Raw genomic sequence first — 72,089 nt, 5'->3', positions numbered from 1 at the left:
TCACTTTTACCGGTAGTTATGCGTAATAACCAAGTGTCGTTGGTAAACTTGATAAAAACTTGAAATTTATCGCCTTTATCTATGATTATGCATAATATCCTAGTGTAATTGGTGAACTTTATAAATGCGATATAAAAATTCCAGATGAGTCTAGTATGTGTGATCAATACAGACGTACCCCCCGATATAATTATACAATTCATGTAGGAATTACCTTGTATAGTATATCACATAGCACGATTTATCATGTTTACCAGTGACGCAACGCTTGAGTATTTTGCATAACCGCCGGTAAAAGTGATAATTTTTTTAGTACTTATTGAATTCACCAACGACGCTTGGGATACTATGGATAGTCACCGGTAAAAGTGATAAATTTTGGGAAATTTATCAAACTTACCAAAATGCTTGACGATTAGGCATAATAACTGGTTATTATACATAATAACCAGATTTATCACATTTACCGCACATATATGCTGTATATAAGCAAACAAATCATTATGAAGGATGCCGAATAAAAATGAAGACATTCTCAGGATTTTAAAAATGTTTTTTATACATGTTTATATATATTCCATGTTTTATATTTATCATCATTGTAATGTGAAGCCAAACCTGTCAGTTATCCATGTATTTTTTTTTTTTTTTTTTTTTGGTATATAGCTGCGCAGAAATAAGAATATTGAGCTATCTAAAATTTGTAGATTATCGATTCATTATATTTCTCATTTTTTTAGAATAGCATTAATTATATAAAAATCTCCAGAAGTTTTAAAAGTGCAATCTCCATATAACTATAATTATATTAAGGCATTAAGGCACTTTAATGTGTAATTTTAAGGCATTTATAAAGTATCAAACTATCACAATATCAGCCACTTTAAAGTGATCACAAAATATAAATTAATAAAAATATCAATCACTTTAAGACAATTGTGAAATATCAGTTATTTAATAACATTTATAAAATACCAATTATGTAGTTTAAATACTTGGAAAATATTTCAAAACATTTAAAAATCATTTTGAAATTATTTTAAAACATTTATAAACTACTTTAAAATATTTATGAATTATCATAAAACACATTGAAATCACTTTAAAACTTTAGTAAAATACCTACTGTAATAATATGTTACTTCAAGGCATTTTCAAAATATTGTCTAATAATAATCATTATTTAAAACACAAATATTAAAAAAATACCAATTACTGTGTTTCGTATCAATTATCGTAAGACATTGACAAAACATAATGATTTTTTTAATAAGCATGTAAAATATCAAGCATCATGATATCAATTATTTCACGGCATTTACAAAATATCAATTATTTTAAGACATTTATAAAATATCTTTTACTAAAAATTATTTATAAAATATAAGGTATGTACCATAACATTAATTATCTTAAGACATTTATAAAATATCTAGTAGCGATGTATCAATTATTTTAAAGCAAGGCTTTAATAAAATCAATTATATAGATGCATTTATAAAATATTAATCATATAGAAGCATTTATAAAATACAAATTATATATAAGCACTTTAAAAAACCAATTGCTTCAACGATTACTGTTTCCTTCAAGACATACTCAGAATAAAGACCATAAAACCTTAAGAACAAAAATATCATAAGCAACACGAGAAATATGCAAATGAGTGAGTGAAAGTATCGCGTGTCTATATTTAGAGACAAACCGTTGCAAAATGTATCCCGAATGACTTAATATAACAGTATTATTCAATATCAAAATGGTAATCCCTTATTTTATTGTAAATTCATCGTGTTTTTATTACAAATATAACACTTTCGGCAATGTTTAATGTTTGAAAGCATATATTGCACGTAATTATGTTTGGTTGAATGGATCCGATAAAAATTCCCATGAGGAAAAATTCTTTCTTCTTTCCCATGCATCTTGTCATTCAATTTTAATGAGATGCAATAAATCACTATCTTAAATTCAATCAAGAAAAATAATAAACTCTTTTCGTCATTCAAGTTTTCATCCGATACTTTCCGGACGAATGCATTTTTGAGTTCAATTATCCATTGTTTGCTTTCTTAATACAATACATTCCCCCCCATTCTCTCTGTCTTGTTATACTTCTCTCCGTAGGATTCGCATATATTACGTTAGTGAAAAATATACTTTAAACTTCCTCTGCATTAAACTCGTAAATATTTATTTGGTGACCCTTTTCCCATAATGTGATTCTTGCCGTCGGAATACTTCCTTCTAGTCGATTTTCGATTTTGAGTTCATAAATTTTTAGTTCTACTTTTACTTTGAATAATTTCAGAAGAATTTAAGTATTTATATGAGTAAAAACATTCTAGATTTCAAATCGATTGACATATTAGATGTAGTTTAAAGTAAATTATATTTTTCAACACGATAAATCTTGCAATGATAGAGAAATTTAATAATTAAATTTTTTTTTTTTAGTTGAAAATACGTTTTATACGATTTTTGTTAATGTCTCTCTTCAGTATTCACTGATGATATTTCCAGTTTTTCATTTCTTGTGGCTATAATAAATTGATTAATGATGAAATGACAAATGAAAAATTGGCCAATGATAAATAAATTCATTTGGTCTGAATTGGAAACATGCATTCATTTGACGTTTTAACTTGCTAATTTAGTTTGCAGTAATATAAATATGCAGTTGACATCAATATGAGCACGGTTAAATCACAGCTAATATAAGCATTTTAAAACCATTTTTCGTTCGCTATTCAATTCCAATACAATCTTCTCAATTTTTATCGACCCACAAATGACTAATTAATGAGAGCAAATTTTTTTTGTCTCCGTGTGGATAGAATTTCTTTGTAAAATTTAGCGATCCGAAGTAAAAAAAAATCGAAATCAGTGCATTTTTTTAATGTTTTAGGATTTCATTGAAGATTCTTAACCTTAATGTGCCTACGATTGTTATAAAATCGCCCAGGCAGTAAGTAAATCAGTGATTCCCAACGTGGGCGTTAACGCCCCCTGGTTAATGATGAAATGTTCCGGGGGGGGGGGGGGGTCGTAGAAGCTACGGTTATAACATAGGATTCTATGGGTTAGATTGCGTTGGGGGCGATGGGAGAAAAAAGGTTGAGAAACTATATTTGTAAATCATGATTTGCATATTTTACATTGATGATGATGTAAATCATGCCACCTATGTCCTACAGCAAGGAATTTCACTCTCCAATGAGTACTTTTTACAATTCCTGCAGAGAGTTGTGAGTGCTGGAGTGTGAGCATGCGCATTTTCGAAAAGTGCTTTTTTATGTATGATCCTAATTTTTCATCATTTTTTGCAACACCAAATCTATTTAATTTTCAATATTCAATTCATAATTAGACATATATGTTCATATATATTTCAATATTATTTCTTTTTATTTCAATTTTGGATGTTTATTCACACATATTTTTAATATTATTTAATTTTAGTTCAATTTCAAACATGTGTCCGTATATACAGTCAAACCTCGTTAATGAGTCACTCTTAGGACAGCAAAAACATGACTTAGTAGGCGGAGTGACTCGTTAAACGGAGTAAGCCATAGCTGTACCAATTCCTGCCTGAGGACAATGGGGACTTCCAAAAAGTGACCCGGTAAGCGTAGTGACGTGTTAACTGGGTGACGCAGTAACGAGGTTTGACTGTATTCAATTATTATTTAATTTTAGCTCAATTTTTTACACGTCATCAACCATTTTCAATTCACTGCATCTTTCGTATCTCACCGCTCCATCTCGTTTGCGATGCCTTCTTGGACGTTTAACATTATAGGAGTGCCAATTTAGAATATTTGTGGTCCCATGGGTGGAGATACGGGGGGGGGGGGGGGGGGGGCAATGCCCCCCCCCCAGAGTCAAACGTGGAGTCGACTGATCAAATGTATATATGTATAGATGAATTTACATCATCATCATCGTGCCCCCCCCCCAGCAATAATGGCCTTGCCCCACCCCCAGACTTCCAAGTCAATCTCCGCCTATATGTGGTCCATCTGTTGCCCTGCCTGCCTTCGTGCACAATACATCCAGCCCATTTCCAGTTCAAACATTTAATTCTTTCCATGATATCATATACAAAATCGAACCCTGATTTTACACCATCATTTTAATTTCGCAGAATTCTGGCGCTATATCGAATCACGGTTCAACCTGTGTAATCCCTAAATATGGAAGATTTGTTCACTGATAATTTCTAGCGTCGTGTGGTGTTGACGCGACATCGAGAGGTGCTGTAACGAGGTTCAATTGTACCTTTGGTTGGCTTCTTATCCAAGTGATTCGTTTCCCGTCTCTTCTTGTGATGTCTAGCACATAAATCTTTCCATGTTTCTTTATATCGTTTTGCTCGTGATTGTCTGTTCCAGCTTCACAAGTTAGTGTTGGTAGAACACGCTTGTTGAATACTTTTCTTTTCAGTTGCGGATTGACCCTCAAGCTCACACTCCTAGTCGATCCTAGCCAAAATGGCTTCACGCAAATCGCAAAGCAGATGGCGAAAATAGATGAAGGGGTTATGGGCCACTATCACAGCGGCGATTGGGACCCCGGCCCACCAATTATGGTCATGGTCATGGTCCTAGTCGATTCCTTCAATGCCTCATAATAAGGCAATTGAAAGGTCTTCCCCTAGTTAATAAGCAGAGAATATTCAACAGCCTTTAGGCCATGTATATTTTTTATATTGTTTGATTTTAGAATAATTTAATGTCCATGTATATTTTAATGTTATTTTATTATTTAATTTTAGTTCAATTTTAGACTTACAAAAACAAATGCAAATACAACGCCACAACAGACAAAATGCCCAACGAGGTGGCTGATAAAAAGATGCCCATAAAAATATGGTTGTCATATATTTCAAAAATACAGGCTTACCTTCATATACATGTATCTTTAATGTTTTCATTCCTATATATTTGCGTTCTAAAGCTCTAGTAAGAGAAATAAAAAAAATTGTGCAGCATATATCATTATTTCCTTGCATTGATATTCCTGCAATGATTATCAAGACAATTTTTGTTTTAAATCCTTAAAAATAAAAACTGAGTTTTTAGCCACGTGCCCCGCGGCCATCCGTGTCGTGAGTGTTATGTACTCCCCATTTCATAGCAAAAAAAGAAAAGCTTGAAGAAAGGAAAATCAAAATGATAGAGATACGATCAAAAGAAAATGAGTTTAGGAAAATAAAAATAAATAAATAAATATAGGAAATCAAGGAGAAAAAATAAATATTGAGCGTCCATTTCTATTTCAAACGGCTAACAGCGCACACACATTTCTCATTGCTCGAATGATTCGACGACGAGTAAAAAGAGAGATCAAATTATACTATCCAAAGACTATTTCCCACACAAGTGATATTACTCGAAATTACTAGTTTATTTTCTTTCTTCTGTTCCTTAATCGCTTAAATAGAAGTCATTTTACTATTTGCTATTGTAGTATGTATTATAGGAGTAATAAGTTTCGATGATATGAGTCAGCGAACTCTAACAAGATGAACGAGTCATGTGTAAAAGAAACCCGAGTGCTCCCTAAATCTATATTCTTGAAAAGAAATCAGTCTTCAATACAAATACTAATAAAAGATTTGTTATTGCCGTTTCGTATTGGAAAAACTACCAGTGTTAATCGATTCGTTCTTATTTTTGTTCTTTGTTAATCGACAGCGACTTTCAAATGAAATAGAGTTCAAGATGAGTACTAATGAATAAATAGATCAAGATTATGATTATTTTCAATAACGACTGATATCCACTAATTCAAGAGACTCTGAATATAATATTTATTGGACAGACAAATGAAAATCACATTCAGATGATGAAATCATTCGATCGAGATGACAAATTATGGCTTTCTTTTGTGGTAAAATACAAATACAACGCCACAACAGGCAAATTGCCCAACGAGGTGGCTGACCTATGAACATCATGGATCCCCGAGTCCTACCTACTACTGCTACACCACACATGCACCCCGCGGAACCCCCAACGAATCGGTACATGCGGGAATGTGCGTGTACGTGTAGTGAAACCTGACGTGAAGTTTTTTTTGTTTCTCTTCAATGCTTGTTATGTGTAGTGCTGCCATCCGCCACCAGTTTTTCTAACTATGAGTGAAGTGTTATGATTGAATGATTTATCGTTGTAGGACTGTTGCTCTTTGTGGCGAGACTTTTTAACGGGGAGATCGGCTCGCATTTGCGCCTTGAAGTTGGGAACCACAAGAAACCAACTTCCGCCGACCACCACTGTGGGGTTCGAACTCGGATCCTCGCATCGCGAGTCCGTCACTATAACCACTCGACCACCACAGCGGCTCTAAATAAATGAATACTCATTATTATGTGTTATTCAACATTTTTGAATTGGTATTTTTCATTTTCATCGTAAGCGTATGATGCTGACGAAACTTTCAAGTACCAGGTTAATTAAATCTTTGTAAACCAGACTATTTCTTTTTCTGTGTTTGTGTTTTTTTTCTTGATTCACTCTATCTTAATATTCAATCAGACTACACTTTGTATTATACGTGTTTCATGTTTGTGTATAATTTTTAATTTTTTGGTTTATTTGCTCTTTTTTTTGTTTTTTGAATATTGACATGTCACATTGAATAACTTTTCGTAAGTAAGCACCAACATGGTCCATGCGATCCCTGGTGTTTCGAACACTTGATGATGTGTAATTATGTCATAAACAAATAAAAAAATAAAGTTTTCTGAAGGAAAAAGAAAATAATTTTTTTGTTTTTATGCTTTAGAGCTCAAATTAGAAACAAAATGACCTACCAAAAAATTTATATGATAATTATTTAATTTTTTCATAATATGGTAATGAAAGGGTTAAAAACTTACTTTCATTATTAATTTACTGTATTACCACTCATTTACAGCAAATGGCAGTGAAACTGATGCATCTGATATGTTTCATCAATTAATTGAAACTTTATCGTGGCTCTGATTCATTCAACTTTCATTCCTAAACCCTTGAAATATTTGTCGATGGAGAAACAAGAACGTAAATATGAATATTCTTCATCGAGAGGGGCAAATACTTTCTAAAGGTGGATAATATTATTCACATAAAAAAAAAGATAAGAAAAGTAGAAAACATTTCAAACTTTATTTTCTGATCGCTGCCATTTGTAAATGCATCGCATTTCTCACATAATATACAATCAATCATCGATCTAAAGATTTTTCTCATGAAGTGAATAAAAATCTTGGTCCCATCCGATTAGGGTAATCGGGGTTTGATTGAGCATTTCATTTGTGATTGATTATGAATATGAGTGAATCTACGTGCATATGAATTGTCATCGTTCAGTAAATGTAAATATCCAATGACACAATGGGAAATGCACGAAAATAATATAAAGAAGACGAGAGAGAGAGAGAACTTCTCCAGCATACATATAACCATATACATCATTCTGTAATTCTATTGTAATTCAAGAAAGAGAAATAAATCTTTATTGCATAATGACCAGCACCTCGTCACCAATATCAGAAAGATCTACGTGGGAAGTTCCAGATAAAAAAAACCGTCAAAGTATGAAACAGGTTGGTTAGTCAAGCGTTGAACGAAAATCACATGCAATTTCGATACAGTTTGGACCAAAATGTGCAACCACACAGGACGAGAAAATAGCACCACGTGTTGAATAGGAAAAAGACAATAGCCCACGCCCTGTGTTCACAGATACGATTTACAGGGAAAAAATATTACTCTGAATTTGTGGAAGTCTTCGGGATAGTAAGAAAAAAAAAGGACACATTTTTTTTAATGTATACCAGAAACTGCTCGAAGTCTTCCTCCTATGCTATTCGAAGCGTATCGTGTCTGTATGCAACGGAATAAAGAACATTGTACAGAATAAAAAAGAAAGAAAAGGAGAGGCAGGTACAGACAAGACACTTATTTTATTTATTTTTTTTCTCACTTTCATCCTGGATTGGAAAGTGAGCGACGGGCCACTGAACCACTGGCTAAAAAAGATCCGCGTTTGCCGCACTTAAGTTTAGTTTGTGACCAATCCGTGTACTGAGAACACATGCGAGTCATCTTCTCGGTGGTAGAAGTGGTGCCGGATTCAATTTATCCTCATGGATTACTTAACAGTAAGTTATACCATTGTCTAAACTAATTAAGAGTGGGTGTTCTTTAATATCCGGGGCCATGAAATATTTCCATCTTGCTCAATTTCATTTATTGTATTCAAGGAAATTGGTTCCAGCATTGTATCGTTTCTATTGTCATACTCTGAAATATACTTCTGAGGATCAACCCAAAAATTTTTTTTTGGGTTATTCTCCTATATGAAGAGGGTTCATCAATTTTAATTTCAGCTAACCGAACCAACCAAAAATCCTAATGTATTTCCGTACTACATAATGGTAGCACGCAAGTCTATCCAAAAGTAGTGATTCCAATTTAGTGACGCCTACGTTATCAGAGGTGAATTTTAGTAGCACGCTATGAAAGTCTGAATCGCCTCAATCAGGAATACGCACAACGGGGCTGAAAAAATCTCCTAGAATTTAGACGCCCGACTTAAAATACACATGCCTGAATTTTATATGCCAATGCGTGGGGGTTGAAAAAAAATGTGTGAGGTCAAAATTATTACATTCCCGGACATGTCGGGTAATAAATTTGTCCAGCCTTGGTACACAGGACCTATCTTTGATGACGGGTCACACTGGTGGATTGGCGATTTGGGAGGGGCAGAAGGAATCTCATCCACAGAAATTCTGAGTCGCTGACCTTCAAAAAGTATTTTAAACCAACAGAATTGATTAAAATGACAAATTTTTATAATTATTATTTATTTTTTTACCTTTTGAGGGTGACAAGGGCCCCCCATGCGCTCTCCTGCGTATTCCTCTAGGCTCACTGAAATGCCGCGAGTGAAGTTGATGCTCTATGTAATGGGAGCAGAAGTACAGCCAAATGAAATGCTATCAAACACAGATTACGTGCGGGATACGCGGGCTGTGGTCATTATGGTTGTAACTTATTGGAGATTGCATAGAGAAATCTGGTTTGAAGCTAAAAAAGTGCTCCATGCGGTTTTTTTTTAAACTTTTCATGTAAATAAATAGGAAACGTTTGAATCAATCCGCAGCATCGACGATGTCTGACAATACAATGCAGTTTGTGATGGAAAAAACAAACGTCGAGATTTTTCAATAATAGTATGAAAACAACTGTAGATTCTGGGTGGAAAAACACAGGATTTTCCCTTGAGAACCAGGTTGCATACGATTTGTAGGCATGTGATCAAGCGTGTAAATCGAGCTTCGGTAAGTTTGTGTTGAAATAGTAAACAAGAAAAGTGTCTCATCAGCCGTAAATACACTCTTATAAATTCTTGTGTTTGTTTTGATCTAAACGACAAGAAATGATCTAATTTAAATCAGCAAAAACTTAAATAACCGGAAGTTTCATTTATTCTTGAGTTAAATATATTCTAATATTCTTCATTTTTCATACTTGAATCGTTAACTATCTCACTGGCGTTGACGAGCTATCTCGCCTTCTTAGAAGATTTTTATATTAGCAATGACAAGCCCATATATTTTGTGAAGCCGGTGCGTGCTATGGAGCGCATTTTCCCATTCCTTTTAGTTTGCACCTGCTGAAAATCGGACAAAAGCTTACTTGATTTGAAAGAAGAAGAAAAATATGGCATTGTTTGGCAAGGGGTTTAATGATTCCTGTTAGAATCACTAAACCCAGAACTAAAGATCGGGGGGGAGTGGGGGAGATATGGAATTATAATTTTGAGCTACTAAGCAATTTTATTCAGTGAAAATAATGAGTTCAAAATGTATATCTCCTAGTAGACTCATGTCCATATCCATAGCCTGAATTGTTACATTATAACTACAAGCGTACTGCCAGTGATATTTGCCATAATTATGAGACAGTAATATTTTGTAGTAAGTAGAATAAGGAGTAGAATAAAACTGTAACTGAATTAGGATGAAACCGGTATCTTATTATGGACTATAATAGTCACTTAATAAGGGCGTGATGGACTCCGAAAAGGAAAAACTGGTATGGTTCTAGCTTGGGAAGGCTTGAATTTTCACACAATGGATTCACATCAGATAGAAAGGGGAGACCCATCAATAATCCTAGCCACCGGCCCTGGTGGATGAATTCTAAATTATATCAGAATCTATAAGCATGCGTAAAGTGATCATTTATTCATTATATACGCAACATGGTTTTATTGCCAAGAGATCTTCATTAACTAATCTAGTCGAATTTTCTCATTTTATAGCACAAACAAATAATATGCAACAAATTGATATTGTTTATACTGATTTCTCAAAAGCTTTCGATTCAATCAGTCATATTATTCTTCAGAAGATCAGGGGTTGGGGCTTTTCTGGACATCTGCTAGAGTGGGTTGAGTCATAATTTACTGGGAGATCTCAGAGAGTAATTTTTAATGGTTGTAAATCCTCTTGTTACGCATGTTATTCTGGCGTTTCCCAGGGATTGTCTATTTTGGGTCCCTTACTTTTTATTTAATTATAAATGACTTACCTGATTGTGTGATACTAAATGCTTAATGATGTTTGCCGATGATGTAAGAAATTTTCATGTTATTAATAATGTCGATGACGCTGCTAAATTACAAGAATCTATTAACAAGCTTAATTTATGGTGTGTAAATAATAAGTTGTATTTAAACATTGATAAGTGTAAAATTATTGCCTATAGTAGGAGGCATTCTTCATTTATATATGATTACAGTATTGATGGTCAATTACTTCAAACGGTTGATTGTGTGAAGGACTTAAGTGTAATATTTCACAGTTCTTATTCATTTAACCAATATATTAATTATATTGTGTCGAAAGCATCCAGAAGTCTTTTCACAATGTTGAAACTATCTTGTTGCTTTTTAATTCTTATGTTCGATCTCTGTTTTGGAATACTGTAGCATCATTTGGAATCCGCATTGCTTATTTAATATAGTTAAAATTGAACGTGTTCAAAACAGGTTTTCACACTACAAGAAACATCAGTCATATAATCATTATTTATCAAACGAAATACTTCGCTCATCGTTCAGTTATGATTCACTTGAAACTCGCCGTTTCAGGGCCCTTACTAGGTTTTTTATAAAAATTCTTTATTTTGATAATTAAATATGATATTTAATCTTAATATGATAATTAATGCACCTGATATTCTTAACCTCATCACTTTTTATTACCCACAAATCAACCTTAGATGCCGTCATCTTTTTTTATGTTCCTTCATATCGTTCTAATGTTTTGAAAAATTCTCCATTGTACCGATTTCTAAGATGCAGTAATATAATGATGATGCATATATTTTTAAATTTTCATCTTTTTATCTTATATATACATATGTTTTTATCTTTATCTTGTGTTCATATATGCAAACTGTAACTGGGCTTTTGCCTGTAGTTTGTGTATTTTGAAATAAATAAATAAACACATTTTGTTCACAAACAGCGTATTCCACGTTAAAATACACTGATTATGGATCATACACTCAAGAAATTTTAAATTCTCGGCATTCGTTTCAGCCATTCAAAGCAATATTTTTCTAATTATTAAGAAATTTTTTGCTCTAAGTATCAAATAAATGCATCACGATGTTTTTTCTGCACAGATCGAGATCGATAAGTTCTATTTAAATCTGATTAATAACTAAAAACTGCGAGCATTCATGCTTGATATGAGATTTTCGCACGAATTCTTATTTTCCCCTTCAAAAAGTAATATTTTTCCATGTTGTGTTTATTATATAGGTTTTCTTCCTCCCTCTTCTATGCCTGACTAGCAGTGTCCATACCAGAGATCTCGTGACGGATTCGGAGTTTCAGTCACAGGACGAACAACAGTTCGGTGCCCATGGCACTGAAGAACAACCTCGCACAACCCAGCCAGAAATAGATGCAATAAAGAACAGAGCAGATGCGGACAGCAGATCATCGTCAAACGCCATAAAGGATTTCTTATTCGAGCTTGACGACGAAAGTGAACCGTTCCGCCCGACAGATCCCGAAACTATACGACTGCTACTGTCTTCAGTAGCTGCGAACCGCCGGAACACCGGTACCGGTGAAAGTGGCAAGAGAAGAGAACCTGAACCGTCGGAGACTAAGATAGTGAGCGTCTTGTCAAATATCACTTCGGGTGATCGAAAGGATCTCGTTGAAGTGGGAACCAGTATCAATGTCACGGAATCTACCGAGAAACGGCCTTTCTTTGTTCGAAGCTTTTTCTTCCCACCGGATGAGAAAAAAGAAAAGAGCGTCGTGGATCACAAACTTGACCATAGCCCGAGTGCTACGGAAACGATCGAAGATGTTGAGGGATCGCCTCCACCAGGGCCACCGAAATCTCCTAATCCACGGATTATCAGCAAACCGAAAGTTACCCACTGGAAATTCGTTGGTCATGAACCCAGGATGATGGGACTTGGGATGGGACTAAGACATTACGAGTTAAGACCTCTGAATTCAGAACCAAGGAATCCAAGTTTTTCCATTTTCTCAGCACCAGGTCATCCAACCTACCCTCTGCCACACTCTTTACAATTGCGCAATAACTATATTCCCCACGCGTTCCCTCCCGGTATGGTGCAGCCAATTATTCATCCTCATCATATGCCACACAATGCGCCTTTCGTCCATGGGGACCCCCATGCTAGGTTCCCTTCAATACCATACAATGTTGGAAGGCCGTTGAGAATTCCTTATGGGCAGGGAATCACAAGGAACCCGTCCCCTCAGGAAATCTTAAGGAGCAAAAATCTTCCCATCGGGCCGTCTTTCAGTCCTAAACCCCATCCCAACAGGTTTTTATCTACCAAAGGTCCTACATTAAATTCGCCGAAGTCGTACAAAAGTCCCGATTCATCTGCTGAACGCTATAAAGGACATCCAGATCACGAACACAGTGGTGAATCGGATGGTTCCTTCCTTTCGGAAGACCACAGTTCACACGATGAATCCTCGGAAAGCAGCAGTGGCCCCGCTTATCATTCGAGTCCCTACGAGACTCACGATTCCTCTGCAGAAGGCTCGCAGAGATACCGTCAATACCCTCATGGGCCTCACAAACCTTACGGACCGAACGTCCCATATGGAACTGACAATCCCGATGCAGTCGGAGGGCAACCAAAGAAAGGTTTCGCCGACACATTGCCTAGGGGTTACAGAGACGAAATCGAAAAACAAGCTGAAATAACGATCAAACAAGAGAAGGCACAGAATGCAAGCAATCCTCACAGTCCTCCAACACCGTATGCTCCCGGGTCATATGGACCATCACATTCAACACGCCCTTACTCCAATTCTAAGTCTCATTCTTATTCACGTCCTCCTCCTCCTCCATCGTACTCATCCCACTCACAAGCTCCATCATATCCTTCGCATTCATCCTATTCACCCCCTCCAGGATCATCATCGCATTCATCTTATTCACCGCCTCCAGGATCATCGTATTCATCCTATTCACCTCCTCCAGGATCATCATCGCATTCATCCTATCCGCCTTCTCCAGGATCACCACATTCATCCTATTCACCACCTCCTCCAGGACCATCGCATTCATCCTATTCACCGCCTCCTCCAGGACCATCGCATTCATCCTATTCACCGCCTCCTCCTCCAGGACCATCGCATTCATCCTATTCACCGCCTCCTCCTCCAGGACCATCGCATTCATCCTATTCACCGCCTCCTCCTCCAGGATCATCGCATTCGTCATATCCGCCACCGTCAGGTCCATCGTCTTCCTACTCATCAGGCGGTGCACCGCCACCAGATTTTTCCCCCAACCTGAAGGATTTAGAAAAGCAAGCAGAAATCGAAAGTAGTAAAAAGAAAAAGAACAGGGTTAGAGAGCTGATATTGGAAAAAGACAAACGTGGAGAATGGAAAGTTTCCAAAGAATCACAGATACCAAAAGAAAACGTTCACTTCCCGGGTGGACCGCGACCACCACCGCCGCAGCAATACGGGCCTCCAACTAGAGGTTACCACAAACGTGCGCCCTCATCGCCTTACGGGCGGCCCCGATCAGGTATCATCGGCAGAGCACCTCGCAGACCGGCAAGTAAAGCACAAGGGATGCCAAAATACACCGCCGTCCCAGCTGCGGTACCAACAGCTCCGAAAAGCTCTCATCCTTCGCATTACAGGCCCAACAGCTATCATTTGACGAGGAAAAGCGACACGACGGAAGCTAACAGCCCATCAGATGTGCCAACGGAATACGACAATGTCGAAGACGCTTCTCAGCCGGTACCGACTGTCGAATTGCCAGACGGGCCCATGACACCCCGTCACGACGATGATGATACGAGCAGCACGATGCCGAGTTTCGGAGACGATGGACTCGACAAGCTCATGAGTGATCTCAGGGAAGAAGACAGGCGTAAAGCTGCAATCAATAAGAATGTTCAGTCCACTCAAAGTGCCAGAAACAATGACGACTCGGCGGCCACCACCTACGAGCCTTCAACAGAAAAGAGCGAAGAAAATGAAGACTCAACGCAGAGCTCTGAATCGAGTGAGAAAGGAGAAAATTACCATTGGGGACTTGAAAAACATAAAGGACTCGAAGGAAATTTTCAGTAAGTAAACAGCTTTGTTTTTAGAAAATTAATTTTTAGGCAATTTATACCCCTTTGGGAAACTCTTGAACACAGAAATTGAAGTGAAAACAAAATGGAACTACCAACAGCTGCTTGGGATTTTATTTTGTTTTTATTTCAATTTTAGGTAATATTATATTATTAAGACGCTGAGTTTCTTATGCCAGAGTCGCCCTTAGGTGTGTGTGTGCGACAGGTGAGGTCGCACCGGGTCCGCGTTTTGCGGGGAACCGCATTTACAGTAATAATAATTGTCTTCATAAATTCTGAATTTTTCATCAATTCAGAAAATATGCATTTTCATCTAGGAAGAATTAGTTCTGGAATTATTTCTTTCATAAATTTTGAATTCCCACCATGTCAGAATTGTTTTTTGCGAATTTCATTCGTATTCCTCGATTTTTGCGGCCGCTAGGGGCTCGTATATCGGCAAAGTTCAATGACCATCCTGAATATTTGTATGCGAAAGAGTAGCTCGACTCTTCCGCGAATTCAAATTACGTAGTTTTCACTGATCCGACCTATCACGTAACTTTGGGCAGAGCTCCTGAATATCTGTAGGCTGACTTATCCACCATCTTTGCTTGGAGTGAAACGTCAGTAATATCGCTAAAGTGAATTGCTGCCCCCATGTTTTTAACCATTAGACGTAACTATGAACAACAACAACAACAAAACTGTTTTTCTACTCTATGGTGAAAGTCCGTGAGTCCGCCTTTTAATCAAGGCTCCTTACTTTGGGGTATTGCTAAATACAAAAGGTCCAGTAAGTGTTAATACGGCCTTCAACTCATCAACCGTTTGTTGTAGAGGTGTGGTTTCAATTTAAAAAATGCTCAAAATGTGTTCAAAAATTACTCTGTACCAGTTTTGAAAGTGAAAATACAATGTGTCACAAAATAAAAAAAATCTAATTTTTCATACGGACCTCTAACTTCCGATTATAAAGTTATTCCCTGTCTCTCCTGAGGCCAACAAAGAAAATTCGGAGTTTCTAAGTGCAATAATCACTGAGAAATTCGAATTCAAAGATAGGAGAAAAGTTGGGAAAGGACAGCATAAATGAGGGAAAAAACATTGTTGGTTAGTTTTTGCTGTTATTTCCCAACTTTTTTCTCCGATTTTTCAATTGCAATATCTCAGTGAATATTGCAGTTTAAGAAATGGGATTTTTTTCGTTAGGCGCGGAAAAGACAGGGCAACAACGTTCTAATTCCAAGTTACAGAACAAGTGGACCGTATAAAAATTTAGATTTTTTTATTTTGTGACACACTGTATTTTCACTCTAAAACTGGTGCAGGGTAACTTTCGAACACATTTTGAGAATTTTTTAAATCGGAATCATACCTGTACGGCGGACGGTTATCGAGATAAAGGCCACACATTAGCACTTACAGGACACGCTGTGTACGTATTCAGCACTGATTTCTCTCTCACACACATGTTGCACTTATTCAATCAAGGCAGACCTTAACTAGACTGTAAAGTTTAAAAAAAAACTTTAGAACAAACAAAAAGGGATTGCAAAAAACTAACTTAAGCGGTGTCATGACCCTTTTGAAGTCAAATTTTCAAAAATTACTTCAAAAAAATATTTCATTCGATTACAAATGAAATATTAAAAATTTCGTGTCAATCGGTTGATTTGTTCTTTCATAATGAAAGAAAGAAATAATGAATTATAGTGTAAAAACGTATACAAAAAAAAAACGGAACGTGATTTTCTCGATTGAAGTTTTTAGCTCATTCGTAAGATTAGAAAACAAACTACTGGCCGAAAATTCGGACATTTTGCAGAAAAGTTTAGTCAGCATATATATAGTAAAATGGATCTCGTATTGAGCAATAGACTAGTGGGAAGGATTTTTAAAAGAATGTGAAATTTTTATGTTTCTTGCAAACGTTAAAAATTCATAAAATTCTAACGAATGGTCAGATATCCAAGTTTGTGGTTCATTTTACCAACGCGTATTGAATAAACATTTCTGCAAAATTTAAGAATTTTCGGGCAATAACCTTTTTTTTTTAATCTTACGGATGAGCTCAAAAACTGCACCTTGAGAAAATGGTGTTGAAAGTGTTTTTTCTAGCGTGCGTTTACACTGTAATTCGTTATTTCTTTCTTTTATTTTGAAAGAACAAATTAACCGATTGACACGAATTTTTTTAATATTTTATTTGTAATCGAATGAAATATTTTTTTGAAGTCATTTTTGACTACAACGGTCGTGAAACCCCTTAACGACCATGTTCGAGTCACGCTCAGACATTCATAATTGACTAATTTTCTCGTGTCCAGTGTGACGCAGACGTTTCAAAAATTAAAATTATAGGATTAATCACAGATGGAAATCGTTGAATTGGGTTTAATTGGGCTGGCAACAAGGTTCTCATACGGCGGTGTGGCAGAGTTAAACAAAGCAATGAATAAGGGAGCTGGAATTCACTTGTGCCCGTTAGTAGCCATCATTATAGGCATTCACTGCAATCATACAGATTTGTTCAAGTCAATTATTCAATGCGTTTGTTTTCACAAAAAGCATGATGATTTTACTATCCAGATCGTTTTTTCCCTTCATGGTTGATCAATTAAGCCGGGATCGAATATTTTTCTGTTAATTAAACAAACTTCCGAATCAGTTAGAAATAAAAACAAAAATGTTTTCCGACTTCCTAGCTGCAAAGAAAAAAAAAATCAATTAACACATAAGCGGAAGAAATGTGTGTGTGTTTTTTGTGCAAACATCCACATCTTCTAAGATTCGATCATGTGTAAAACAGATCTCACGGAGCCTTGTACATGGATTAGTTCCGTTCGACCTGAAACGTAAATATAGTCACTAATTAATTAATGAGTCTTTGTTTAGACAAGAACAACATTAATTTTTTTTATTTTTTACAGCAAAATGGAGAAGGGGAAAAGATTAATTCTATAAGAGGAAAGAAACTTGAGGAAATTATAAATAGATAATCTTATTATACTCGCTCAAAATACGTTCGTTTGTTGCACGTCGAGTAAGATTGAAGCACAAACTGAAGATTACATAAGAAAAACTTTTCCATAAAGCAGATTTTTTCCCGTTTCAAACAGCATCTGCCGCTTGATCGGCAGCGTACGGAAATATTAGTGAATTTCTCCAGCGGCTCTAGTGTACATCAGTCTAGTTCCATTATGCGGAATTAAACCCACGGAATTCGCTTTTTTATGATCGAAGTAGGCTTTTCTGTGGAAGACGAGCCTTTTACATGAAATCTGAGCGAAGGTGTGTGTGTGTGTGTGTGGATGCACACACAACACTTCTTACACTCAAACGTTTATAGAATCTCCAAAAAAGCTCTTTTTCAGACGAACGAAAATAAATGCACGAATTTGTAAAAACTGTTGTATTACAGACCAGATGTGATTGGCATTCAACAACACCATTTGAAATATATATTTTTTAAACCACAATATGTGTGTGTAACAAGTAAAGGCTGTCCCAAAAGTTTATAGAATAATCAAATGCATTATAATTTCTGACACAAACACGAGTTAGACACACAAATTAATAACCTGATAATTTTTCCCTTCTTTTGAATTACATCAAAAACAAGCGATCTTTTCCATAAAGAACTAAACTTTGCAGGATTTTTGGGTCCAAGTTATATCAATCGGTTTCTATGGCTATGTTTCAAGGCATTCACGAGCTGAACTGGAATAGACTTTGAGTCACACATACACACAATATGCTCTACACACTTTCTATCTGGCTGAAATCAGGACTTATCGGTAGCCAGTCCAGTAGAGTCACATTTTTTTCATTTTGAAATAGGTTTTCGCAACGTTGTGCATATGCATGGGAGCAAGTATATGCAGACGAAAGAATTTCATGTTACCCCACGGGTTACCCTGATCTTCAGGTCTGGCTGGGATTTTTGATTCCCGGCTTTGTAGCGCGTCGTGTGTGAGTATTTGTATCGTGTAAGGCGCTTATAGAATAAAGTGAACTCCTCGTCCATCTTTGATCGGAGAACAGGTCTGCCGGAAATACGTGTGAGTGATGTCTCGGAAATACAAGAAAAAAGGATAGGGAACAGCATTGGCTATAGCGATATTACTGACGTCATACCTTTGCCCAAGTATAGCGTATAGGTCGACTTGGTATTTCAAGGAGCTCTAATATCACGTGCACTAAATATTGCAGCTTGAACAAGCATAGAGCAAAGCTTACTCCCTTTACCTTTCAAATGTTGCGCTTGCGACCATTAATAACTAGTCATGAGATTCCTGTATGTGGTCGATAGAAAGACCCTAATAGAGCAAATAATTTTTTTAAAAATTAATTTTTCCTCTTCGCTAATAGCGTCACAATATTTTGCCTTGAAGACGATAAATTCATGCCAATGGGAAGCCCTACTAGGGCCCAAAAACCCTTTTGTTCGAATACGAGAATTACCTCAACGGTGCTTTCCAAGAAAGAAAAAAACTGGGAAATAGACCGGGAATACGAATACCGTGGGCCGTGTTCTAAAAATTAACTAACGTTTTCTTTGTAACTGAATTCACCTCACACACACAAGGCGGAAGAAAAAAAAGTGAAATTAAGAACGAAAAACCGCACTATCGTTGCGTATGGCAGAATGTAAGGGGTATTCACACAAGCTACATTTTCACCCTGGTGATGATAACTTAAACTTTTCTTCAAAATTATTTTCAGCATGATCTCTATAGCATATATTCAGAGCTTCATTCGAATTTACCACGAGCAGTCAGATTAATAGTAACCACCCTGTATAATTTTGCATTTAACCTCATATTGATTAGTTGAATACATTTCCTAATTATACTTTTTTTTTAAATAAAGATATGCCAATAATCCCGAAGAAGACGTCTATGAGTATGGCTACCGCCTAGGAGGTCAAAATCACAAGGTAGAAAGCGCTCATCACAGCAATGGACCTTTTTGGAAAACCAAACTCAACTGGCAAGACGGTAATGGTAATTTCGGTGAACATTATTGGGAATTCAACCACGCCGACGATGGCGGCGACACTACAACGACGGTGACGAACGAGGAGGAGGATGATCCGGACAAGTCGAACGGTGAATAGAGACCAGGGCTCTTAAAGTCAATGAGTGTCTGATAGTCAAGAGGATGCGGATGTCCACATTCCGACACCCCGCAAATTCCTAATATATGTATACGTGTTTGTTCGTGTGTATAATGTTGTTGAGTATGATCCAGATTGATTTAATAAAAGTTACATTTAAAGTGCTTCTCTCTCGTTCCTCAAGTCAATTCAGATTCTTAGGCGGGTTCACACTGCACCGATACAACAGCAACATTGATGCGGATTAGTTAAAAACTTGAATTTCAGGTTTTTAACTCTAAAGTATTTTAACTCTAAAGCATTGACGAAACATCTCGGCTCTTTGAAGACTCCTTATTTTAGCATTAACAGTTAAATTCTCATGAAGGTAAAAAGGTAGATACTAAGAGCAGTTCATCTTATTTGTCACGGGTCATGGACCGTTCTCCGCAGCCGGGTTTAAAGCGATAAACGCTCGTCTTGAACCTTTCAACTCGAGCACAACTCAGGTCTATCACCATTTATGGGCGATTTACTACCTAGTGAGTTGTACCGGAGCTGTAACTGTGTGTGTGTATCTAACAGTCTGAGTGCATATATACACTGCTCAAAACAATTAGGGGAGCAAGCAAAAAAAGTGAAGAAAACCGTGCGAGACAGCCACGTATTGGCATACAATGGATAGTACACGCGTATCAATGCGCAATACAGAAAAAATACGTAAAAAAATTTGGAATTAAGCTTTAATTCTTTGAAAATATGGAAAAAAACATGAAAAGATGATTTAGGGCAACAATTTGGTTACATGTAAACGATAAAAAAAAAAAGTACTGTTTAGACATGATGCATGAGTTTTAATAGGTCTCCTCGAACAGCTAAGACTGCTGCACACCTTTTTGCCATGGATGCGATGAGGTTATCGATCAGACTTTGGGGAATACTGTTCCACTCCTCAAGAAGTGCAATCTGCAAGTCTCGGACAGTAACAGGCGGCCTAGGTCGCGCAGCAATGCGTCGTTCGAGCATGTCCCAAACATGCTCGATTGGATTCAGGTCAGGAGAGCACGCTGGCCATTCCATACGCTGTATTGTTTCAGCTTCAAGCATGTTCTCCACCAGACGAGCTCTATGCGGTCGGGCATTATCATCCTGGAAAACAAAGGAATTTCCAATGGCTCCAGCGTAAGGGATGACATGAGGTCGCAGTATCTCGTCTGCATACCTTCGGGCCGTCAAAGTGCCATTCCGAATGATATGCAGGTTCGTACGTCCGCCTATGCCGATTCCCCCCCCCCATACCATCCAACCAGCTCGTCTGTATTGTGACCTTTCACGAACGAATGCGGGGTTATTTCGAGTGCCCCTGTCCCTCCATACCAGAACACGTCGGGTGTCACACTCCAGACTGAATCGGGACTCGTCTGTAAACAGCACTTGGCTCCAATCATGTTGCTCCCAATCTCGATGTTCAGCAGCCCATCTTCTTCGGGCCACACGGTCAACGGAATGCAGACCATTGGCCTACGTGCATAGAGCCCTCCCTCATGAAGCCGATTACGTACTGTTTGGCTGGACACCCTTCGTCCTGTTGCCAAGAGCAACCGTCTTTGCAGCGTAGCATTCTCTGTTCTGTTTCGACGGGCTGTTAACCGCATATACCGGTCATCAGTTGCTGTAGTGGCGCGTGGCCGACCTTGCCCTGGTAGACGTCTAACATTTCCTGTTTCTTGGAATCGATTCCACAGCCACAGTAATCGGAAACAGTTGAAACAGGACTTGGTGTCCTATACCTATGTGTAGTGTAACGAAAGTACTGCAAGTTGAGCATTATTCCAATATTGACACACTGCTTTATCTCCGGCATACAATAATATACTACAGAAGACTCTTGCTAATCCGACACATATCAGACCAAGCTGTGCCGGATTATCAAAACTGATTACTGGAAGTCAATTGAAAAAGCCCATTTGAATAATATAAACTTCTGAGCACAGACATAGTGACATGTTTCCCTCTTCTATATATGCTTGAAAAAACCCCGCCTAAAATACACAAGATTACTGGATAGGCCAGATTATCAAGTAACAGGATTATCAAGTCTACCATATTTCTTTAAGCGCCTTTCCCCCTTCACAAATTTTTTATTTTACCAACTAGTTTTTTTGTGTCCGTACAGGTTCGTGAAAATGAGTTTCAATGTACCTTACAAAAGTGTATTATTAAAAATCCAACAAATACATACGACTCATTTCAGAAAAAAAAAAGTCAAAAATCACAGAACAAAGCATTTAAACAAAGTTACTTTAATGTTTATATGTGAAGTAATACATGACAATATATATGGAGCGTATGTTGCAAATGGAAGGCTACCAAGCTTGTGAATGGAAGGAGAAAAAAATTGTCCATGATTTAACCCAGTTTTAGGGTAAACATTCAATTTATGACAGCAATTTGACATGTCATTGGATGCAGCAACACCTCTAAAAAAAATATACATTCCATATCGACCAACACATCAATTATCACGAATGGAATTCTATGGAAGAAACATTTATGGAGTTGAATATTGCTCAATTTATCAAAATGATACATAAAATACTTATTAGATACTTCTGAGCTGTTGCTTAAACATCTTTTCATTTGTTAAAAGTACCAAGAACTCAAGGGTGGGGAGCACAAACAATTTAACTGTTCCAATCACTTTTTACCGACAAAAAAAGTAAATTTTACTCTTGCATGTATGGAGACTATTATATAGTTTAAGGTGTTAATGAAAAACTTGTACATCTTATAAGCTAAATGATGATTGGTACTTTCACACATGGGAGGTTTCACATGACTTTTGGATACAAAATTCGTCAAGAAAAATACAGCAATGTGAGAATGACTGTTAGAAGACAGTCAGAATGCAATCGTCCTAGCATGTCTCAATCCAACTGGGTAAAGAGCTAAAATCCCTAAAGAGACAGAGCCTTGTCTTTTCTGACAGCCAGAATGCTATTTAAAAGAATAAAAAACTAATTTCTTAACAAAATGTTCACTCAATGTGTGATCCTTCGCTATCTACTTGCATGTTGAAATATTATGATGGCATTATAAACTGTCACACTCACAGCTAGTGGAATGAGAGTAACATGTTACACTATGCTGGCTTGAGATCCAACATGGAGTGCACATGATATATGCTCATGCATGTGATAGAAATCCCAAAAGGGATTGGGATTTTTCAATTCCAAATTGTCATTTTGTTTCATATCGGCCATTTTTTGCTTGCACTGTACTGTCTAACAGCCAGACTCTCTGGCAAGCAAAAAAATAGCTGCCTACGTCAAATAAAGTTACAATTTGAAATAAAAAATTTTCAACATGAGATCTGGAAATGTAAACCCCACAACATCACTAATGCTAACTCTGAGCAAGTAAACTCAAACTTTCTGGAGTTGAACAGTTTGCTAAATTTATGTTCTAATATATGTAAAATAAAATATGATAATCCTATGAAGGGCAAAGCGCATTTCTCAAATCAACATACAACAGTGGGAAAAGCATGATCCCACCGCTTATCAAAGGTATAACTCATGTTGTCAAAGAAAGAAGTGAATTAGAAAGCAAGATTCAAAACAAATATACAATGCCCAAAATTCTTGTTTCAGTGCGATTGGATTTCTTTGAAAAATTTGCATTAACACATTTAAGCACGATACACACAAGCTACCATGATTTTTCTTTCGAATCGATACATTTTGAACATAGCTTGGATACTTTTCTCATCAGTTTCTTAGAGAGAAATTTTTCCCTGGAGAGAGTTGCTATAAAAGAAAAATAAAGAGGAAACAAAATATAAAGAAAATCTGCAAATTTTCTTCCCTTCTCCTGAAAAGTGGAGAGCATTAGCGTTTGAAAAGTTTACCTTGAATTACATCATTAGTTTTGAAAACTCACATAATTCCGGGTATCACTGTATTGAAGAAAATATAAGTCAATAGTATAGAAAACAAAAAAAAATTCAATCACATTCCTAAAAAGAAAGGAATCTAATCAGTGACAACTGTTAAAAAAAAAGAAAAATACTGAGAAATTCACAATACCGATGTAATGGTACACTTACACAAGAATAATTGTTGGATTCATATACAATTTAATTTTAAAAAAAACATGGAGCTCTGAAGAAAAAAATAAGTTTCCCTTTTTTTTTTAAATACATTTCTTATTGAAAATTTGTGGAAAAGATGAATAAACATCTATTAAAAAATCTTGGTAACCAGAATCTTGTATACATATATATGTGCATTTGTACACATAATTTTTAATGAATACAAAAAAATTACAGCCAATAGAAATAGTTGAAGAAATTACAAAGAAAAGGATGCGATATTAAACATTTCGCAATGTAGTCCAAAATGAAAACTATTATTACATACAAAAAAATTGCTTGCTTCACATTTTTAATCAGCTTGAAAATCTTATTCCAATCATTATCACATTGTCAGAAATCATACTTTGAAAACATCAATTTTTCTTCACAGAGCTGGATACCACCACAAATCAGAAATCACTACACACACGAACACAATATTTGATACATTCAATGAAACCCGTGTTACTTTTCTTGAATTTCCTCCCTAAACATTTTAAAGGGGGGGGGGGGAGGAAAAAAACATTTTCAAGTGCTAACTTCTTTATCTCCAACATTTGCTTCACGTGACTTAATCATCAGTGTCATGAGAGCTTGTTTTCTGAGTTCCCGCTCAAGCTCTTCATCAGAAGCTGAAGCCTGAAAATAATAACCATTGAAACGTTTTCTCATGAATGACGCTTTTTTTTTCTTTTTACATTCGCAAAAGCGAAATGAAACAATCAAAAATAAATTTTGGAGGAATATATATAAGATACACATGATTTTCTGCTTAAAAAATAAATTGATATGCATATTTAGCAATAGGTAATACTCGTCTAGCTACCCAGGACTCTATTCAAACTACACCACTGATGCCAAACTAGACTAGTACCTCATCCTCTTTCTTATTCTTCTTATGTTTCTTATGCTTTTTATGCTTCTTGTGTTTTTTATGCTTCTTTTTTTTCTTCTTCTTCTCTTCAACTTCAGATTCTTGACCCTGAATGCAAGGAGAAAATATAGGACATAAATGGCAATCTACCATAATCTGTGTGTAAAGTTACAATGAAATGAAAGTTTGCTATGAAAACAATGAAATAATTGTAAAAATCATATTTTTTGATCAGATATATTTTTAAAAATGAAAATATTTTATGCAATTCACAAATCGAAAAAAAAGCTTGACATCTTATTTTTTCCTAATTATATGTTTGTTTCTATTTTGACTGTGAATTTCATGATGAAAAAGTCTGAATTACTTGATTAATTAAATTTGCCACAGCTATTAATCTGTCCGATACGTTCAATTAAGTCACAAAGTTTCCAACTCTAGAACAAAAAAATAAATAAATAAAAAATAGAGCTGAGAATTTCCATTTGGGAGAGGGAAAAAACATACATCACTACTTTCTGTAACACTCTTCTTTTTTCTTTTCTTCTCTTTATGTTCTCGCTCTGCAATAGCCGCAGCTACATTTTTAACTTTCTTCCGCTTGATCTCTACATCACTGGCCACTTCATCATCTGAACCGGCTACTTTGGCTGGAGCAGGCGGTTGAGCATGCTTCTGTCTCTCCATAAGTTCCTCCTTAACTTTCCCAGAAACAGACTTAGATCCTGGTTCTTTCTTTTCAATGTCTTTAGATGACCTTATCCTAGACTTTTTATCTTGCTCAACTTCCTAACATGATTTTAAAAAGGGAAAGAATGGTTAGGGAACACTTTCAGATAAATTTTCATACAATTCATGTGCAAAAATAAAATTGGATCGAAGTAGTTAGAAAAAAGGCATCTTACATCTATTGATACAGAAAAAAAGGAATGTATCCAATAAAACCTTTTGAAATTTTATAACAGTAACCATTAAACACTAAAATTCAAGTTTAACATTATCATCATCACAGCTGCTAGATTGACTACAGAGCGAGACATATTTAAAAGTAAATTTCAGACGTGAACTTTTGGAATCCAGAAATTCTCCCAAGAGGCACGCCAACTTACAGACACAATCAAAAAAAAAAAAAATTTTTTAATCAATTAACGAAAAATCCCCTTCCCCAGATAGGTCTTGCGTGCACCTAGGGTGGCCAGATGTCCAGGTTTCTCACTATTTTTTGGCCGTCCCAAAAAAGGCATCCGGGATGCCTGTTTGTACTGTTTTTGCTTTTTTAGCTACGTTAGATATTATGCTAGGAATCTGTTATTTTACTGTTATATTTTTGCCATATTGATGCTGTACTGCACTGCTGATAGCTCTTATTGATGTGGCAGTATACTTATTGATTATACTGATTGGCAGCAAATGACTTACAGAAATATGAATTCAGGCAGAAATTGAGAACTTTGACGCTGAGATTATAGATGATACAGTAAAACCCCTCTTAATGGACACTCCTTTTTAACTTTTACAGATGAATTTTTTTGTCCCATTAGTGTCCACAAAAGCGGTTTTACTGTTAAAGAAACCAGACATGGTCCCACTTTTACTCCGATACGAGATATAAAAAAATCACGGAACGTGATCGTTATGAGTACACCCCTACTATCTCATAAGGTTGGGATTGTCTATTCTAGGGAAAAGTGTTTTCAGTGTTAATCTAATGATTTCAATCGGTTTTATGTTATGCACTCAAGCGCAAAGCACTGCTGTGAAATTTCACACTAAAAATATTCAAAGTCCTCGGAATGATTTAATTAATTTCATGTTGATTCCTATGGGGATGAGAAAACTATTTCGGGTTTTGAACAATTTGGTTTATGAAAGGACTTCCGAAACAAATTACATGCAGTAAGTTCATAAAACGAGGGTAGACTGATCCTGGAAGCATAAGCATTATAAGTATGAGACTAAGAGTCCTCTTAACCTCTTTCCTCCTAGTAATGTAAGAGTATGTAATGTAATGCATCTCACCCTTCATGGCATATGCCCTTCAATCACATGGATACAGGGGTGGAAAATTAACATTTGATTTTTGTAGCAGAAAGAATTATTTTTGTATCAGCATTTATATCAGTTTTATAACACTTTAAAAATTTGGCAGTAAATAAATTACATTACATATAGTAATGCGCACAGGATTACTTTTTACTTTACTTTAAAAAACAGTTATCTCAGCTAAGAAGATGCCCCCCCCCCCCAAGGCTCAAATCATAGATTTACTTTAGAAATAATTCTGTTCAATTTTTAAATCATAAAAAAATTTGAAAGACTTCTTGATATTTATACATTCTCTACAATATCAACAAATGAGAAGCTTTTAACAGACACATTTTAACACATGGTATTTCAAATTTCAAAAATAATTTGAAAATGAGTGTTTTAGATTTAGCTTGTAGACTTGGTAATCACTAATTAAAAAAAAATTACAACAGGAGAGACTTGAAACATTCATTAGAAAAGTCATTATTTTTCTTGTTTTTGTCACTGATGCAAGTCTAAGTTGTGCTTTTGTTCCCTTCAGTTTCAAGCATTTTTGAAAGTTTGATCTTGCTTCTTTTACCACAGAATTTACCAATTTCATATTTAAAATAATTTGTTTCTTTTTTAGTTCGCTCTTGATCATTACCTCAGTTTGATTCAAAATACTTTGAGATGATTTCTTTTGCTGGGTCATTCTTAAAATATTTATTAGAAATTCTAAGAAATTTAATAGAGCGATTAAAAACCATAGAATTAAATTATTTTTTATTTAAACTATAGAAATAAAAACTATAGAATAATGATTTAACTATTAGAAATTTAATTGAATGGTTCTATTTTCACAAAACATTCAGAGTACATGTTTTCACTCCCTATTTTTCACTTATTTCAAGACCTTTTGCTCACTGTTATTTTTCCGGGATTGTGCTACTTTTACATGATTGTAGACACCCTGAATTTACCGACACCTTTTGCATCACAACTCCTGATGGCGAAGACGAATTTCTCATTGCTGTGCTCTTTCCAGTGCGATTATACGTTCTTTCGTGAACTTTTCTGTTCTGTTAAAGGATACACCAATGTTTCATCAAGTACAGCCAGTCAGGCAAAATCAACGCAATTTAAAAAATAATTAACATAAGGAACACATAAATCAAAGGAGTAAAATTTTTTTGCAAAAAAATAGCTGGAAACAGCAATTGAAGGGGTTTTTTTTTTTTTTTGTTAAGCGGATGAGCTGCAATTCACATAGTTTGATGCCATTTTATGCGTTGTTGGAAGCCTGTGCGATGAATCCTGGGGAGGGACCTCAAGCTAATTCCATTTGTGGCCCTAAAAAATTAAATTGCGGGGAGGACAGATGTTATCAAAAAGTTAGCTTCTATTGTGATGCAACTTCAAAGTTTCTTAAGGGCAACATAGCAAACGCAAATTGTAACAAAATGTAGCAGCTTGTGGCTAAGATTTTCCTCGCCCCTGATGTATGTGCATATATATACGGAACATCTGACAATCATGGCTCCCATCTCAATGTTTTACTCATTTTTACACATAATTGTTAGTTTGCGATTGTACACTGTAATGCTCACCAAATGAGAGTTTTGAAAGTGTCCTGGTTTTTAACAACAATATCTGGGATTCTCCCCAATTTTGCAGGCAACTCGTCAGGTCACCCTACATAAACCCCTAAACAGAATATAATAATGCAAGACATTTGCACCTTATCTTAAAAAGCAGCAACTTTTGATATGAAATCACATGAACATAGACCATCAGAATTCATCCATTTCCTAATCGATGAAGCAGCACTTTTTTTTTTCAATTTTTATGCTATCTTGAATGTCATGTTTAATTTTCAATGCAACCGTATCGTGACAGCTTCATATCATGGGGTCAGCACACAACAGCGACTGGGCAGAGCTCCCATAGATCACCGTAACTGCTGTGATACAGCAACCACAGTTATAACGTAAAGCAGAATCCAGACTGGTTATGCCAAACCAAACAAAAACCAATTTGGAAGACAGCACAGGCAATTCTGACAACATAAAAGAACTGTAATGAAAGAGGGGGAGGCGAAGTCCTCACATATGCCGAATCTAGCAAGAAATTTCCATGAGCGGGGGAACTGGTTTTCGAAATATTACATGCAAAAAAAAAAGAGAAGAAAAAAATCAGACTTACCAAAGGAGCATGGGTCACCACCATATAAGCCGCAGTTGTCAGAACATACAAGTTGTTAGACAAGCGTTATTTTTTACGGAGGAAAGAGTTTCATCATAGATAACTGCCCATCCTACAAGCACTGCCTAATCTTTGCTGTCTGTGATCATCTGGCAACTCTAGTTTATTATTCAGCCCCCAAAGCATATGCCGAAAATGGCTTATGTGCAATTAACACTTGTAATTTTTCTGCTAAAATGGGGGGAAAGCATCTGATTTTCTGCTAAAATCAAGAGATTTACAACAATTCTGAACAGCAGGAAGGAGATTAAGAAAATCCAGAGTCTCTTGCCTAAATCTGGAGAGTTGGAAGGTCTCAATTTATGAAGAAAAAACCTTAAAAAAAACATTCATCCCTTATCACCCAGCTACTTTCGACACATTTAAATTAATGCTCAGTGTATTGTCGACATTTTCCTGGATTTTCACGTCATTCAACTGGAATTTTTATACAAGTTGCACTAAATATCTGAGAACAAAGTTATGAAGAAAAAATTGATATTTCTATACATGCATAATTAGAAATTTTCATAAAAATGCTTGTATATCATTGAATACCATGGCTGCCAACTATGGAAAATGAAAATTAGGGAAATTTTCGTGCGGACCAATATTTTATACAAAGCCACTCCCTAATAAATACAAAAGTGATTTTTACAAATAAAATAGTGATTTTACACACATGGAAGTTAAAACCCTTGGGAATAAAAACCCTACACAAAAAACAAGTGAAATTGGAGGACAAAATTTCAATGGTGGTCTAAAAAAAATATTGTGTTCAATCAGAAAACAATATGAACAAACATTTAGCACAAACAACCTCAAAATCATCGGAAGATGAAGGGGAAAAAAACAAATTTTTGAAGAACACAGACTTTTTGTTACGCTTGATGTTTTTGATTTCACATGGGGGATGATGTCAATCTTTCCACCATGACCGATGTTCATGTCCGTAACACAACTTGTACAAAAAGAAAAAGGCAGCCCTTTTCTGGGACATGTAATGGAAGGAAATTCATTGGGGAATAACTATCTTTAAAATTGATTAAATATTTTTGCTTATCAATATTCATGTTTTGTTATCGCACGTACGTAACTTCAACAAAAGAAGTTTAGTGACATGCACGTCACTATAATCTGCAATTATTATCCAGGACTATTGGCTGCTAAGCTATTTCCCTGAAGGATAAGATAAACAACTTTTCTTCTTACCATCAGAGGGTTTTGAAAAACTTTCCCACTATTCTCCCATTTACAACATGACGTCATTTCGAAAGGGGAAAAAACAGAGGCAAAAGACTTTTTGCCACAAGAAATTCCTTAGGGATTGTTTTCAGAAGCAGGGATTCTTTTTAAATGAAGTAGGGAATTTTTACTGACAATTAGGGATTTTTTGTGATTATTATAAAAATTCGGGAGATTTAAGAACTTTTTGGGAGGTCTTTACAGTGTGACTCATGTATAATATGTCATATTTTCTGTTAGTTTCATCGACGCAGCTAACACAAGCTCAACATAGACAATGTTTGCACAGTTCAACACAACTCAGTGACTGTGAAAAAGTTTAGAAAACCAAATCAGAGAAGAATATTTTTCAAGAATAAAATATTAATCAAGCACATGATTTACTACACACTGAAATATATCCTCAGACATTACAGTTTAAGCCACATACTTTTTTAATGCTAGGAGACTTCTCAATTTCAATCGCACGCTGTGGAGAAGGAGATGCGGATAGAGATGGGGATCGTTTCCGGACAACTTTTCTAACTGGTGATGTTGACTGCCGTCCACCACGAGATTTTCGCGCAGGAGACAGAGAGGGCTCTCGCTTCACCTGATAAGGAAAAACAAAATTAGACAAATTTACGAGTAAAAAATTCATCGCCTTACAGTATAGTTTTAAGCTGAAGTTGGTTTTCTGTAAACTGCAAGGCACAAATATGAGCCAATCCCCCTATTAGTCTCTCCACTGAGAGCAACAGGCCTACAACAATGTTGATAGCCAAGTTGATAGCAGATGACAGCACTACAAATAACAAGCATTACACAGAAACAAACCTCACCTCAGATTCACAACACATGCACACATTCCAATATGTACCAATTCGTTAGATGTTCCGCAGAGGAATATAAATGAGCTGCATGTGTGGTTTAGTAGTAGTATATTTAAAATTAAAAAAATCACTATTTTAAAAAAAGTTCTAACAGCGAGTTCATATATATGGTGAGTTTCGACAAGTTTTTTTCGTAATGTGAATTTTTCTATATATATTCCCCCCCCCCCCAAAAAAAAATACCTCCAAGATTACTGAACATTCCAAAAAAATCTTATAGTAATAGATTTGACAGGATTCAAGCTGACCCCAAAGCAGAATATGCCAAAATATGTGATGTATGTCACATAATAATCTGGAAGAATTTTAAAAAATGTAGAAAACGCTATTATAGGGGGGTTTTTACCACAGAGCATTTCAACTCAACCGAGGGTTCATTGCAGAACAATACAAAACATTCTGCTTTGGAGCAAGCTGAATGTATAAATAATATTTGTATTTTGATCATTTTAAATTATTTTAAAAGCTGACTTCAACTTAACCGGAGTTAAGTCTCATTACAGGGTTCCCAGCAAAATCTGCTTGTTCATTTCCCTGACTTCCCCTGACCAAACTCAAAAATTTCCCTGACCAAAAGTGCGTACACTGTCACGCGCATATATAATTCTAAACCATCCACACACAATATCACTCTAAATCATCATCGTCGTCCCCATATTTGTGGGGGTTATGTTCTGAAGGCGGGGAAAATACAGGAAATCTGTGAATAACCGAAACCAGTTTTTTTTTAAAAATCTCATTTATTGAACATCACGAGAAGAGCCTGGTGACGCAAAAGTATAAGGGAATGTAAAAGAGGGTGCGGCGATTGATTGTTGATGTTTTCTGAAACAACATTGTGATTTCTCTGTTTGCCGTTTCTTCTTCATATCATCAAGTATGTTGGAGTATGCTGACAAGACTTCCTCTACCAATTTTTCTACATGTGAAGAACATATAGAGGGATCTATATCATGAAAATAATCTATTGCTGATTTGAACTTGTGAAGCTCTCCTGCTACGTTATTCATGGTGAACTTGTCTTCTACTTCTTTATTCGTCTGGTACCGCTTGTTTCATGAGCAATCAGCTGCATTAATTCCTCCTCGGCCAATGCCTCTGAATTGCTATTAATTTAGCTGTTCGACTTCTTTTCTATATCCATATCATTCAACCCTTCTCCACCCACCCATTTCGCTAACGTGACAATGTCTTTTATAATTTCCTCAGTTTTCTTCTTGAGTGATAAATATTCTATGTGGCATTTACTTCTAAAATGGTGCAGTACGTTTAGCGTTAAACACCTGCTGAGGTGAATATCCCTTCTCTTCAATAATTTTCGGCAGAGTCTTTGAAAATTTGCTAGCTGCCTCCTGGTCGGCAACAGCTTGATGGCCAGTGATTTTTACATTGCGTAGTCCAAATCATTTCTTAAACCTATGAAATCAACTTTTACTTGCATAAAATTTTGACGAAGTAAGACGTTCCACTAGCCCTCCCCTTTATAGAAAAGCAAATTAATCTTGTCACTTTTTCCATTATAACATTACAATCTATTGGACTACGTTCTTTGTAGCAGTCTTGCACAAAAAAAACCCCTGCATTTTCGGTATGAGAAACACATGGATTCCGTAGGCAATGCAGTTTTCGCTGCCACAGATACAGCTACAGCCACGGCTGATCAAATTTCAGATTCCTTTTTCTTAATATATCTCACTGTAGATTCATTCATTTCGTAATGACGAGTCACAGCAGCAATTGACTTACTTTTGCCAAACATAGCCAATATATCCAATTTTTCTTGTAAAGTTTTCACTTTTTTTTTTGTCTTTTTAGAGCATTATCAGTAGACAAATGAGCCATCCTAAACACACAACTCAAATTTTGTAAACAAATGCTGAGCATTGCTGAAAAAAATTCTAATGAAGGAAAAAACCGCAAATACAGGGAGGGGGACCACTGCATATCATTTCGCGGTAATATACCATTGAAAAGCACATTACAAATAGAATGTTAATATTTTGCTACCCCCCCCCCCCTTTACAAAATCAAATTGTGTATATGATCTTGCACACAATACCAGTTTCCTTGGAAATCGCACACTGAGATAATTGAATTCAAATCATTCAACATAAAATATAAAGTTTAAAGGTTCTCTACCCACACGCAGGAAAAAAAAGAAAGAGGATAAAATGTTTTTTCAGAAGGAATAGAAAAGTAGTTAAGAGCTGGTATTGGCTTTGTTTTCAACAATGGAAAGGAGAGTCTCTCCTCTTTAGATCCCTTCATCTATTTACTCAGAGGGCAGATTGTTCCTTGGCCAACATTGTTTTCCAGTATGTAAAATCCCACCCTTCAACTGATAAGACATTTCTCTCAGTAGGGGATCTGGAGGAAAATGCTGATAAGGATTTTTTTTTCCCTCCCTGGCAATCTGAAAAATAATCTTCCATGGAAAAAGTGAAGGTTGAATGTAGATTTATCATTTATCCTCTTTGATTTTTTTCTATTTCCCCTTCAGATTTTCCCTGACTTCTCCCAAGTATTTAGAATTTTTCCTTTTGACAAATATTTAACATTTTCCCTGACTTTCCTGATTCTCCCTGACTTTCCAGGTCGCTGGGAACCCTGCATTAACTTCTCATACCAAAGTGATAAGTAAAAACACTTACTTTGGTTTGAGGAGGTGGTGGTGATCTAGATGAGGATGAAGAATCGTGTGATACTTTTCTTTTCTTTTTCATTCGAACTTCTCGAACAGGAGATGGTGAGGCTGATGGAGATCTAGGTTTAGGTTGGATTCTCTCAGGTGAATAGTTTCTTTTAAGAGAAAAAATAATTACAATCCCATATATAAATATTTCCCGTGACACAAATCGCAAAAATAGTAATAACTACCTCTACATCATCAAGTTGAAAGTTGTTAAAAACTAATAAATAATTTTGTTAAAAAAAAAAATTAATGGACAAAATGATACAATTAAAGATGCACAGATCATGAAGCAGTAAAAAATAAATTTTGATATCATGAAAGTTCAATAAAATCTCACCTCTGCCTCTGATAAGGTGGACTCTCCCTTCGGCGGTCACCAGTCCTTGCTTCTTCAGCAGAGGGTGATCTAGCTCTAGCACGCATAGGAGGTGGAGGACTAGAGCGACGATAACGGCGATCTGCTCCTTGATTGGGTGAACGCCTACGTTGGTCTTGCTCACTATACCTATCTCTACGCCTATCATCTGGACTTCTCCTCCATCTATCGCCTGAGTTTAAAAAAAAAAAATCACAATTTAACTTCAGCAGACAAAAAATTAAAAAAATGTATGCACTTCACCTATACATGCACTGGCTTTTTTTCAACAATTGCGCTTTCATTTTTCAAAAACTTCAATGATCCTGCACCTTTCAATTTCAAAAAGCTTACAACTCATTCCTTTCTATTTTACATCCTTTCTCATACTGAAGAAAGTGCAGGGAGTATATTGAACCTTAATATTTGAGTATTCCTATGATACATCTCTTTCCAATCATATATTTCTAGGAAAAACTTTCTGTATCTCATTTCAGACTTTATTGAATAGCTACATAACACACTTCAGACTGCCACTATAAAAAATTTCAGCATGTGATCCTTGTAAATAATGTCTAACAGCCACTTACATTCCCTAGTTAGTTAAAAATTAGAAAATTACTAAATCACCTAGTCTCCTGTCTGGGGGCGACATTCTTCTACGATCATCTCTGTTGTCTCGGAACCCTCGTCCATCTGCATAACCTCTGTCTCTGAACCAATTTCTGTCTCGATCACCCCGAAAGTTCCGTTGGTTATCAAATCTATCCCTACCACCTCTCTCACGTGGAGGGGGGGACCTTCTATCTGGAGAAAATGATCTTCGACGAGGTCTATCTGGGGAAGGTGAATGCCGTTTCATGCGTCTGTCATAACCAACTTCTCGAGGAGTACGTCTTCTTGGTGAAACACTCATCCTGAATATAAAAATAGAAACAGCATTAAAAATTTCATTGCTTCTGTCATTTTCTAAATTTAAAAATGACTAAATTAATTTCAATCCTTTGAAATGAACTTCACTGATGCTTACTGTGCTCAAAACTTCAGTCAATTAAATATTATTTTATTACACATTCAAAGATGTGTATAATAAGGCTGAGGAGATAAAAAAAAATATTATTTGGTCGGTTAATGACAAAGTAAAAAATTATGGCAAATTTATATATCTTACAAAAGTAGAGATAGGCAGGGTAGAGGAAGTAGAGGTAGGCTATATCAAAAAACAGAATTCACTGAGACACGAAAAAGTGATACCTCAGCAACTGAAGATAATTTGTTCCAGAATGCTGTTCGTTAGCCAAAATAGTTTTCTATAGATACCTATTCAAAATCATTAAATTCAATCCAGGCACTGCTCAAAATTTACAGTTCAAAACACTTAAAAGGGAAACAAGAATTACAAAAACTGACCAAAGGCTAAAATGAATAGCTTCAAAATTAGATAAATGAGAATTTACTGGAAGATGAGATATCAACTATCTTTTTATTTTGAATTATGCACACAAACACCGGCTTTAGTCTAAAACTAGTGTTGGTTACACAATCCAGTCAAGTTTGTAGGTGTCTCCATCTATGTGTTTTGGTCAGCTCATTTCTGTGTCTCATTACATGCAGATGGAAATGTAAGCTTTTGTCCAGAGCTGTATGTCTAGACTGTTCAGTTTGACACCAAGTGTCTTGCACTGAAAGAATGTGTGCTGAAACATGGGCTTCTTGTTTTTCAATGCATTTTCCATTTGCTGAATCTTTCATTTTACATAAAATGGTTTAAAAACTTTCAGAAAGCGAAGTGAGGGTACACCTGGAAAAAGATTTTGAAGTGGATACGCGTTAATCAGGCTCGAGTGAAGTAATTCATTTAATGATTGTGATTACCGCAAAAATTCAACTCATGATGCAGCTGTTTCATGACTGTGCATGCATCCATAAAGATATGCCAACTTTTGGAATCCAGAAATTTAGAGATTCTCCCGAGAGGGGGGGTACCCTCCCCTGCTCATAGACCCAATCAAAAAAAAATTCACAAACATTTTTGAAAAAAAAAACATCTATTAAGAAAAAGTTTCAACCTTTCCCTCCACAGGCAGGTTCAGCATTGTCCCTGAACAGAATATAATTCAATATCAGTCTTTCCGTGCAGAATAGAGAAATCACATCTACATACTGTTCATAAAACAAGTGTTACCTTCCATAGATGCTATCAGTGATTGAGAACCTTGGGTATATGAATTCTTAAAAGCAGTTTTATATTTTCTTTCGGACGACATATGCTGCTGACAAAAGCTTAGTGATTATACAGGAATAGTATAATTCCTGTATAATATACTATTATTTAACCTGTATACTGTATAATACAATAATGATTATACAGGAATAGAAATTTTAACAAATCTGGAGAGCAGGGGGAAGGGTTAAAAATCTGGAGTCTCTCGCCTAAATCCGGAGAGTTGGCAGGTCTGTCCAATCAACAAAAATTTTCATTTACCAAATCCATATTCATTTTAGACAAGACCGGAAAAGTCCCGAAAAAAATCTTCCTCTTCTGAAAAATTTGTAAACCGAGGCGTTCATTATCCAAGGTATCCCTGTATAAGAAGTCATATAAAGCCCCGAACTGCCAATGGATTACCAGAGACCACAACTAGATATTGCAGATTAAAATTTAGAAAAACACAAAGCAAGAGAGTACAGTCCATACATGACAATTTTCAGAGTTCAAAAGTCTGTATTTTGTCACGTGATGAAACATTTTGCTATCCAAGAAAACATAACACAAATAGAGAATTGGAAATTTTTCAGTTACTGTTTTTCAGGACATTTAAAGTCAATTGTCCCTTTCCTTCCAGTATCTTTAATGAAACTTACTTTTAAATTTTTATTTTTCACTGAAATTAAGCAGATTATGACTTATGACTAAGAATTTTCGCCACACATATTTGCCATGTTAATTTTTTTTGTGGAATTCATGCTGATCGATTGTGATGTGCAGTAGCACTTGATTTCTGCTATTGGCAATTTTTTTTTTGGAGATTTTAGCAATAATTGGAAACTTTGCTCAGTTTTGGTATTATATTTGGCAAAAGTTAACAATATTTTTCTCGAGAAAACAGGGTCACTTTGATATTGCAAGAAAACATGCATTTTTTGGAATTTTTAATTTTTGCAAAGCACAATTTAATGATTTTTAGGGGTTTTTCTATATACGAAAATTCAGAAGAATCCAGTTCCTGACCGGAAGATTTTGATCAGTCTAAAAAATCAGAAGGCTTTCAGGTAAATCGGAAGCATTGGCACCTATGACAGTCAAATCTTGATAAGTCTAATATGCAGCAGCTGACAAAAAACTTATCGTTAGTTCGACTTATCAGCAATTCTGATTTTAGAGTACAAAAAAAAAAAAAAAAAGCTTTATTAAAGTAATGCTATTTTAACGAATATTATGTGGTAATCCTATTAGTAAAATATGTCACATTACTGGAGACGAGACATTTGGAAAGAAGTTTTCTAATTTAATCATGTTCAATTATTTAGAATGAGGCTATTTAGAAATAAACTAGATGTACATACTGTATCATGGAAATGGGTATATACATGATACTTATATAAATGAAAAAAATGAACTACAAAAATAATGTTGTATAGTATATTATAAAGTAAAAATATTTACTTTATAGTAAAAAAATGTAGTGTTTTTTGACTGTCCATCTCTTTCGAGAAAAAGTCATTCAAATTTTGTAAGCAGACAAATGAATCTGCTAAATTCTATTGAAATGCTAAATTCTACCAACCAAACGCTATTTTTTGAATTTCTCATTATTCCTAAAATTTTAACACTAAAATACAGAAAAAGTTCTGGGATGAGTGAAAACTTTGATTTAAACAGATATTCGAGCTATCAGAGTTCCTGTTATAGCGAATTCACTGCATATATATGTGAACGACAACAAACATAATTTAGCTGAGGTACCATATCAACAAATAGCCAAATAGTAAAGACCATTCACTGTTTTATCAAACTATCAGATGCTCATAAAAAAAATCCCTACATACCTCCTATTGTAAGGTGAGGATCCTCTAACAGCCTTTCTTTTTTGGTGAGCTGGTGGAGATGCTGATTGAGACCCAGATGTTGCAGATGATGACGAAGATGACGATCTTGGTTTCTGCTATAAGAGAAACACATACCTTCCTTTATGATATTCAAAATAAATCTTATTAGCAAATTCTTGAAACAAATTTAAAATATATAACATGTTTTTCTTTTTTAAAAACTTGAAATATTAATCTCAGTTTTCAAAACTGTTAGACGATTACAAGGTTCCACACCTTTTTACCCACTTTCTTTTTTTGGTTAATGACTTTTCTAACAGGAGACTCTTCTTCAGAACTACTTTCAGAAGCATGGCCATGTGAGCGGTAGTGGCGTTTTTTCTGTACAGAATTCTTCTTTGGAGCAATGTCCACAGAATCTTTATTTCTTTGTGAATCCTGCAAATTATATATTGCCAAATAAAGCATTTAAAAATTTGGTCAATAATGAGACAATAATCAAGGGTGTTCAACTGTGTCATTGATGTGAATGTATTAGTCTATCAATCTAAAGATTATTGAGGCTATCTAATGCGATCAAACTTGTGACTATCACACACTCTACCATTACAATGATATGACTTAGTAATCTGTTCCGAAACTAATGACCTACGGGAAGAACCACACTATTTGCGCTAGGTGCATTTTCTTTAATTAAGGTATATATGTTAATTGTGTACACTTATTACATCGTAGGTATAATTTGGTTAGTCAGCTCTTCACATGAGCTGCTTACATCCTCTCGTTTGTACGTTCCCTCCTAGAATGTCCCTCTTTTTTGTCACCTCTCCTTGTCCACCTCTCTCTCTCCTCCATCCCTCGGCTCCTGGTATGCAGCTGTCCAGTCCCCCGATCTGACCCTTGACCCTTCCCACGCTTTCGTCGTGGAGGGTCATCACGGATCTCACATACATTTTTAAAGTAAGAAAAGCCTTGTTCAAACCGATCACAAATAAACTCATGTTTTTATGCTCACACATAGCTGCGTGATGAGCAAGCTTTCCCTTAACCCTAGATAACTAAACTTAAATTGGTGTTACTCAGTAGCTAATCAGATTTGGTAGTCTATTAGACGAATGTTTAGTTTATCTAGGGTTAAAAAACCAGTCATGTGTAAAACTGTATAAATCACTAGCATAAAAAAATCGGGAAGGTCTAAATTATGGCATAATACAGGAATGTCTCATAAATTATGGCATAATACAGGAATGTCTCATAAATTATGGCATAATACAGGAATGTCTCAAATTATGGTATAATACAGGAATGTCTCATAAATTATGACATTATATGGTTGTGTTTTTGTGGAAATTTTCCTTATTTTTTTGAAAAGAATCATTAATTTGATGAAAAATAAGAAATTTTGTGGGAAATGTAATCAACTAGTTAATTTATCACAAAAGAAATGAAATGCCAAGTATATGATTTCATTAATATGTATGCATCTGTTTTTTAAGTCCAGATTTTTGTGAAGGGTCTGTTTTAAGATCCTGAATTTTGTGAAAGGACCAGAAAATGGACCCACACTTAGGCTGGACCCTGTTATGGTCACCAAATTCTTTATCTATTCGTTTTTTCTAAGTGAATTTAACCAGCAAACAATACAAGTTATTATATTGTCACTTCAATACTACAACTTGATAAATCAAAAAATTTTTTATTTTTAGAAAAATTTAAAAAATGACGTCTCAGCATGTGCACTTTGATACAGTACAACTAGGCAATCTGTAACAGAAACCTGAGCAAAGTTATTCTGTCTGTATCTATGCAGCCCGATACTAAATAAACACCTCATTCAGTGTTTAAACATGTTTTTCTCAAAACATCTAAAATCAAGTTACCTAGTTGTAATATTGACAAGACGATATGTAAAAGAAATTTCATTATCCATAGCACTGTACTACCTTCTTTGACATTTCTTGATGCCTGTCTGTTTCAGATGATGACTTCCTTTTTCGTTTAACAGGAGGACTTGCTGAAGCAGAAGATGCTGATGAAGATGATGAAGCAGAAGAGGATCTAGATTTCCGTCTGCAGAAAACAAGAATTGTTAGATCTTTCAAGTTTCACACAGTTTAAATTTGACAAATAAAATGTTGTACAAATACAAAGTATTCAATTTTCCAAAGAACGACACATGTCTATAAATATTCAGACACTGAATTCTACCCAATATTCGAGACATCAAAATCACCTTTGCTGATAAGCATTAAGTGTTAGGTTATTATAACTATAAACATTATACCCAGATGATTGGTTGAAAGTTAATTTGATAACCGCATATAATAAAAGAGGCACAAGAAAGCTAGAAATTCATATTTGTTGTATAATCTGAAAAACAAAGAATCATTTTCATTTGTTCATCCCCAATAAAATGTTTTATAAATTGCCAGCTTGAAATTCCAAGAGTATTTGCAACTGCTCACCTTTGTATCAACTTAAAAGTGATTTTTCCTTACTTAAAAAAAAAAGAAAAATTATCAGAGTTATAACCATTACTTGATCAACATACTATTGGTTCCTTCATTCAATTATTAATGCAATTAAATTCAAAAACTCATAAATAGCATAAAATTATCCTACAAAGCATATTAAAATAAAAATCAGAAAAAATCAGACTTACCGAGGAGGAGGTGATTGACGCCTGTGTGGGGAACGTTTACTATTGTATGCATCTGAGGCTTGCCTAGGTTTCCGCGGAGGGCTACGCCTACGAGGTGAAACTGATGCACGCCTTCTCATGGGTGAACGAGACCTGGAAGGACTACGTCTTGGAGGACGATTACGCTGCATTGGTGAGCGACTTCTCCTAGGTGAGCGGTGCCTCTTGGGTGGTAGCTGCGGCGATCTGCTCCTCCTTCTGCCTGGAGAACGACTCCTCCTTGGTGATCTCTTCCTTGAACGGCTTGGTGATCTGCTCCTATGAATGGAAGATCTCCTCCTTTGACTCGGTGAGTGACTCCTCCTTGGTGATCGACCTCGGGGCGAAACACTTCGCCGGCTTCTATCCCTCCGTGGTGAGTGACTCCTTTGGTGAGATGGCGAGAGTTTCCTCCTGGGTGACCTCCTCCTTTGTGATGGAGATGATGATCTTCTCTTTGAAGGTGAAGACTTTTTCCTTCCTTCGGATGGAGATTTGCTTCGATGAGGAGATTTCCTTTCCGGTGAAGGACTTGACTTAGGTGATTTGCTCCTTTTAGGTGACTTGCTCTTTGCTTGTGGAGAAGACTTGTTCTCTGCTTCTTGTGATGAAGATGACATGCTCCTTTTCCTTGCTGATGTCAACACATGATTGTTACTTGGAGGTGACTTGTCTTTTTGGTGGTCCTCGGAACGGCGAGGAGAGCCCGAAAGAGACCTGCAGGTGGTTTAGGCAGGTTGGCATTCTGGATTCTGCTTTACAAAAACAAGAACTATGGTACAATATGCAATAGAAAGTGAACAGATAGCAAAAGTAACATTTCCACACCTTTCTACCGTCATTTTGAAATTCAAGAAGCTGCTCCAACAATGACAAAAAACTTTCAATGCCAAACATCTCATGCTTTTTTAGAAAATGTATAATTTTGCTGTTATTTTTTAAAAAAATTGGAAAACTCTATTTTGCTGTAGAAATACTCAAATTTTAAAGTATAAAAAATTGAGTGTATAAACAGTTGAGTCAGTAAAAAAAACTTAAATTTTGGTTAAAATTTCCAGAAAAAAAATTCACTGGTTGTGAACAAAGGAATTTTGATATTAGAATCTTCTGTTTTTTTCTATATCTACACATGGTGTGTAGTATCACATCTATCACCCTATGAAAAAAGATATTTTCTTTAAAAAATAACTAGGGCAAGTAATGTCTGAAATACAATCATTCTGTGTGAAAATGTTACTTAAGCACTGAGCACCCATACTTTTAATCCGATACTACCTGAGCTCCTGTAATTATCAGATGTAATACTAATCGTTGGTGGACTTTTTTTCTGTGAAAACTTTTTTTTTTTTAATTTTCAATGTTTTATCCTGAATGATGGCTTGATTATTGAGAAGGGTTAAAATCTTTTAATTATCACAATGCCTCACCATTTGACCATATAAATTTCGTAATTGGAGATGTTAGCTTTATCTTTCATTAATCCGGTAATTTTGCACTTGAGATGAATTTTAATTTTATCCACGATGTTAAAAACTATGAAATGCCATGTTTAAAATCTTGCACTTTGTGAACAAGTTGATAAACAAAATACTTTGTGATTAAATTGAAATTTTTTTATTAAGGCATTGATCATTCAGTTTGGAAAATTTATCTAACTGAAAAAGGTTTACGCTAACTGCTCTCCTGAAGTCTGCATCTTGCAATAAGTCTGAATTTTTACTTTATCCATTCAAGGAGAATTAAATTTCCAAAATAATTATGGCAGAGAGTAGCATACACAGATTGTGTAGCACAATTTATCTGCAAATGCCACACTTTAATGGTTCTAAAAGTGATTAGATTTCAGTCAGCATGTTATGCAAATGTATCAAAAAGATTGATTTGTGCATGACAGTTAAAAAAACAGTTTTTGAATCACAAAAACTGTCAACTAATGTACAGTGTGCCCATATCAAATGCCCGTTTTTAATCAATTCCTACACTTTACACAAAGTTGGAAAGGATATGAAAGTATATAAATTGAAAGCAACACTACAAATGTTTTTGTAAAAAAATCAGTTCACTTCCACATGTGTGCGTTTTATAGTTCAAATGAAAAATTACCCAATAACCATATCGCATAAAAGTGTGCACCATACACAGATTTTGAGATTGCTTCTTTGAACTGCAGAAATAGCAGGGGATTTTCTGAGCTCTAAATTCATTAATTGTGATTATTTTGGACACAAGGAATGTTGCCTCATCTGAAAAAAAAATTATCCTGCAGTGGAAATCAGGTTCACCAGAGATGAGGAGCTAGCGTATTCACAGAGCAATCTACACGTTTTATACTTTTTTTCTTTGATCGTAATAATGAGTGTACGTAATGATGCTTCCAAAAATTAGCCATTAAACTTGCAGAGTTGGGCAGCCAATTTTTTCTAATACCACCCTACGTGATATTACTGATTTTTAATTGTTGTTTGAAATTAAGGACATTTGATCGACACTTTGTTTCCCTCTCTTAATCATATGAGTTTCACTTATAACATTGTACTAAAAAAAGAATGCTTACCGATCTTTCTTCACATTTTTAGGTGATGCTGATCTAGATGAGGAGTGCTGTTTTTTTACTTTGGCCAATTGTTCTTTTTCAGTGCCTGAATTCCTTTTAGGGGACAAGTCACCCCTATCAGAACAATATAAAGACATAATGTGAGTTGTCTACTATACTAACAATGATTATGACCACAAAAAAACGCAATCACATTTATAGTTTTAAAGAGAAAAGAATTCAGGAGAAAGATTTAAATTGAGCTTGTATTGGATACTGTTTAAATAATAAAATTTATGCATAATAGTGAAGGCATGTAAGAAAAATTAAGCTTTTCAAACATTTTTTTTTTAAATAAAGAGTAGGGGAAAAAAATAGTTTTAACTATTTGATACATATTGGGGGGACTAAATAAATAAGTAGGCCTATACTTTAAGGGGGGAAATATGCGACAAAAGAAATAGATCAATAAGGTACACATTTTTGATAAATTTCACTCAAATTAATGCCTTAATTCCATGAATTCCCAGCTTACTTGTCCTTTTTCCTTTTTCTGCCTCGATCAGATGATGACGAAGATGATCTGCTTCTACGAGAGCGCCTCCTTTTCTTTTCCCGTTCTTCTATTTTTCTCAAGCCCGATGCAATTCTTTCATGTTCCTCCTATGAAATTATGGAGAGAAAAAACATTGTAATCAAAATGTATCTGTATACAGGACATGGACAATAACAAAAAACATTTATAACTGATTTTTAAAAATCTTTCAAGAAGTCAAGAAAAACTATTCCTAGGGCAAAAAATGATGGCTAGAGCTAAGAACTAAATTATTTCATTCATTACATCGCATGTCTGAAAAAGATTACTTTGTTCGCAATTTAATGTATACAAATTTTGAAAGAAAATATCATATAGGGATTAGTATAAGGATTACCATTCGTTTTTTAACTTCATCCTTTTTTTGTTCCAAGATTTCTGCTGGAATGCCATCTGGACTATCTTGAGCACTAATCAACAATTTCCACAGATCAGCCATGAACAGAATTGCATTCTTTCCATGCAGAAAACCAGTAAGGTTTATTTGCATTGCCCTCGCATCAGGGAACTGCAATAGGAAAAAAAACAAGTTTATTGCATCATAAAAAATTACGTAACTCAATGCTTTCATATATTCATTTTTGATCACCGTTAACATCTTGATATGTGAAAAAAAAGTCAGAGGAAGAAAGCTATCACTGGCAAGAAATTTAAACTACCTCAACATCCAAGCATCATAATGTGTAGTTTATATCAAATGTGGCCCTCTTCCTAGGAACAAAAATATTCACAATAGAGAGAGGAAACAAATTCGCAGAAGGGCACAATCAAGCAGCCGAGATAATCTGACAAATATTGGCTAGAAAACATTACTAAACCAGATATGCATTTTATCCATATTCCTCAGCAGGAACTTCCAACAAATTGGTGCATGTTAGCTACAAAACACTGCATCACAGAAGACAATGTCATACCATACTGTAATTATGTGTCATAGAATACTAGAGAAACACAACCGGTGTTCTACTTAGAACTATTTGTCATTATCACAATCATACATAGCTCCTATTTCAACTTAATTTCTTTGAAACAAGAACATGGTTCATACTCTTTCAAGTTAAAAAAATTCAAGGACTTTTCAAGCACTTTTCCAGGCAAAATTCAAGGACGTTTATATTACACTCTATAAAAATTAATTTTTTCATAAAAATGTTAAATATATTCTAAATCTAAATTAAAAACTTAGCATTCTTAATTGATAATTAAAAATTAAGTTTTTAAGATATATAACTTCCATATAACAGTTATTTTTCTTGTTTTTATTCATAGACAATAGGCCTACCAAATTCTGAAAGGACTTGCTTTTAAAATAACAATTGAAGTTTAGCATACAAAATGACAATTTATTTTTGAAACGATACTAAACTTTCTAATTTTTTTTTTTTTTTTTTTTGCTTATAAAGCACAGTCAGATGCATTCATTAATTTAATATTCGGACATAAGAACATATACAGTTGAATTCCATTATAACAAACTGCAAGAGACCAAAGAAATAACTTTGTTATAATAAAATTTCATTAAAAAGGAATTCCAGATCTTTTGCATTGCTCCTATGTAAACTTATCTGCGGGATTAGAAAAGCGTTCGTTAAAATAAAATTTTTTGCTATAATGGTATTTGTTAAAAATGGATTTGATTATCTGAAAAAAATATTGGAGAGATATTAAACTTTTCCACCAAAAAGGAAAAACTTGAATAAAAAGCATTACTATTATTCACACTTCAAGCTATGAAAAACTATGTAACAGCTTAATCAAAAAAATCTCAGGATGGTAGAATTCAGTTTCTCCAGAACATTAGGAGATTGTAAAAAGATCTTCTAAGAATAATTAAATTAATTAAATGTTTTTGCATTGTAAAATTTATTTTGCTGGGGGGTGTCAGAGTTTTGCTGACATAATACTTTAACAGCCCCTTACCGAAAAAGTTAGAGCAAAAGTTAGTTATTTAGCACGAAAATTCAGGATTTTTGTCCCGTATTTCTATCAAGAAAATATGGTCAGCCTGTTTATTACCGAAGCATGGTTGAAGAACCCTTTGGCCGTGTGCGTCTAATGAAGTCAATCTGCCGCATTTGACGATAAATGAAGGGGGACCGGACACTGCCCTAAACCAGAAATCTGAATAACACGGCGTTATTGATGCCTATCACGCGGCGGTATCGTGTTTTGCTGCCAGATTTTATGTAACAAGCACTAAGGAAAAATACCTCCGGTTTACGTGACCATACGTCCCGCAACTCATTGATATTGCTTTGCTTTTTTTTGCATGGGTTGAACGTTTGAGAGGAACAGGGAATCGGAAAAAAGAAATTTAAGGCAGAAAAATCTTTTCAAGCACTTCAAAATGCTTTCATTTTTTTCAAGGACTGCTACGATTTTTCAAGCACTTTTAAAGACTTGAAAATGAACTTTTTTTTTCAAGCACTTTCAAGGATTTTTAAGGACTGTACGAACCCTGAAGAAATCATATCCTGAAAGATGCCACAAGGTACTTGATTCAGGAATGTCATTTCAACTTTTTTGTAGTAGCACTTCATTTTCTGCGATTATTGATTGCCCCGTTTTGATATCACATCAGGCAGTGATTAGTAACTCCCTGTATTTTTCTCAAGAAAACGTGGTGACTTTGGGCTTGCAACGAGGGATTTTTAGTTTCTGCAAAGCATAATTTGGGGATTTTCAGGGGTTTTTTTTATAATGGTACAAAAAATCAGAAGAATCTGGTTTCCGACCAGAAGTGAGAAGTTGAAATTTGTCGTCTTTCAGGTGAATTAGCCCCTGCGCAAAGATATAAGTCAAGACGAACATGGAAAATACATAAACATGCAAAACAATTCAGAAGGTTACCTTGTCAGCTTCAAGCTGGTTGAACACAAACTCTATGACCACATCATCTTCTATACCGCCAAGCATCTCTGTAATGTTTTTGGCAATCCATGGTTTCATAACATCCAGATTTATCTTATTCATATCAATCTAAGTATCACAAAAACAGAAAAATAAATCATGTGATTATGTCAATACCAGGAGCACCACAGCATTAGGTAATCCAGGAGACTTGACAGCTATGTAAAAGAGCACAGAGCCAATTCGCTGGATTTATCATCTGGTTAAGATATCATTGTTAAATTTCCAAATCAAAATATGATTGCATTTTGAAAATGCTTTGTGCAAAAGTTCTCAACCAGATGCGCTGGAAAAAATCTGGGATCATCATCAAAATAAAGTGAAACCTTTTTTGTCAGGCAATGGATCTGATCATTTCATAGCTGCCAACTTTGGAGAGTGAAAATTACGGATGTTTTCATGCAGATCCAAATTCTGTACAAAAAAAGAAATATAAAATTGACTTTGAAAAACTAATTTTTTATTAATCAATCTTTAATTTTTATTTTTATTAATTAAAGTTAAATTGTAGGATTTCCCCCTTCACAAAAAAGTGACATTGTGTAGGACATTGCTTATTAACGCCAAGTTGCCAATTATTATTATCAGGTTAAATTACATGCCATTTATAATTTCAAATCAAATCATGTGATGTCAAAAAAAAACACCATTGAGCCCAAAATGGGACACATAGTCAAAGAAGATAAAACTTATCTGGACAATTTTGAATATTGAAAGCCGGAATTGGCACTGGCTGTTTGGCAAATTTTGTCCCTCCCACTCCAAAATGAAATACTTTTCTATGATTTGATGCAATGGCAGCAATTTACATTATGCCTGTGGCATTGTTTTGGGGATTAAAAACAAAAGCAACATTTTAATTTCAGGTACATCATGTGGGAATGATTTTTCCCCCCCAAAGTGTAGATTTTACCACCGCAGTCGAAATTCAAGATATAAGGAATTTTTCTGGAGTCTCTCAGAAAATCTACAAACTTGGCAGCCATGTCATTTTTGCGATATAGTGAAATCTGCACGAAACGGAATGTCAAGAGGCTGGAAATAATATTCTGTTTTAGGCTGATTTTTGTTTTATAAAGGTGCAAATCAAAACACTAATCATTGAACAGACTATATTTTGATTTCATTCAAGACAAGTTTTTGTCTCATAGTGTCTGTCTTACGTAGACGGAGACAGACTTAAAAGTCTGGGGGGCACAATAATGATGTCAATTCATATAGGCACATATACATTAGATCAGTCAACTTCACCTTTGACGCTGGGGGGCATCCGCCCATGCCACCTTAGATAGGGGGTCACTGTACCTGAAAAATAAAATTACCTTTGTATTAAGAACTGGGTCAAACTTCATGGATTTTAAAAGCTTTTTCTGCTTGTCACTGAATCGGTTGTCTTGATCGGCACTCGTGCCCTGGAAGAATTAAAACATTCAATTCATGCGATCAGTTATATTTACAAACAGTATCACTGGAAACTTGCATTAAATCTCATCAACTTTTCCATTCAAAATAAAAAGTAAGTTTGTGTTATAGCAAAGTTATGAGACCTCTATATTCATTTCTATATTTTTCAAAAGTAGTACGATGAAATAATTTTGTCATGTTTAGTATGTGATTAAGAAGTCAGAAATTGGGAAATTTATTTTACACAATCTAGTAAAATAAAGTTAAACAATATCACAAGAAAAGAACTTTTGACTATCTAACCCTTCCTCCTCAAAAAATGAGATTACAGTAGTTTTAATTTTAAATATTAGTGGCAAAATCACTAGATTGCAATTCTGCAGCGCCCAAAACTGGTGTGACGAACTTATAGTCACAGCAGTTATATTTCGAAATGAAATATAACTGTCAATATTTCTCCCCAAAAAATTCATCTCACTATAGTGTAATGTGGCTGAAAAATGCAGGGCTTGACAAACCGAGACAAAATCTAGGTGCCAACCAAATAATTTTAGGAGACGAGTATTTCTTTTGCCCAAGCTATTAACCACACACAATTACACGATGGTAAGATCACATTATTTATTTTTTTAAAAAAAAGCCGACTGGCAGTCCAGTGGTCATTAAGGAGCTAGCTTCTGACTGTGCAGGTCTGGGTTCGAATCCTGGGTCGGGCCTAGATGTCTACTAACACACTAACCTGGACAGGTCGTAAAGATCTCTTGGGAATGTGATGATCACATTCTTTATAAAAAACTTAAATAAATTAAGGCACCAATAATCAATTTCTCAGTTGACCTGGCAACCAGGATTTGTCAAGTCCTGCAGTAATGGGTGGCTTGTTCATCATGAATCATCAATGTCATGGATCAAATTTCATGTTTCATGCACATTGAAACTTCAAATAACTGTTATATGAACTCATTATAATCTGGATGGCAGCCACACAAGATTTGTTAAAAACTAAATTATAATGCGCTTAAGGATACATCCAGTTTAGGATTTTCTTAGAAGAAGCAATGGGGGAAAAACAGCTGTCAAGTTTCATTCATATAATTTCTTTGAAAGTTTATTCTATAAGATGTTAAATCCAAAATCTTTTAAATCGTAGATGTAACTTTTCAAATTATCAAACACCGTACTGCAGGGTTCCAAATGACTACAACCAACTTTGCAACCTATATCAACATTTCATTGGCATACTTTTACGGAGCCGGACATTTGTAGTAGTAGTTTGCAGGGGTGGGAAGTGACTAAGTCCATTTCGGAGCAGCTTTGGAGCAGCAAAATTCAGGATTTGGAGCAGTTGTGGAGCAGCAAATTCGGGATTTGGAGCAATTTTGGAGCAGCAAAATATGGGATTCTGAGTAGATATTTATAAATTGGAGCAGTGAAATTAACAAGAATATTTTCGTTAACCCTCAACTCTTTTCAAAATAAAACTGCACTGTCTTTTGTTATCAAACATCTTTTCGTCAGCTTAATTTTTGTTTTTGGTGTTTTAGGCTTTCGACACCTTGTTTGAAAGAGCGGCTGTCATAAAATGTTTTGCACCCGTCTATTTAAGATGATTTTTGCTTACTGAGGGCACTATTTGCTGCCTTGAACAGCGGCACTTCAAATGAGCTAAAAAAATTTTATAAGTTTTTAATTTTTTTATACTTGGAGAGAAATTGTTGCAAAATGGGAGAGAATTTCGGAAGAATCAACTCAATGTTTGGCGATTCAGCACTCATTATCTGGCAAGATTGGCGATCTGACACTCGCTATTTGGCGAGATTGGCTATTTAACTCTCGTTATTTGGCGATATTGACGATTTAACTTTCGTTGTTTGGCGATATTGACGATTTAACGCTCGTTATTTGGCAACATTGGCGATTTAACAATCGTTATTCAGCAACATTGGCGATTTAATACTCGTTATTCGGCAAAGTTTCTAAACTAACATTCGTAATTCGGCGGACATGCGCTTTTTACTCCCGGAATAAAAATGTTTTGCACGAAACATCGAGATTTAACACATGACAATCGACTACAGTAATTTCTGCTGCTTCCAGTGACGACTTTTTTTTAAAAACGGAAACACTCGAATTTGCACTTTAAAGCTGAAAGGCATTGCAAACCATCTTCAGTTAAACGATCACAAACAATAGCTGGGTTTCGCGATGGAAAGCCCGATCAGGGGCCGATAGTCTAAGGCGATAGTTTAAGTATAGTGGAATAAAACACGCTCTTTCTCGTAAAGAAACGTTTCGTGGCTAGCAGGAACAAAAATTTTTTGGCGTCCTTTCCGAAATTCCGGGCATACTGAAGCGAAATTCGCTATTTGGCGCAGAAAAATGCGAAAATACGCTATTGGAGCAGGATGGCGCAAGATATTAGTTTTGGCGCAGTGCGGCGCAATTGGCGCAGAGTTCCCACCCCTGAGTTTGTTGTAGACACACCAGTGTAGAGATGTAAAATTCTTGTGAATAATCTTTTGGATAAAATTCTCATCAAGGACAATATATTTATAATTTATAATATATATTTATAATAGTCGTAGCAGATAATATTCTCATCAAGGAGAATATTCTCTGCTACGGCTATTATAAATAACTTGAGAATATTCTTATAGGTTCTTGATGAGAATATTCTCCTGTTGTTTATAATATAATATCCTTGAGAATATTCTCTGGAAGGACTACTTTCATAAATTACTGAGGAATATTCTTATAGAAAATAAGAATTATTCTGAAGTTATTAATAATAGTCCTTCCAGAGAATATTCTCCTCGATGAGAATATTCTTCAGTTACCGAAATCTTTCCAGAGTATCAAGAATATATGTAATAACTTGTATTATAATAAATAATCTCAGAATAATTATTTTCAATAAGAATATTCTCTAGTAATTTATAATAGTAGCCCTTGGAAAGAAATTATTTTCAAGAATATTCTCTGTCCCAGTCTTTCTTTCCATCAAGATGGGAAGTTTGTAGACCACAATACTAAAGTTTGAAAGCAAGAAAATTAAACCAACATGGCTGAACTGCACAACTTTTAAAGAAATGCGAGTGATACAGAATTTAAGTGTATGTGCATTGAAGAAAGCAACAGTTCTGTTATCTTCTTAGAATGAAGGTGAATATACAAGAATAGCTTCCTTTATCAATCAACTTTGATTTAATTTCTTTTGTTGTGAACTTATTTCTGAAAATTTATCTAATTTCAAAATAATTTTCCAAGGTTTTAATCTAAAGGTTTCTAAAATCTTTATAACCAAACTTTTAAAACCTCTGATCATAACCATGAGAATATTCTCGAACTAAAAGTTTTCATTGGGGGTGATACCACAAATTGTTTTGCTGTAAATGTTTCAGGCAATAAAAACTGATTTATATTTCACAATATACACATAATTAGTAAAACAAAATTAAATTATTTAAAATAAAAATGAATATTCTCGATTATTCATTTTTTACATCCAGGAGAATGTTCTCCGAGAATATTCTCACCTCACATCTCTAGTGAAATGTAATGACTGAATAATTGTCCCAATTTTTGTCCCTGGAATTAGTGACTGAAAAATTGGGACAGAGAGCAAGAGACTGACAACGATAGAATTACAAACAAATTTTTGCTCAATTATATAAAGAGTAAAAATTTGTTTGTAATTGTATCGTTGTAGGCCTCTTGCTCTCTGTGGCAAGCCTTTTTAATGGGAGATTGGCTCGAATTCACGGCTCAAAGTTGGCAAGCCAGTGCCAGAGTGAAACAAATCTGCCATACATCAAATAAACGTCCGATGTTACACATCTCTAAGTGATACACAGCAAAGGTGCGTAACGTCAGTGCAAGTCTTTCGCCGTACAACAAATAAACGTCCAACTCTGCTCCGTATACATATCCTCTGCCTTAGAGCAAATAATTCTGATTATGTAAATCCTTGCAGCGATTTTTTTTTAAATTTAATAAATAGTGTGATCTTCACGTATCTGGAAGGGATCAGTATGATCCGTCCAGGGAATTTGTTGGTGTTAGTAGACATCCATGCCCAAACCGGGATTCGAACCCAGACTTGAACAGTGAGAAGCTAGTTCCCTAACCACTCGACTGTCATGCAGCATTTCTAGTGACAATGATTTTCTTTCTTTTTCCTGTAGGTCCTCAACTCGTCTTCCATTTAACTGCCACATGCTTCACACCTGAATGTGGAAGCTATGTCACATTTGTGTTGGCGGAACCTAACGGTGTGTTGGTATGTCCAGCATTGTATTCAGTAGGTGCTGCTATCTACCTTCCAAATTGCTCATTTGTGGATTTACAATTAAATGCATGTTTATGTTGTAGGTCTGCTGATCGCTGTAGCAGGGTTGATTGGAGGCAGAACCAATTTTTTTACATCTTTCCTTCCCACCTCCTTTCGCTTTTTCCCTATCCTAGCAATTCTTAAACATATATATATATATATATACTGCCCTCTTCATTTCAGATGTGCCCCTCCTGAAGGAGGATAACATTTTCTATCGATTTTTTTCAATCAAAATGTTTTGCCCTACCATCTCAAATTTCACACCTCTCCCAGAGCGGCACCCTGAGTGACCGCATAGCCCAAGTGCTGTTTTTACAGGCAACACAGCTTAAAAGTATAGCCTATTCAAAGCCGGGAAAACCTCAGAAAATCATATTTAGCTGTCCACCACCACACATTAACACGTCCCAAACCCAAATTTTCGAGATGGGAAACTCATATCCACAATGCAGTTGCATGACAAAACTGAATATTCAAGGTAGAGCTTTTACACACTTTTTTGGAACAGCTTTGGTATAAGGGACACGCCAAATTGGCGACTTTTTACTGGCGATAAGTTTCCATCGTTGCCGTGCTCTGGTTTGTTGTTGTTCTTCTGGGTTGTCGTTGTTCCAGAATGTTCGTAGAATTCTGCCAGTCGGTGGCGCTGGCTGTTGTTTTTCCGTGTTCTTAGCGTCCTAGCGCGTCTTTCAAACGGGTTTTACTGCTATTTTCAAACTGGTTTTCTCTTTTTCTCATTCTATCCTCTCTATTTTTTTCTTTCAAATGACGTCACTTAATAGCCGCGGCGTTTTGAAAAACCGTTGGGATAGTTCTTCATATTTTCTCTTCCTTCCGTATATATGATGTAGTGTGTGTGTCGGATTAATTGGAATCATTTTGGATATCTTTTCCCTCAGGTTGTACCTTTAATATTTTCCAATATTTATTCTTTTCTACATGCAGGATGCCCCTGCATCCTTTTTATTTTACTTATTTATTTTATACCGTTGATTATTTATAAGAACCCGGATTCTGGGAAAGAGAGTCCGGATTTTAATTTATAATAAATAGAATTTTTATTTTTATTTATATTTTTATTTATACAACATGTAGGACCGTTGATTATTTATAAGGGGTTCATTTAAACCACGATTCATTTTTTTTTATCCAGTTTTATTTTTTAAACACTCCACAGCTTATTTTTGTTTATGCCATTTGTTTTTACTGTTTTCTATGCTGGCGACTTTTTTTTTCTGGCGCACGTAGTGTCTGGTGGCTTTTTCTCGAGCCGTCTGACATATTTGGCGCCGGAAAAAAAAGTCGCCGAAAATCGCCAACCTGTCCCTTATACCTAAGCTGTTCCCTTTTTGGGAATGAAGCAAATTCATACAGTAAATGTGGTCTGAATGTAGGTGTGTAACAACATTGAACCAGCCTATGTCACTTCATTGTAACTGGAGAAGGCAAACTTGGAAGCAAATATTTGACTGCAGACGCTAGGTTGGAAATGCATGTGGCCATATCTTAATGATGTAATCCCTTATCATATCAACCTTTACACTGTGACAAGGCTTTTTTTTTTTCAAACCGAGCACAACTCTGGTCTATTGCCATGGGCAATTTACTACCTAGTGAGTTGTGCCGGAAGTGTAAGTGTGTGTACCTAACAGTCTTACTGCGTATCTAGTGTTGTGTATGATTTTCCAGTGCTGCCATTTATATCTCAGAAGTGAAGTGAGTGACTGAATATTTGTACTGTTTGTAGGCCTGTTGCTCTCTGTGGCGAGACTTTTTAATGGGGAGATCGGCTCGCATTTGTGCCTCGAAGTTGGGAACCACAGAAAACCAACTTCAGCCGACCACCACTATGGCAACGGTGGGGCTCGAACCCGGGTCCCAGCGATGAGAGTCCGTCACTATGACCACTCGACCACCACAGCGGCACTGTGACAAGGCAGTAGCGATGGGAGAAGGGGGGTACTTGGGGGGGGGGTCTGGTTTCCCCCTCCGAATGCGAGAAAATGACAGAAAAAAAAGGAAGTAGATGGCCAAATATATTGTTCTATCACTTTTTTTTCCCGTAAACGAAATTTCTGGCTAAGGTCCTGCACTGTGATTCGTCAAGTGTGCCACAGCACCCCCTCTTTCCTACAAAAACCAATCTTAAGGTACACCTCTAAGATGCAGTCACCCCTCCTTTACGGCAAAATAATTTACCTCATACATTTGAAATTATGCATTTCAAACCCACGATTGGTGGTCAACCCTCTTTAACGGATGAATTTTTTTTTTTCCTTGTCCCACGGGTTGCCGCAAAAGAGTTTTTACTGTTCTTCGGGATCGGTCAAGGAAGCGGGGAAACATTTAAAATTCTCTTTTTCTCTTGTGTGTCGTGGAATATCTTTTAACATCCCTTATTTAACACTGTTACGAGCGAATTCAAATATTTCAATGCGAAAATTGTTCATGCTAAAATATGTTTTGTTCAGTTAGCCATTTTCCCTCACTCAAGACAAATTCATGCATTTGAACGAGTAACGACAAAAGCTTTGATTCCAACAGTACTCACGCGAAAAAAACCGGCGTCCGTCATTTTACGAAACTTCAATTCCGACTTCCTCCGATTCTATCTTTTTCTTAATAATCACTTACGAAACACGTTGAGGGACACACAAAGTACATCGCCATTGAACTGTGCAACACAGACGATGGCTGGCTTCATGATCAGAGTTGTTATCTTCGCTCCCTGAAAAAAATTATTTTTGTAAAAAGTTTGCCTCTGGAAAACAGGAGAGCGAATGCCAATGCGAAAAGTCAATCAAAAATTAATATTATTTTCTAATATTTTTTGTGAAAAAAAATTAGTTTAAAATGTTTTTTAAAGATTACTAACTCAAAATTTCTATAAAGAGATTCCGTGTGACCATCCAGCTCCGAAAAACCTAGTGTTTCCCTCTCTCAATATCCTGATTCTGCCCCTACAGTTTAAATAAGGGGTCACCAACGGGGTGGGGGGGATCCTGCATCATTTTTTTTGCACTCAGTTCTTGCTTAAAGACGCGTATACACTAGCTGCAACGGACAATCCCCTGCAGCGGTTCTAATCAGCTGGTGGGTACACAAACTTCCTTTGTGTTCCTTTCTTTCCTTTCCCAAGTTGTCACCTGACGTCAATAAAAACGTTTTTTTGAAGTCTGGACTGGCGTAGGTCCACTCGAGGATTGTCTCTAATCACACCATGTCTCTACCGCTCGCACTATCGTAGCAGTAGCCATTCAGAGTTATTTTATGAAGACTTTAAAGTTTTGATTAGTTACAATTACCGTTAAGTAATCTCTTGCTAAGTTTAGCCGATGGCAGTTATTTTTTCGTTTTCTTTTATTTTTTTTATCCTTCAAAAATATAGTAATATAATTATTTGCGTTATTCATAACTATCGAAAGAAAAAAATTTAAAAAATTCATTTTTTTTTAGTTCAATGTACACGACAAAGAATTTATTGCATCTTTTTCAATTGTTGACAGATTTCAGATTCTCTGATCTTCCGTAAAAATCATGATATGGATGCAATGCATGATATAATTTAATGTGTTGACAAATTCATATGAACAATTATTCATTGAAAAGTTTTACATTTCCATTCAAACAAAATCGCAACCAAAAGTTACTTTAATTATCTTGTGACAACCAGTAACGAATAGGCCTAGGGTAATTTTGAAACACCTTCTGAAGGTTCCTTAACAAACATTTTGGATAATTTTGATATTTTCAACCGGAACAGAATTTTTCAATTCGAAAGAAATTCGTGATTTTTATGACGCAAAATCATTAACGCCATTTAATATCACGTCATTTCATGGCTAATGAAGGTCATGAAATGACCTGATATTTCATTAAGGTCATCAAGGAGCACGTCATTTCCTGACCTTTATTGTTCGTGGTCATTACATGACTTTGAAACTACGTGATTATTTTTTTGACTGACGTCATTCAGAGAAAACGACCAAATTTTTACGTCATATTTGACGTCAGGCGACTACTTGGGGCAATTCAGATCTATCGCAATGGGCAATTTAATGCCTAGTGAGTAGTGCCGGAAGTGCAAAAGCGAAAGTTTGTGTACTTAACAGTCCGAGTACGTACTGCATTCAGTGTCGTGACTGATTTTTCTGCGCTGCCATCTATATTTCAGAAATGAAGTGCAGTGATTGAATATTTGTATCGTTTTTAGTCCTGTCGCAAGACTTTTTGAAAAGGGGAATTTTAAATTCCACAGAGGAATATGGACAAAGTGCATGTCTGGTTTAGTAGTAGTAGCTCGCATTCGCGCCTTGAACTTGGGAACCACAGAAAACCAAATTCAGCCAAACACCACAATGACGTGTTGCATTCGAAACTACAGTCCTGGTTAGCAAAAGATGACCGTAGTTTACTAGTCACAAAGTGGACCTGAGTCGATGATTTCGAAATTTATGGGTATCTATATTTAATAAATTCTTCGAAATTGTACGTTGGTTTGAGGAGCATTTATTTCATCAATTTTCAAATTCTTCAGTTTGAAGGTGATAAAGTGTGTGGAATCGAGGCGGAATCTAGTAAGAACCTCGGAAGGGTGAAGGGAAAGAACTGAAATAGCACGTGGTTTTCCTTATGAAAACAAAGACGAAGTCGTGTAGCAACAAGATCGTCGTGACGTGATTGTGATGCATAAAATATGACCACCACCAACCTTTGACCTCGATTATTGCGTTAAGAGAGATGCTTGCTAATTCCAGATGCTGATAACCGCTTATCACTGGGTAGCTACTCCTCAAATGTCAAATAGAGCCAACGATAAGACATATAATCATAATCTCTGGAACATTTCCTCACGTAAGTAAGTGCCTGCGTGTACAATTTTTTAGAGTGTTAAAAAAAGTTGTCAAAAATCGGGCTGTCGTTGTCTAAGAGACATGCCTGTCCTCAGGTTTTTTCAAACTCCCGCTCTAAGTCAGCGTAAACTGCTGGAGAAATGCGAGTTGCTGAACTCCAAAGTCGACGATCCGATGCACGTGGTGTCCATCGACTCCGAATATTGCTATTACGTCGATGTCAAGGACAGGGATCTGAGCACCCAAGAGAAGGACAAGCTGGTGTGGGTGCTGTCATCCTTCGGGGTCACACTGTCCGAAGAGAGCAGCCTGGATCCCAAAGTAAAAGTTCAGAAAGTCTTGATCGAGATCGGACCCAGGCTGAACTTTTCTACGGCTTTCTCCACAAATGCTGTCTCCATCACCAACTCCATCGACCTACCAATCACCAGGATCGAGCGTTCTGTGCGTTATCTGGTAACCTTGGCGAAAGACATCTCCAAGGAAGAAGAAAGCACACTCGTTGACTTGCTCCATGATCGGATGACCGAAACTAGGTATGTTGCTCCGATTGAAAGCTTTGAGATCAGTCCCCATTCCGAACCGTGGTACGAGGTAGATATCTTGAAGCACGGTAAGGAAGCTTTGTGCCAAGTAAGTCAGAAATTGGGATTAGCGTTCGATGATTGGGACTTGAATTTTTACACAAATCTGTTTCGTGAAGTCCTTAAGAGGAATCCTACATCCGTTGAATGTTTTGATCTAGCTCAGTCAAACAGTGAGCATAGTAGGCATTGGTTTTTCAAGGGAACTTTGGTCGTGGATAGCACCGAAATAAGGGAATCATTATTCGATATGATAATCAAGACTCAAAATTATTCCAACTCAAACAATGTGATAAAGTTTTCAGACAATAGCAGTGCCATTCAGGGTTTTGAGGCATTGATGTTCGCTCCTGTTGACTCTGATGAACCGAGTTACTTCAAAACGAGACATGAGATGCGTCACATCATCTTCACAGCCGAAACGCATAACTTTCCGACTGGTGTTGCTCCGTTTAGTGGTGCAACAACTGGTACTGGTGGAAGAATCCGGGATGTGCACGCAGCTGGACGAGGCGCTCATGTTATAGCTGGAACAGCTGCCTACAGTTTTGGAAATCTCAACATTCCAGGTTACGATCTTCCATGGGAAGACAAATCTTTTGAGTACCCATCAAATTTTGCTCTGCCATTAGAAGTTGCTGTTGAAGCGAGTAATGGAGCATCAGATTATGGCAACAAATTTGGTGAGCCGATTATTTCTGGTTTCGCACGTTCTTTTGGTATGATCCTTCCAGATGGCCAGCGGCAGGAATGGATAAAGCCTATCATGTTCACTGGCGGTATCGGCAGTATTGATCATGACCAAACAACAAAAGATGCACCAGAACCAGGTATGTTGGTCGTTAAAATCGGAGGTCCGGTTTACAGGATAGGCGTCGGTGGAGGTGCAGCATCCTCTGTTCATGTGCAGGGTGATCAGAAGGAAGAGTTGGATTTTGGTGCTGTGCAACGAGGGGATGCGGAAATGGAGCAAAAACTGAATAGAGTGATCCGTGCTTGCATTGAACGGGGAGAGCGAAACATAATTTGCAGCATTCATGACCAGGGTGCTGGTGGAAATGGGAATGTTTTGAAAGAAATTGTTGAACCTGCTGGAGCAGTCATACATGCATCGAAGTTTCAGTTGGGGGATCCAACCATAAACATCTTAGAACTGTGGGGTGCTGAATACCAAGAAAGTGATGCAATATTGATACGTCCTAAGCATAAACGTATCTTGGAACAAATTGGTGAAAGAGAAAAATGTCCAATCGATTTCGTTGGTGAAGTCACTGGAGATGGTAAAATCATCCTTTCCGAAGACACAGGTGACAAATCGAAGCGCCATCCTGTTGATCTTGAATTGGAACATGTCCTAGGTTCCATGCCAAGGAAAGTTTTTAACTTGAAACGACGAGTGGCAATATTGCAGCCTCTTGTATTGCCAGACAACCTTACTGTTCAGTTGGCCCTCGACAGAGTCTTGCGCTTGCCATCTGTAGCGAGCAAACGCTATCTGACTAATAAGGTTGACAGGAGCGTTACTGGTTTGATCGCTCAACAGCAGTGTGTTGGTCCATTGCACACACCCTTAGCTGATGTTGCTGTTATTGCATTGACATATTTCGATGTTGTGGGCAGTGCAACATCCATCGGTGAGCAACCTATAAAAGGGTTGATAAATCCTGCAGCTGGTGCCAGGATGTCAGTTGCAGAAGCGGTCACGAACTTGATGTTTGCCAGAATATCTAGCCTTCAAGATGTCAAGTGCAGTGGCAACTGGATGTGGGCCGCAAAGCTTCCCGGAGAAGGTGCTGCACTTCTCGATGCGTGCAGAGCCATGTGCGAAGCCATGAAGAAACTGGGTATTGCTATTGATGGTGGGAAGGATTCTTTAAGTATGGCTGCGAGAGTCGAAAGCGAGACCGTCAAAGCTCCTGGGACTCTAGTCATTTCAGCGTATGCCCCATGTCCAGATGTCCGTTGTACCGTTACTCCAGACCTAAAATGTCCGAATGAAAAAGGGGCTTTAATATATGTGGATGTTTCCTCTGGCAAAGCGAGGTTGGGTGGCACAGCTTTTGCTCAATGCTTCAAACAACTGGGTGATAAAGCACCAGACATGGAGAATCCTTATCTTCTCCGAGATACGTTCCAGATCACTCAAGACTTGATCAGCGAAGGTAAAATCACTGCTGGCCATGACATTAGTGATGGTGGACTCATCACGTGTCTCCTAGAAATGGCGTTCGCTGGGAACTGTGGTCTAATCGTCAATTTCAAAAGCTCTCATTCACTCATAAATACCCTCTTTGCCGAAGAAGTCGGATGGATTTTAGAAGTCTCTGAATCCAACGTGAATCATGTCTTAAATGCCTATAAAATCAAAGGCGTTGAATCCCAGTACATCGGCTGTACATCAGGTTATGGAGTAAATGCGATGATCAGTGTTTGCTTTAACGGGGAGGAGGTCTTGAATGAGCCTATGACTGTTTTGAGAGATTTGTGGGAAGAGACCAGCTTTCAGTTAGAGATGAGACAGACAAGTAGCGAGTGCGTTGTGCAGGAGAAGATGGGATTATCACTGAGGAGTACACCTCCTTATAATGTATCATTCGATATGTGTGAACTTAGCTCACCTAGAAGCACGTTTAATGTGTCTGGGCCTCGAGTCGCCATCATCAGAGAGGAAGGTATAAATGGAGACCGTGAGATGATGGCATCTTTCTTCATGGCTGGTTTCGAAGTGTGGGATTTCACGATGTCAGATTTGCTAATGGGTCGAATGTCGTTGGAGAAATTCAGAGGTGTAGTGTTCCCTGGAGGTTTCAGTTATGCAGATGTGCTTGGATCTGCCAAAGGCTGGGCTGCTGGACTGCTCTTCCATTCGAAGCTCGAAGCAGAGTTTTCTGCGTTCAGAGACCGCCCAGACACTTTCAGTCTGGGAGTGTGCAACGGCTGTCAACTTATGGCTTATCTAGGATGGGTCGTTCCAGAAATAGGAGCTGCTGGTGACAGAAAGCCTGGTGTCATGCTCGATGCTAACCTGTCTGAGCGATTCGAATCCAGATTTGTGACAGTTAAAGTTCCAGATTCACCCTCGATCATGTTGAGAAATATGGTTGGCTCAGTGTTGGGTGTTTGGATCGCTCATGGTGAGGGACGTTTTCATTTCAAGAGTGACAAACTGCTACTGGACGTCCAGTCCCAGAACCTCACCCCACTGTTGTATGTTAATGATAGTGGGATTCCGACGGTGGAATATCCATTCAATCCAAACGGTAGCGTGGGGGGCATCGCAGCGGTTTGTTCAGAAGATGGTCGTCACCTTGCCATGATGCCACATCCCGAGCGGTGCACTATGCCTTGGCAGTGGGCATGGATGCCAGAAGAGTGGAAAAAGACCATGACCGTGTCACCATGGTTGAAAATGTTTGAGAATGCGTACATTTGGTGTTGTCGCAATAGATAAAAACTAATCTATTTGAATTTTTTTCACGAGCCAAAAAGGCCAAGATTTCTGTAATTAGGGTTTATACCAAGTTGGCGAAGTTTTTTCATTGCCAATGTGTGGCTATATACAGGGTGATTACTTAATTCCCCATGCCACATTTTACTTTCAAACTGTTGATCCTAGAGGTGTACCAGTTATATAAATATAATACTATTAAATATAATAAATACTACTAAATATAAGTACTATATAAATTAAGTGAATGTAATGGTATCTAACTAATACCATAATTTGTTTCGGTATGTGGCGTCATAAAAAAAATCATTAATGTAGTTAATATCGTTATTCTGTGACCTTCTAGTGTTTCCATAGCTATAGAATTCCGGAGGAATTATGGGTAGTGTGAAAAATAGCAGAATTTGCAACTTGGTGTGTACCTTGATTACAGAAATCCTGCTTCAAACAGTGAAAAAAAAAGAAAATTTGAAATAAAAATACTGAAATTTATAGAAAAATATTTATCTGTATTCTTCATACTTGTAAGCCTATATTATACTGCCAAAGCCAGAAATCGGCCAGTTTTCACAGTTGACCCAGCCAGTTTCAGAATTTCCGCCTTTTTCTGGACTCAAGCTGACTCTTACATATTGATCCCTGAAATATCAATTTTCTGATTCCTTTAATCTTTTGCCATAGCTAACCATAATTAGAAATAGCCATAATTATCACACAAAAAAATGTGCCAACATGGACATGACACTGAATCATAGGGATCAGTATGTATTGGAGCCAGCCAAAGCCCAAAATTCTGACATTGGCTTGGTCAACTGGGCTGGCAAGTTTGCAAAGTGGTCAATTTCGGGCTTTGGCGATATCATTTTTGCTCATAATTGCTCAAATACACGCAGCCAGTTTATGAATTTCTATTTGCATGTTAACCAGTCAATTCGTTATATTTTTACACTGATATTATACTGAATCATAGTTGCCATATTTTTTTAGATATGTTAAAATGTTGTATGCTTTGTTATGTACAATAAACTTTTATATGTTTTCATTACATTTGTCTGTCTAAATGTGAATGGCAAATGGCTGATTTTTTTTCCAGTTCACAGATTTGTAGCGGCTTTTTTGATTGCCTACAACTTGAATGTTGAATAGTTTTAGCAAGCCTTCTTTGGTTGCCAAAACTGGTGCTGGATACATTTTCTTCTGTCGAAGAGCAGACCTGTCAAATCTTCCCAGGGTTGGGGGGGGGGGGCAAAGAACATATACTCAATATATGTATATATATATTTCACGTTGTTTGTACATTTCTATTGTATTTTTTAAAGCCCAAGGGGTGGGGCTGACCCCCTTCAAATGATGGGCCTGTCCAAAAGTAAATCAAATTATCATCAGGATTAAGATTGTGAAAAGCGTGTACTGCTGCACATACCAACTGGATGCCAACAATCCTGTAAATTGCATGATGTACATATTTATGGGATGTATATGTAACTGTAAATGTGTGATAAAAATCTGGTTATTATGCATACTTACCAAGCATTTTGGTAAGTTTAATAAATTTCCCTAAATTGATCACTTTTACCTGTGATTATGCATAGTACCCAAGCATACATGATAATTCATACGTGTATTGTATCATTATATTGGTGTACGTTCGTAAAATTTATTATACCGGGGTCGACTATATTCATCACACATGCTGATCTCATTTGGAATTTTTTCCATATTTATCAAATTCACCAATTACACACCGGGGGAATTATGCATAATCACAGATGATGATAAATTTCAAGTATTTATCAAATTTACTAATTATCATGGCGGAGATACGGAGGGCGTGGGGGGGGGGCGAACAGGACGTATTTCATTTTACTGGTGAACGTTGATCCTAGACCCTAGAGCAATGATTCCCAACGTGGGCGTTAACGCCCTCTGGGGGGGGGGGATGGAATGTTCCAGGGGGTGGTAGAGGCTACGGGTTTAACATGGGATCCTATGGATTATGTGGGTTAAATTGCGTTGAGGGTCGATGGGAGAAAAAATTTCTGAAGAAGGGGGGGATGGGACACGGGAAACTATACCCTAGAGGCATACTTTCAGTCAGAAAAAGTTTCCAAATAACGCGTAGTACTCAGATATGTGTCACTCATGCTACAAGGGGTTGTATAGTTGTTAAAATATAAAAATTAACTTTTATACAGTTTCCGTGTGCCCCAAAACCCGATTAGAAACCTGTTGCCTGTCTCTCTTTATGCAAACTAAAAAAATTCCACGTTTCTAATTGCAATATTCCCCGAGATATTCTCAAATTCGAAAAACGGAGAGAAGTTGGAGAAAAACAGCATTAAATGTGAGTAAAACCATTTACCCTTATTTAAAGCTCCTTTTTTCATTATTAGCAAAGCCTATTAAACATCAATTTTAATATTATACCAATCAATAATAGAGTTTTCACAACACGTATAATGCACCTATGACAATATTAACTCCAGGAGAAAAATAGTTTTCAATGTGTCAGTCTTTTGCTCAATTACTCACAATTTCACATCTTTTTGACAGTGAAATGATTTATGAAACGATGACAAGAAAGTTTGCACGTTTGATCAACATTAAATCTTCATGAAGATCCTGTATATTTATTTGCATTGCAAAACTTTATGCATCTGATCTTGCAAACACTTTTCCAAACGAACTGCAACAATTTTCATCTTTGGTTCAGGTTGGTGATACGTCGCAAATCTTATACATACTTTCACATTTAGGCCTATATATGTCTGTTTATACAAATCTGCAATTTTAGACCGATCGTCGCCAAATGTTGCATTTGTACCAAACAGGACCGGGATTGAACCATACTTTGAAAGTTCATCAGAGCTGGACAAGTGCCCGAAATGGGCGAAAACCCGGCGGGCAACAATGGTTTCTTGGCCTTAACAATGACTCGGAATGTTTACTTTGGTTACCGTTGTTCCCGAACAATGTGTATAAGGCATGTGCATGCTTTTACAATGGTTTGCCACATCTTTAATGCTGCCAGTATTATGCACGATAGTTCAAGCCTTTGTAAAGGTTTGTCACTTTTTCAATCCTTTCAGTAATTGAAAAAAACCGGGGCAGCGCCGGGTATTACAGCTAGTGTTAAATAACACCAGAGCAAGGGTGCTCAAACTTTTGGGAGTGCAGGCCACTTCATTGATTTGTAAACGTGTCTGAAACAGACCACATGAGTCATCTGAAAATTTACCTCGAGTCACCCAGGGGATCTAAAAAAGTGTGCCGCAGCTACTTGAGTTATCTGAAAATGTATTTCGAGCCACTCAGGTGATCTGAAAGTGTTCCGTGGCCCACTTGAGTCATCTGGAAATATCTCGCAGGCAATTCAAGTCATCTGGAAATGTGTTAAGAGCCAGTTAAATGATCTATAAAAATGCAGCAGGCTGCTTGAGTGATCTTTAAGTGTGATGCGAGTCACTAAAGTGATCTCGCAACATGCCGTGGGACACTCCAGTGATCTGTAAATGTGCCGTCAGCCACTTGAGTAATCTGCAAATGTACCACGTGCCACTTGAGTGAACTGGAGACGTGCCACAGGTCGCTCAAGTGATTTGGCAATGTGTCCGGGGTCTCTTTAGTGATCGCGGGATATGCAACGACCGTTAGCAACTTACGTGATCAGGAAATGTTACATGGGTCACATTCCCTCAGCGGTTTGGCTACTTGCCGCGGGACACATTAGATGACTTTGAGGGCCATAGGTTGAGCATATATATATGCGCCAGAGCATAGTTTCCCAAACTTTTTGTTGATTCATCTCCCCTTCTTCAGATTTTTTTCTCTCGTCGCTCCCCAACTCAAGCTAACCCATAGGATCCAATGTTTAGGATCGTAGCTCTATCGTCCTCTTGGATCATTCCATAGTCCACCAGTGTGCCCAGTTTGGGAAAAATTGCGCTAGAGGTTTAGAAGTGGTTTCAAATGTTGAGACAGCATTGAATCATCATTTACAACAACACCGATATTAAACTGTTCTAGGGAAAGGTAGTTCTTATTAAAAGGGATAAAATCATGAGTTCGCTCAAGTCTTTTATAGGGAAAACTGTCATCTTTAGATTTATTATGTATTGAGGCGATGAGGGTGTGAGAGAGAGAGATAACTCAAAAATTAGATTTTTTGATGACATTATCAATGATTTTTCACTCGCATAAGAGTGCGAAAAAAGCAATTATTGTAAGATATTTCATGTAGAATTTTAAGACAACCATAATGTTTTTATTGGTAACTAGCTATAATACCCGGCGCTGCCCGGGTTTTCTTCAATGAGGCTTTTTTGGATCACGCGATATCTCCCTCTCTTTTTCTTGAGGGACATACAAACCGTGTCCAAGTTAACCAATATGGCGACCTGCGCGATTCATGAAATAAACAAATATAGATTTACACAGAAACGTAGAAATGAATATATATTTTTCTTTTTTTAAGGGGCGCTAGGTATTTCGATCCCCCCTGAACTTCAAGTTATCCATCTGTCTGTTCCAGCTTCCAAAAATCCTTAGTTAAAGCTGTGGAATTTTTTCGATGCACTTTTCACGGGCTCATAACTAATTTTAAAATATCCTAACCCACATGAATTTATGCAAATAAATATCAAAAGAGACAATATGGAGACATTCATTTTCATACTTGAGAAGGTATAAATGAAATCAATGATATTGCTCGAATATCCCACTCAAAAGTATAGGTTTGGCTAATTACTTCATATTTAATCTCCTGGGCTTCGTATTTCTCTAAGCGAACTGAATATTTCAAAAATCGAGAATTCAATACAATTTTTAAAATTATTGATGTGACAGAAAACTCCACAAAATTTCAGCATTTCTACAGTAAAATCGGCAATTTTAACACTGATTTCTATGAGGATCGCCCTTTTCTTGACCCTCAAAGTGATGCTGATGATGATTATGACGTCTATTCAAAAAGCCTCATTACTGAGAGTATATTGAAAATGTGGCAAACCATTATAAAGGCATAAACTATTATACATATACTAACAGGATTAAAGAAGTGACAAACCGTTGTAAAGGCATATACACGTCTGAAACGCATTGCTAGGGAACCACGGTAACCAAAGTAAACGTTCGGAAAGTGATTGTTGAGGCCCAAAAACCATTGTTGCCGGACAGTTTTTTGCCCGTTTGGGGCATTTGCCCTGGGCTGACGAAATTTTAAAGTAGCCTATCGTTCAAGTCGGGTCCCATTTGGTATATATGCAAAATTTGGCGACGATCGATCTAAAATTGTAGATTTGTATAGAGAACATACACACACACACACACACACACACACACACACAGAAAATCAATTTTATATATATAGATGTATTATAATAGTATTAATTATTAGTTATTTCTTTCGTGATTTAAGCTTTTATATTGGGTTGCTGTATTTTGGTTACATTTACCATCCATATTTTTATGGCCATCTTTTTTCAGTTACCTGGTTAAGCGGTTTGCATTTGTACATGCAATATTTCTTGGCGAGATTCGCACAAAAGAATGTAGGGTTAATACAGAACTTGTGGTTAATATCGATACAAGTACTGATCAAATAGCATAAATTTTTCCTTATTTCTATTTTCATAATCGGGTTAATGAAGAGAAATGGTAGTTTTCGGTTATTATTTTTGCCTATTTAGATTTTAGGCTAGTCAGGGCTATAAGGGATTTGAGAAAAATTAGTATGATGTAATTAGTATAATATAAATTAGTATATAAATTGGTATGATGATGCCTTATTTAATCTTTTAATAGACTTGATAACTTGATTTATACAATATAGTTTTTTTTCCATAACCATTTAATAACTTTTATACTATCTTCCAAAAATATGATGAGATTAAAATTTTGATGTTCGAGATTCTTTTTTATTGAATTAGAATGTTATATATTTTTGTATCATTTGAAGGAAGGAGTCTAGTTTATAAGTGGAATATTTTGGCTCTCATTATGGTATAGTGACCTCTCAAAAAGTGACGGACATTGTCCGAACGAACGTTATGTGACCCCATAGCAATATTCAATATTCCCATCAGGATGTTTATTTGTTACTCCGATTTTTACTCTTCCGCATGTCTCACTTTATTATTATTATTTATTTATTTTTTGTCTCGTTATTTTGCTATTCAGGTCGTATTTTCATTTTATTTCCTGTTTGTGTCTGTGAAAGTTTTGTTCAAAATGATATAGGTTTTTTTTCTTTTACCCCAAGCAACGCCACGTGAACGGGTCGTGGTGAGATAGGAAGAGCATTAAGGAACATTCAGAACCTGTCCTAAATTATTGGGACACCACTTTTGCTTTTCAGCAATTAAAATTCGGCTTACGGCCCATTTCAATGGGTCAGTTTTTGTTTTTATTTCCACCCATTCATGCAAATATGTGGGCACATATGTATTATTTCATTTCTCGCTTTTAATAGAAAAGAAGGTTATGAGAGAGAGCGGCAGTTTGTGTTATATAATTACCTATGCCAGTGATTTTTCTCTTTGAGTAGCAATTACTGTAGGATTCAAATTTTTAACAACCGTATTTCCCATTCTGATCTATTATTGGCTAAAACTCGTAACAACTAAAAGGGCAAATACTAGAAATAGCGGAAGTTTGATGACCGTTGAACAAAATCTGCTTCAAACTGACCAGAGAGGTTAAAGGGAAGGAAAATGCCCTTTTTTTATCTAATTTTTTTGGTCTATGCGTTTTGGTGTCACTTTCCGGATGTTTCCTTTTTTCATTTCTGTTTATCGACAATAAAAAAAAAAGAGAAAAAGTTCACTACAATCTTGATGGAAAAGAGTCATTTTGCACTGATATTTTAAATACAGAAGTATAGAACAGAAATTTATTCACCGGAAAAAGGACCCAAAAGTAACGATTTTTTTTTGTATGCAATTAAGAGGGATTTACGTCTGTTTTCAGTTCACTTCGTACATGTACGGGAGTATCCTCCACATTCATCAGCAGTTCTCAACCGGTGCTCCTTGTGCACTCTCCAGGGGCTCCGCGGCCGTTCGAGGAAAATAAAAAAAACCAGTAAAATTGAAAAATAATAATTATAAATATTTAAAGGGTGAAATTAAATCAGAAACTTTATGAATAATTAAAAAATTGGCATACGGAGCGCCTCCATATAATTTTTTTACTTAAAAGGGCTCCGCGAGTCAAAAAGGTTGAGAACCTTTTAGAGAACCTCTACGTCAAAGTTTCCCAAACTTTTTGTTTAATCTCCCACTTCTTCAAAAATTTGTTCGTTATAATCACCCCGTCCCCAACCCACAGGATTCTACACTAAACCATAGCTTCTACCGCCCCCCCTGGACCATTCCATCGCCCCCTTTGGGAAACACTGCTTTACATCAATTTCAATGGCAAACTTTAAAAGCCGTGTTTGCACCAAGTCATGTGTTAGGGTTAAAGTGACCTGGGGAGTCTCAGGGAAAATGTAAATATTTGATAAACGTCAAGATAACTTCTGTGAAGGCAAAAACAATTTGGAAGATAAAAAATTTTTTTATTGGCCCCAGCACGAAATCAAGAGACTTTCTGGATATTTTTCGGAGGTGAACTTCGGAAAGAAAAGTTGGTTGTGTTCTCCGGGAATTTCTTGTCCAGATTTCTCAAGAGGTCTACAGGGTTCGAATTCCCGGTGGGGACAAGCAATTTTTCTTTAGAAATTTCGCCTCGGCGGAATATCTAGAAATCCTCTTGGTTTAATTTGGAGCCGCTGTGGTGGTCGAGTGGTCATAGTGACGGACTCGCATCGCGGGGACCCGGGTTCGAGCCCCACCGTCACCACAGTGGTGGTCGGCTGAAGTTGGTTTTCTGTGGTTCCCAACTTCGAGAGCAACAGTCCTACAAACAGTACAAATATTCAGTCACTACACATCACTCACTTCACTTCTGAGATATAGATGGCAGCACTGAAAAATCATACACAACACTAGATACGCACTCAGACTGTTAGGTACACGCACTTACACTTCCGGCACAACTTACTAGGTAGTAAATTGCCCATGGTGATAGACCTGAGTTGTGCTCGGCTTGAGAAAAAAAAAAAGAGAGAGAGAGGTTTAATTTAGAACGTCAAGATTTTGATAAAAACAAAAATAATTCGTTGGAAAGGTCCAAAATTCGTCGACATAGACAAAAATCTTCACGAAACTGCAGTGAATGCGATTTGTTCATTCTTCGTAAATGATCAAACATCACGTCGCAAATTTCATGAATATTTCTTCCCGTTCTACCTATTCAAGCGAAGACTTGTCAACAAGTGTTTTGGATCCTAAAAAAAAGCATTCTTAATTACCCTATTACTACTTCTTGACCGTTCATGCACTGCGTACGCAATCCTCTGCGGAATTTCTAACGAATCAGTACGTGTCGGAATGATTGCTCTGTGTGTAGGTGTGGCCAGGGGCGTCGGAACTGTTTCGAACCTGTGGGTGCCCGTCTTGAGATTCATATAGGAAGTTTCGATTTTTGAATCAATTCTGTTGGTGCTCGAACCCGCTCTACAAACTTCCGTGGGTGCTCGAGCACCCACAGCACCCCCGGCTCCGACGCCACTGGGTGTGGCCGTAATGCATTTACGTTGTCAGAGTTGTGTGCGCAATTCGTGATTTTAATTCATTCTTTATGAGTGTGCCTTTGAAAATATGACAAGGCTCGATGTGACGGAGGCTCACAAAAAGATCCGACACTAGCTTTCAAGACCTATTCTCAAAGAAGCTGATTGGTCAAGTGATGCGGACGATGGTCAGATTCTCGCACCAAGTGAAAACTGATGAAAGTAATGCCCCTTCCCTGAAAAAATATTGTCAATCCCCCTCCCCCAGTCTATATCATTTTCTCCGAGAGTCGTTAATTGATTGAAGTTAATTTTTATAACTTTTGCTAATTCATTTTTTTCTTGTGAATCGCACAAATTTCACCAAATTTTTAGGTGGAAATTGACTTGGGAAACATTTTAAAATAATTTGATGAAATAATAAATATCTATTATTTAATAATGTTTTAATAATTCACGACATAATAATCTCATAAGAAGAGACAGTTATGAAAATAAATATCCCTCATTATGCCACGACTTGACGTACCGTAACAGTTCTTGTTAAAGTTTTAATTTACAATCGTGACACCATTCTTTTCGTAACATATAAGATAAATGCAGCTGCAGTTCTTGTAGACTGTGTATATCGTGTTTATTTGAAGTCTAGATTTCCTGTTCCATCGATTGTTCAGGAAATCTCCACTAGAGATGAGCTCCGTGTCATGTGGAAAACAGATTTAACACTACCTACATCTTGAAGACAATGGTTCAAAGTGTTTAGTTATTCTTCGGATTCCGCTCTTCGTGTCTGTTATTTATTGTTTGAGTCAAGCTGTTACAAAGCTCATCTCGTCTGTACGTCAATCATCCAATGACCTACTGGCACAAAAGATTTTCATTCTATCTCGAGATTATAATAATTCCTTTCGAAGCTGAGATGGACTGAAGAAAGTTTTAGTCCCATCCAATAAAGGGGAATCGATAAACAATGGTTACGACCATCCAAACGTAATCAATAGATTTAAATATACCTCGCGCACAAGCGCATTATGTATAAAAACAAAAGATATCGTTAAGTAACACACACAGTGCACATTTGCTTGGGATTATTTAGGTATTCTGGGAAAGAGATTTCGTTGCTAGTTTTTGAGAGAAAGTAAACATTGAGTTTTTTTTTTTTTCGTAATCCCTGAAAGTATTTTTAAATTCTTATATAAGTCAAATACTTTGGTAAGAGTTTTTCCATCTTTCCATTGTCTTCTATATTCATTTGTGTTAGCATTGTGATTCCTTTTTAAGTTTTTACGGGAAATGCCAATTTTTAAATATTCCCATAAAATACGTAAATAAAGTGCAAAATCAGATTAAATTATGACGATGAAAGATATATAGATTTTTTTTTGTTTGAAACAGGCCTTGTGTTTTTATATGATGCTTAGAACCGAAGTTACGTCCACTTTAGTGTTGCGGTTTAACATACGAGTAATCCGCGAATGGAGGAAAACTTTAAACACGTTTTACGAAAATTGCTAAGTTTGACATTTTACTTGAGTTTGAAGCATGATTTCTAAAAATCTATTGATTGTGCCATTACAAAATTTTAATATGATATTCTGCGTGTACTGTTGAGGTTATGTACATGATACGTAGAATGAAATTTCAAAAAATTCACATGCATTATCAAATTTGAGTGTAGCTTATAAGCACACCATACCATGCTTTGAATTTTGGATCGTAACTTGCATCACCACTAGCTGAATACACTGTAAAAATAGCAATAAAATTTCATTCATAGAACTTTTTGCAATCGTGTTTCGAAAATTACACGAATTTTCTTAATATTTGGCATAAAAATGCCTTTTTCATAGAAAAGGACATAGGTAGTCCAAAATTTATTACCGTTTCCACCATTCCATCT

The 72,089-nt window shown here is 36.4% G+C and overlaps 3 protein-coding genes across 9 annotated transcripts; 2 read left to right on the top strand and 1 right to left on the bottom strand.

The window, feature by feature from the left end:
* The first annotated feature begins 7,945 nt into the window (after positions 1-7,945).
* LOC149076332 (uncharacterized) lies at positions 7,946-19,946 on the top strand. Its single transcript, XM_089243910.1, has 3 exons — positions 7,946-8,155; positions 11,836-14,669; positions 19,536-19,946. Exons 1-3 carry the CDS (start codon positions 8,141-8,143, stop codon positions 19,780-19,782), a joined length of 3,096 nt encoding a protein of 1,031 aa, XP_089100036.1. The 5' UTR covers positions 7,946-8,140; the 3' UTR covers positions 19,783-19,946.
* A 2,102-nt stretch (positions 19,947-22,048) lies between these two features.
* On the bottom strand, positions 22,049-55,409 carry LOC149076331 (uncharacterized). Of its 7 annotated transcripts, none has more exons than XM_089243902.1 (17): positions 55,242-55,409; positions 48,276-48,365; positions 46,894-47,022; positions 44,381-44,551; positions 43,984-44,111; positions 43,470-43,583; positions 40,898-41,632; positions 40,179-40,305; positions 38,512-38,673; positions 38,236-38,351; positions 34,816-35,102; positions 34,168-34,378; positions 33,790-33,937; positions 30,697-30,858; positions 25,278-25,559; positions 24,771-24,878; positions 22,049-24,535 (listed from the first exon to the last, which is right to left on the bottom strand). In XM_089243902.1, the coding sequence occupies exons 1-17, from the start codon at positions 55,263-55,265 to the stop codon at positions 24,425-24,427; spliced, it is 3,105 nt and encodes a 1,034-aa protein (XP_089100028.1). In that variant the 5' UTR covers positions 55,266-55,409; the 3' UTR covers positions 22,049-24,424. The 7 variants fall into 7 exon arrangements, with proteins under 7 accessions (XP_089100028.1, XP_089100029.1, XP_089100030.1 ...); XM_089243903.1 differs by having other exon boundaries at positions 38,236-38,348; XM_089243904.1 differs by having other exon boundaries at positions 38,524-38,673.
* Positions 55,410-57,325: 1,916 nt separating this feature from the next.
* Positions 57,326-62,617, top strand: Pfas (phosphoribosylformylglycinamidine synthase). Its single transcript, XM_089243901.1, has one exon. The coding sequence runs from the start codon at positions 57,625-57,627 to the stop codon at positions 61,576-61,578; it is 3,954 nt and encodes a 1,317-aa protein (XP_089100027.1). The 5' UTR covers positions 57,326-57,624; the 3' UTR covers positions 61,579-62,617.
* The last annotated feature ends 9,472 nt before the right edge of the window (positions 62,618-72,089 follow it).

The sequence above is a fragment of the Pholcus phalangioides genome, unplaced genomic scaffold (assembly GCF_987345545.1).
Source record: "Pholcus phalangioides strain wild (caught in Gottingen) unplaced genomic scaffold, Ppha-v1.0 ptg000015l_1, whole genome shotgun sequence".
NCBI lineage: Eukaryota > Metazoa > Arthropoda > Arachnida > Araneae > Pholcidae > Pholcus > Pholcus phalangioides.
The sequence above is the reverse complement of the archived record's forward strand: the minus strand, read 5'-3'. Positions and strand labels throughout refer to the sequence as shown.

Coding starts and splice junctions, on each gene's coding strand:
- LOC149076332 (XM_089243910.1), top strand. Junction 14,670..19,535: donor GGACTCGAAGGAAATTTTCA/GTAAGTAAACAG, acceptor TTTTAAATAAAG/ATATGCCAATAATCCCGAAG.
- LOC149076331 (XM_089243902.1), bottom strand. CDS start 55,265: ATGACGGACGCCGGTTTTTTTCGC. Junction 41,633..43,469: donor AAAAATGTGAAGAAAGATCG/GTAAGCATTCTT, acceptor AACCACCTGCAG/GTCTCTTTCGGGCTCTCCTC. Junction 38,674..40,178: donor ATCAAGAAATGTCAAAGAAG/GTAGTACAGTGC, acceptor TATAATTTGCAG/GATTCACAAAGAAATAAAGA.
- Pfas (XM_089243901.1), top strand. CDS start 57,625: ATGCCTGTCCTCAGGTTTTTTCAAACTCCCGCTCTAAGTCAGCGTAAA.